This window comes from Perognathus longimembris, chromosome 28 (genome assembly GCF_023159225.1).
Source record: "Perognathus longimembris pacificus isolate PPM17 chromosome 28, ASM2315922v1, whole genome shotgun sequence".
Classification (NCBI taxonomy): Eukaryota; Metazoa; Chordata; class Mammalia; order Rodentia; family Heteromyidae; genus Perognathus; species Perognathus longimembris.
In genome coordinates this window covers 82,252,392-82,324,480 of record NC_063188.1, presented here as the reverse complement: position 1 = coordinate 82,324,480, position 72,089 = coordinate 82,252,392, and the positions used below count along the sequence as shown (strand labels likewise).

Here is a 72,089-nt window from a genome sequence, read left to right as displayed (position 1 = left end):
CTTGAGTAGCTGAGATTATAGGTGTGAACCGGTGGTTAATCTCCAGTTTTATGGATGATGCATTTAAATTTATTTTTATATTTATTTATTTAGCCAGTCCTGGGGCTCGGACTCAGGGCCTGAGCACTGTCCCTGGATTCTTTTTGCTCAAGGCTAGCACTCTGCCACTTGAGCCTCAGCGCCATTTTTGGCCGTTTTCTGTATATGTGGTACTGGGAAATTGAACCCAGGGCTTCATGTACACGAAGCAAGCTCTCTTGCCACTAGGCCATATCCCCAGCAGATGATGCATTTAATAGGAGCTTAATTTGTACATAATACAACTGTGATCCAAGTGCTACAGTTTGTATGTAACACAACATTAGCTTTATATACTGATGTTTACTTTGATGGTGTCAAGTTAATCCTTCCTTATTGTCAGTGGCATATAATGGCATGCAATCCTAGTTCTGATCTTTCCTCAGATTTCAAAACTGTGACTAAAGTCTCTTTGTTCATAATTTATTATAAAGTCTTTAGTATCATCATCACCTGAAATTGTACTAAAAATATTATCAGTTAGCAAAGATTATTTCTTTCCTGAAATGGACATTGTGAAAGGGCCTACAGAACACTTTTTTGGGACATTTTTTTCACCCCTAGAAATTAATAGAATATCCATGATTTACCAGTACCAGCAAAAGCCAAAATTGGTTGTAGATCATCAGACATGATGTGTTGGTGCAGACTCAGTCAACACTAAAGACTAAGTGAAATTAAGTTCTAAATTGTCTAATCTGATTCCATAGAATGTACTTGATATGAAAAATTAAGTTTATTAGATCTTGAATTTGGATATGCTTCTCAATAATACTTCTTCTTGTTGGTTTTGGTGGGGTTTTTTTTGTTTTTTTGTTTTTTTTTTTGCTGATCACGGGGCTTGAACTCCAGGCCTGGTCATTGTCCCTGATCTCTTTTGCTCTAGGCTAGCACTCTACCACTTTGAGCTACCATACCACTTCCGGTTTTATGGTTGTTAATTGGAGATAAGAATCTCACAGACTTTTCTCAGGCTGGCTTTGAACTCCATTTCTCAGGTCTCAGTCTACCGAGTAGCTAGTACTATAGGTATGAGCTTCCAGTGCCTGGCTAATGATAACTTCTTATAGAATTGACTCCTTGGCTCTTAAGATCTTTACCTATGCTGTATCCATGATTGACCAAGTCTTTCCTGCTGGGGCAGCAAGTATATATCATGATAAAGAATCTGAAGCATGTAAAAAAATGAGATAAACACTTTGTGATATAACTATGAAGAATGAGCTCCTTGTTCCCAAATATCTGCAATATGGGGCTGGGAATATGGCCTAGTGGTAAAAGTGCTTGCCTTCTATACATGAAGTCCTGGGTTCGATTCTTCAGCACCACATATATAGAAAAAGCCAGAGGTTGTGCTGTGGCTCAAGTGGTAGAGTGCTAGCCTTGAGCAAAAAGAAGCCAGGGACAGTGCTCAGGCCCTGAGTCCAAGGCCCAGGACTGGCAAACAAAACAAAACAAAACAAATACTTGCAATACTCTTTGGTGGATGATGTAGCTCCATCTCTGAGGTCAGGCAGAAATTCACCCCTGTAGGAAGAAGTGATTTCACTGTTGGGTCAGTTTAATTAATTTAGTCACATCTAAATCTATCTGTATCTTACTTCATTCTACATGTTCATTTAATCTCATATATGCATGATATACCAGGAAGACCTGTTGGAGGTCAAGGGCTCAAGCAAGGCAGATGTTCCAGGCTCTGGCCTGAAACAAAGAAATTGTAGTTCTATTATCTAATTACTTATGGGCATAGAGTTGGGAAAATAAATTATACTTATACTACTCAACTATTTACAAGGAAAAGATAAAATGAAAAATATTGGTGATGATTCAAGGAAATTTAATTATAGAGTTCCTAATACATTCTGTTTCTATAGTTTTATATGCCTTGCTTCTTCTAAGGATTTTTAGATTTTCTAGAAAAATTACTGTTCATGTGCTATTTTCCTGAAGTTTACTGAATAGCTCCATACTTTTCTCAACCTAAAATATGTTCTCAGACAACCTTGACCAGGGGTGGAGAATTCAAATTAAATTACTAGCCCAAGCAGCTAAGTACCTGGGTTAGTAGCTTATTCATTTCCCAATTCATTCATTTTTTATCAATTTCTCCTAAGAAGAATTTATTATTGTATGTATGTCCGCTTCATCTAAATTCCTAACCCATTCTTGCTTTCAGAAAACAAAATTACTTCTATTCCCCTCAATGAGCAAGTAGCAATTTTGGTTCTTGGGACTACAATAACCCAGAAACTTTCCAGTCTTTGATAAAACTAAAGAAATTGAAAAAATAATTCATTCAAAAGAATAAAAACTTCTAAGTTTCCAGGAGGGAGTAAAAAATACCCTTGACAATATAGACATAGGTAATGCCACTGTGAATAAGATTCCAATTGCTCAGGAAATAAGAGCAAGAATTGACATATGGGACTGCATCAAATTAAAAAGCACATTGAAGGAAACAATTATCAGAATCCAGAGACAACCTACAGAATGTGAGAAAATGCTTGTCCTTTACTCATCAGGCAAAGGATTAATAACCAGAATATATTAAAAGTTCCAGAAATTAAACACCAAAAGAACAAACAATCTACTAAATGGGCAAATGAATTGAATAACAGTTTTTAAAAGAAGTACAGATGGCCAATAAAAACATGAAAAAGTGTTCCACATCCTTAGTCATAAAGGAAATGAATGTCAAAACCACACTAAGGGTCTCCTCCTCATATAGTCTATTGGGTGTGTGGTTTCCCTAAGAGACCTCGAAGGCTGTTTTCCAGTAGAGGTTTATGTCTTTTATCTCTTGCTATATGTCATCTAGGCTCCACACATGTATGCATATACCTTTGGGAAGTCCCAGGACACTGTGGTTATGGTTCTCATCCTTCTAGACCAAGCTGTAGCATAAAGGACATGTGATACTGGCCCTATGCAGAGCCAAGTTAAAGTTCTCTGGCCACCAGAAGATCCACATCTCAAAGAAGTGAGGCTTTGTCAAGTTTAATGCAGATGAGCTTGAAGATTAAAACAGTGTAACACCTTAAAAATGTTAAATCAAAGTCCAACAAACTAAACAACAGGAAACTGTACTAGAAAGGGGTGGTATGAAATCAAGAGGAGGAGGGGTAGATAAATGAAGAGATGAAGGGGTGGAGAGAATGCTGTAAAAAATTCAATGCATATCCTACAAAATTAAGCCAAGTGAGGGAAGGAGTGGTTTGGGAGGGATGGGTAAGAATCTTGAAAGGGATGACATTAATCAAGATGCATTGTACTGTATTCATAAACTGTTGTGTTGAATGGCAATTCCTTTGCACAACTACTTACAGATTATACATATTAATATTATATATGTGTGATATTATACAATTCACAGTCCAACAAAATAAACACCAGGAAATGGGTACTTGAAAAGGGTGGTGGGATGAAGGAGGGAAAGGAAGTAGACAAATGAAGAAAGGAAGGAAGGGAGAACACAGTCATAAAATTCAATGCATGGCCGAAAAATTAAGAAAAATTGAGGGAAAAGGTGGAGTTGGGAGGGACAGGGGAGAATGTTGAAAGGGATGACAATCAAGATACTTTGGATTCATAAACTTTTGTTGAAATGGTAACTTCTTAGTACAAGTACTTAAAGATAAAAAATTAAGAGGAAAAACTAATAAATAAAATATGCTTCACATCTAAAAAAAGACTAGTAGCTGAGAAACTACTAGCTACACATCCAGGGTGGCTGTGGAGTTATATATATTTCTATTCATGATCCTGTGGATATGTGCACTCATGAGAACTTCCATTCTGCTATACCATAACCCTTTATCATGCTCAACAAAAATGTTACACTGACACTGACATTTCATCTTACTCCAGTCAGAATGGCAACTGAGAATCAAATGTTGGTGAGGATGGTGAGGACCAGAGTCCTTACATATTGTCAGGAATGTTAGTCCAATATGGAAATCAGTATGGCAGTTCCTCAGAAAAAGTAAAAATAGAACTAACATATGCTAGAACACTCCTGGACATATTGGAAGGAATAGTCATCATAAGACTGAAATATCTGCTCACCCATGTTTATAGCAGCACTATTCACAAAAGTCAAACTACGAAATCAGCCTATGTGTTCACTAACTGATGAATGGTAAAGAAAATGAGAATATGTATATGAAAGTGAGAGAAAGGGAGAGAATCATTCAACTATAAAGAAGTAGCCAGGTACATGTGGCTCATGTATATAATCCTAGATAGCCAGGATGCTAAGATCTGAAAATCTGGGCTTAAAGTCAGTCCAGGGAGGCAAAACCAAGGGACTTTTTATCTCCAGTCAGCAAGGAAAAAAAGAAACAGAAACAGAGGTATGGCTCAAATGGTAGAGAGCCAGCCTTAAGCAAAAAATCTGAGAGAGAATGAGGCCATAAGTCCAAGCTCCAGTAACCAGTGTGCACACAAGAGTGTGTGCACAAACACACACAAAATTATGTACACACAAAAAATTATGTTGAGCTGGGTGCTGGTGGCTTACACCTGTAAGCCTAGCTACGCAGGAGACTGAGCTTTGAGGATCATGATTTGAAGCCAAACCAGGTATGTAAGTCCATAAGGCTCTTATCTCAAATAAACAACCAAGAAAAGCAGAAGTGGAGCTGTGGCTCACCTGGTATAGTGCTAACCTTGAGCACAGAAAGCTCAGGGACAGCACTCAAGCCTTGAATTAAAACTCCTAGACAGGCATACACACACACACACACACACACACACACACACACACACACACACACACACACTATGCCAATTGCAGAAAAATGGATGGAACTAGAAATAATTATGTTAAGCAAAAAAAAGGCAGATTGAAGAAGACAAATACATGTTCTCTCCTATATGACAAATCCAGAACTAATGAAAAGTGAATGACACTAGTACAAATTATTAGGTGAGGGATCAATGGGAGGGGTGATGGTAAAAGGAGGTGATGAAATGGGGGTGGGGAATATGATTAAAGTACTTCATATTCATGTGTGAAAACAGAATGAAGCTCATTGAAATTGTTTTAAAAGTGGGGAGAGGGTGACAAGAAAGTAATAGAGGAGGTAAAGTTGATCAATGTACATCAATTGCATGTATGGAAATATCATAATGAAATACCTTTGTACAATGAATACATGCTAATAATGAAAGGCAGGATACAATATTTACTTATAAGTACAGAAAAAAGAAGTAATCTTCAGCTATCAAAAACTACCTTGGTACGTATAGCAAATTTACAACTAAGTTATCTAAAAATGACTTTATGGGAGTTCTCTAAGCTTCAAAATAGGAAGGCGCTATATTCACTAATTTCCTTTCCACAATAATACATAAATAAATAAATATTCCCACTAAGTATGAGAGAGAACAATGAAGGACATCTATTTGTGCTACCTTGTAACATTTTTGCTTATTGGTTTATCTGGTATTTGCCTATAGTAATCTACTTTAACATTTTCCCACACTAAAACCACAAATAACAGCAAATTTAATAAGATTTTTCATCTCCATTTGTTCTTAAAAATTCAATTTAGATGCTTGCTAAAAACAAACAAAAAACCAAGAGCATTTGTGGGAACAAATGACACCAAGAGACTCAAGTCCCTCCATTATTGACCTTTACTACTGCTAAATCATTTCTATTTTCTATTCTATTTATAAAGACTACTTTATACTTTTTATCTTTTGTTTTAAAATGTGAAGATTTTAATAACCAGTAATGATTTCATATGAGTTTTGCTTACAAGAAACATAAAGTTCTTTGGGCTTAAGAGGAAAAGAATAGAACATTTTGTTATTTGAAAATCCTTCATCCTAGAAAGCTGTTTTTCTTGGATGTGATTTCTTTTTTTTTTAACAATTGTATTAGACTATAATAAAAAAAAAGTTACACGAATGTAGTTCTTCTCAAATTACAGTTTGGGTTATTATTTTTGTGGTCACATGGTTTCTTTGTTCTTTGTACTGTATTTGGCTCTGTCAAAAATTCCTCAGTGTATGCATATCAGAATTAACAAGTCAGTCAGTGTTTTGGGTTTGGGTGTTTCATTGCTTTTTTAATTAATGTAGGCTCAATTGAGAATCTTCACTTGAAGAACCTAGGTAGAAAGTCTTACTCTAGGTAGTCTGCTAGAAATGTGGCAGCATCTTCTTTATTAGTAGATGAAGCCTCTATAGTAATTTTTATATTTTTAAAATTCAGATTTTTTTTTACTACATTGTTAATGATTCCTTTTTTTCCATTAAATGTAGCGAGGTCATTTGCTTCAGAAGATTCCTTGCTGAAGTCTTTAAACAGGTTTAATATGGTCTGGTGCAACGTATTGCTAACAGTAGTATCATAATTTCTCTTCAAGTCTTTCATGAGAAATTTAATACCTTTCCCATTTTAACTAAGCACCTACTGAAGCTAGAACTTTGCAAAATAAACATGCATTTCTTTTTCCTTCTTCATGACTTCATGGATAAAGGACTCATTCTCCCTCTATACTGTAGGTCTTAGCAAACTCAGTTTCTTTTTTTATTTTTGCTTTCCTTAATAATTCAAGAACTTTTACCTTTTCACTTATAGGAAACAATTTCTCCTTTTATCATATCTGAATTGCCAGAATCACTGTTCTTGCACAATGGGGGCGTTATTAAGATGATTGCTGCAGTGACCTGATAGCTGACCTCGCTAAGTGAGTAATGGACAGGTAGTATATACAGCTGGATGTCCTAGACAAAGGAACGATTCTGAATGTGATTTCTTAATCTTTCATTTGTTCTATGTTATAGCAGTACTTACTACTTTACACTAAAGCACTAATCCTATCACTGGATGTATTGAGAATCAGCAATGTTAGACATCCAGTTTAGGTAAGAATTTAGATGAAAGTAGACAGCTACTCAAATATATATATATATATATATATATATATATGTACACAGAGAGAGAGAGAGTGAGGAAAGAGAATGATAGATGATGAATAGCATATCTAAATATACTGTTTCTAAACTGGGGGCTGGTGACTCATGCCTGTAATCCTAACTACTTAAGAGGCTGAGATCTGAAGATCTCAGTTCAAAGAGAGCCCAGGCAGGAAAGTCTGTGAGATCTCTTATCTCCAATTAGCCACCAAAAATGGTAGTGGGACGGTGGCTTGAGTGATAGTGTGCTAGCCTTGAGCATAAAAGCTCAGAAACAGCATCCAGGCCTTGAGTTCCAGCCCCAGGATAGGTACAAAAAGCAAAATACATTGTGTCTGTGAATGAAGATGGCATAAGAAAACTCACTGAAAGGTGTGAAATAATAGGAAGGTAGAAGGGACATGGAAAGAGAACAACAGAGGGTGTTAATCTGACTAAAATATAATATAGGTATAGGGGAAATACCATAGTGAAATCTCTTTAGGCAATTAATATACACTAATGAAAGGAAGAAAATGACAGGAATGTAAAACAGGTGCTTTTTATTGGGTGAGGGTAATCAAGTGGAAGAGGAAAGGGCAAATACAGAGTTGGTAAAGGAGGGTGAGTATAGTAGTTTATATATGAAACTGGAACAGTAAAACCTGATGAAATTGTTTTAAGAAGGGAGGGGACTGAGTGAGAAGGATAGTGGGTATTTAATCAGAGGATATTGTATGCATGTATGAAAATATCAGAATGAAACCCCTTTGTACAAGTAATATATGCTAATAAAAGTATAACAAAAACCAAACAAAAAACGAATATCAGGGAAGGGGTAACAAGTTGGACAAGAAATGTACTCACTACCTAATGTATGTAACTGTAACCCCTCTGTACTTCACCTTGACAATAAATTTTTTTAAACCTCAAATATCTTTTCCACCAAAAAAAGTCATTCTGGTGATTAAAAAGGAAAAGTGTTTGATGTATGCTACAACATAGATGAACCTTGAAAGTATGACTAATGAAATTAACCAGAAACAAAAGAACATTGTTGAATCCACCTATATGAGGTATCTAGAATAAAAAAGTTCTCAGTGGATAAGAAGGGTAATTCCCATCCTTTTTTCTCTGAACACATGCATCCATATCCACATTGATTTTGTTGTTGTTGTTGTTGTTGTTGTTGTTGTTGTTGTTGTTGTTAGGGCTTGAACTGAGGGCCTGGGCACTGTCCCTGAGCTTCTTCACTCAAGGCTAGCACTCTACCACTTTGCGCCACAGCACCACTTCCAGTTTTCTGGTGGTTAACTGGAGATAAGAGTCTCATGTATTTTCTGCTCAGGCTGGTAGAACCATGATCCTCAGATCTCAGTCTCTGAGTAGCTAGGATTACAGGCATGAGCCACTGGTGCCCAGCTCACATTGATTTTTATTACTTTCAAGCTTTGTCTTTTTTTAATTTTAGCAAATATGCTAGGTAAAAACAGGACATGAATAGTTAATTTAGCTTCTATTTCTGTGATCACTGATAAAAGTCATTACCTTGTCCTTGGTATTGACTATTAGGATTCTCTTCTGGATATCCATGTTCCTTTACTCTGACCATGTTCCTATTTATTGTATTGTCAATTGTCCCTTCCTTCCTTCCTTCCTTCCTTCCTTCCTTCCTTCCTTCCTTCCTTCCTTCCTTCCTTCCTTCCTTCCTTCCTTCCTTCCTTCCTTCCTTCCTTCCTTCCTTCCTTTCTTTCTTTCTTTCTTTCTTTCTTTCTTTCTTTCTTTCTTTCTTTCTGTCTCTCTCTGTCTCTCTCTTTTCTTTTTTTGCCAGTCCTGGGGCTTGAACTCAGGGCCTGGCACTGTCCCTAAGCTTCTTTTGCTCAAGGTAGCACTCGCCCACTTGAGCCACAACACCACTTCTGGCTTTTTCTGGGTATGTGGTACCAAGGAATTGAACCCAGAGCTTTGTGCATGCTAGGCAAGCAATCTACCACTAGGCCAAACTACTGGCCTTCTATTGTCATTTTCTTTAAAAATTTTATTGTTATTATAAAGGTGATGTATAGAGGGGTTACAGTTACATAAGTCAAGTAAAGAGTGTATTTTTTTAAATATGTCACTCCTTCACTTTCTTTCTCCCAGTTTTTTCCTCCTGTCCCCTCCCACAAGTTGTATAGTTCATTTTCAACATAGTGTCTAGTGAGTACCACTGTGACATTTGTTCACTCTTTGTCCCTCTATTTCTATGCCCCCCTTACCCTCCCAAAGACATATAAGCAAACAAATAGGACAAAAAGAAAACAAAAATAGCAAAAAAATTAAAAACTGTTGTTTCTATTGTAATTTTCACAAAAGCAATGTACTATTTGGTTGTGATTGGTTTGCACTGGAAAGCAGTGTAAGCCTTTTATTTGGGAAAACTGACAGAACTTCAGAATTTTATGGAGAAGGAACAAAAGTGAGGGTGCGGGGGACAAGGATTCTGTACAGTTCAGTAGTCTCAATCAACTATGGTCTGATCAACCATTTCCATGGGTGTGTTGAAATTCTCCTAGCTTCCTGCAACATGTAGAGGCAAATCAGTTTCTATAATGAGATGTCATCTCCTGATTTGTGGGGCAGTCTCCCCTCTCATTTGGGGGTCATTTAATTGTTCCTGCCTAATGGATAGTCCTATTGTCAGATGATCTGCCTGAAAGGTTCACTGTACCTGGAGCTTTGAAAAAATATTACTCATCTCAGTGTTTTGAAAGGGGAATAGAGAGGATAGGTAAATTTACGGGTAATCAATCTGTATTACCAGGTTTTAGGAAAAGACTTCATAAGTTATGAATATGCTTATGGGCAGAGTTGAACAGGAATCTGACTTAAATTTTAAGGTAGTGAAGGGGATAGATACAAATAGAGTCATGATGCTTTTACAATGCTTTTAGTTATTCATTGGCTGTAGGCCCAATTAAAAAGTAGTTAGGATTACAGGCATGAGCCACTGGTACCCAGCTTAATCCCTATTACATTTTTCCATCCTTAAATTTAAACTGTATGGTGTATTTTATGATGTTAAACTTATATATATTCAAAGTCAAATTTACCAGTGTTTTGCTCTATGATATGTACATTCTGTTGGTGCATTAACAAATTCATCCTACCAAAATAATAGTGTTTATACATTTTACTATGAATAACATATGAAAATACAGTTTCTTAGAAAACATTACAAAACCTCAATTATTTAAAGAGGGGCATCATTTCATCAAGCAGAATATTCACCAATGGACCCTAACTTAAATTTGCATCTGATAAAGGTGGCATCTCAGTACAGTAGAGGAAAGATGGACTTCTTTGTTCCAAAGAAAAAGATCAAGTGAGATCTGACACAACTCAAGTAGTCATTTATACTCAAAAGAAATAAGTGAATTCTGTAACTCAGGAATACAAAAGGCCTTCCTACTAGGGCTCAAAATTCAGAATCAAGGAAGGAAAAATATTCCAAAATTGATCACATATAACTGAAAACACTGCATGTTAGAAACATCAAAGAAAATAACAAATGGTACCCTGGGGGGGAAACTGTAATGTTTCACAGATAAAGGTTTAATTCCTTTTATTATTTGTTTAATCACAGAGAACCAAAAGCCTATCTACCTCACAGAAAAAGAGGAAGAAGAAATGAACACACATTTAAGAAAATGAAATGTAGAGGCTGGGAATGTGGCTTAGTGGTAGGGTGCTTTCCTAGCATGCACGAAGCCCTGGGTTCGATTCCTCAGTACCACATACACAGAAAAAGCCGGAAGTGGTGCTATGGCTCAAGTGGTAGAGTGCTAGCCTTGAGCAAAAAGAAGCCAAGGACAGTGCCCCAGTGCCCTAGGACTGGCAAAAAAAGAAAGAAAGAAAAAGAAATGTAAATGATCCTTAAACAGATGAAAAGATGTTCAACTGGCTTGCAATAAAAGAGATGCAAAATTAAAATTACATTAACATGCCACTTCTCATCAGATTAGAAAAACCAAGTTTAATAATAGGCTGGCTAAAGCTTCCTGAACATGTTGAATAAAAGCAGTAAAATAAGACTTTGTGGTTTCATTCCAAATACACTATTATATCATCAAGTATGAGGGTAGCAGTAGGTTTTCTGTAAAATTATAGATGTTTCCTCCTATTCTTGGTTTGTTGAGTCTATATTTTTATCATAACCATTTATTAATTTTTTCTGTATCTCTGGGTAATATAATGTTCTTTCACACATATTGATAGATTTAATTTGTAATATATTTTTCTAGGTTTGGGGGGCTGTTCATGATATACTAGCTTTTAATTTTCTTGTAATACCTTTGTTGTTTTTTGTTATTAAAGATATGAGGGCCTCACAAAATAAGTTTGGTAATGTTTCTGCTGTTGCTATCCTTGGGAAAAGATTTAAATAAGAATGGCATTATTCCTTTCTTAAAATGTATAGAAGAATTCATCATTAAAGCCATCTGGACCTGGGCTTTCTTAGGAGAGGCTTTAAATTATGGATTCAGTTTCAGTAATAGATATAAGAATCTTTTGGATTTTATTCAGCTGTTCTATCACTTTGCAAATGAATTTTCATAGATTGTGTTTTTTGAAAAATTTATCTGCTAGATGCATTTTCATATCCTGTCTTTCCCATGCTGTCTAAAGTACTTATAAATGGTGGAGCTGGAAATGTTCTTTTTCTGCAGCAATTCAAGCTTACACATGGTTTGAGAATAAATAAGTTAGAACACTACCATTGCAAGACCCAAAGGACTACTACTACATCTAAGCAGTGATCTGTGATGGTTGTTTAAAACCCAAACATAAGCTGGTGGAAATTTGTATAATGACAATTTAGGATGACAATCTTGTGTCGGTCCTTGGATTTGACAAGAAAAGTCAATCAAGGTTTGAAATGTAGTGAAGGTGCTACTAAAGTTTATTAGCAAAGAAATACGCAATGGACCAATGCTGCTCCTCTGTAGGGTGAGAACTACAATTATTTTACTCTGGCATAGGTTTTTATTGAAGTTTAGGGAAGTGAAGCATTAATTCCCACCCCAGGATCAGCCTACTGCTACTTACTGTTACTTACTATTATTTAAAAATGCAGAGATAAATTTACAAAAGTTCAAAACTCCAAGGTAAAAGAAAAAACCCACAAAGCTTTCAAATGGGAAAAAAGTAGGTTACTCAGAAAGGGTTAGAATCAGACTGACATCATGAAACATGATGCTAATATACTAAAATAGAATGAAGCAATGTCTTTAAAATTACAAGGAGAAATATTGTCAATCTTGAATTGTATGAGAATGTGATATTTTAAGACACATAAGAAAAGTGGCAAGTTTAACTCCTACACTCCAAGAGAATTTCTCAAGAAAAATTTTAACCAAAAATACAAGTAATCCAAGAAAGATGATACAAGAATCAGTAAGTGCTAAAATTGTCTCAGATTGGAGGTGGGAGCAGATTTTTTTTTAAAAAAAGGTTAGGGCTATAACTTAATGGTAGAGATTCTGCCTAGCATGTATCATCGATGGCCTGGGTTTGAGCTAAAGTACTGCAAAAAAGAAAAAAAGTCAGGAACTGGTGGTTCATGCCTGTAATCCTGGTTATTAAGGAGGCCTAGATCTCAGGTGGTTCAAAGACAGCCCGGGCAGGAAAGTCTGTGGGACTCTTATCTCCAATTAACCACCAGAAAACCACAAGTGGCAGTGTGGTTCATAGTGGTAGAGCACTAGCCTTGAGAGAAAGAGCTCAGGGAGAGTGCCAAGGTTCAAGCCCTGAGACTGAAAAAAAAATTGAAAATGACAAGCCTACATGTTATCCTACATATGCTTCTGAATAGCTGAGATTGCACTATGAATCACTCTATCTGGCTTACTTATTGGGATGAAGTTCTCACTAACTTCTTGCCCAGGCTCTCCTCTAATCTCATTGTTCTCTATCTCTGCCTCTCTAGTAACTATTTACAAGACTTTCTCTTATATATTTCTTCTTTTCCTGCCCTCATCAAATTAGACTGCTTATTTGCATTACAAATATATTTGTTCAAAACTACTAGTAATACACTTAATGATTGCCCTTCCGACTGTAAGTATGTGTATTCAATTTAAAATGTTAATAAATACATTTTAGAATAATACACAACTCCAGATATTTCAGTTCTGCATTGGAGGGGAGGTATTTTTATTTTCTTGTTTCTTTATTTATTATTTTTCTTTTCTTTCTATTTTCCCCCCGATGGTCATGGAGCTTGAACTCAGGGCCTGGGCACTGTCCCTGAAATTTTTCACTCAAAGCTAGTGCTCTATCACTTTGAGCCACAGCACCACTTCTGGTTTTCCGGTTGGTTAATTGGAGAAAAGAGTCTCGTGTACTTTTCTGCCCAGGCTGGATTCAAACAGATCCTCAGATGTCAGCCTCCTGAGTAGCTAGGATTACAGGTTTTTCTTTGTTCTCTCTCTCTCGCTCTCTCTCTCCCTCTCTATCTATCTCTCTATCTCTCGCCTTTCATTCCTCTACCAACTCTAGTATATAACTATTGTTTGGTACTGGCATTTCAATGGAAGCAGTTGTTGCTCCACCTAGGTCTTCTATTGGGCCAGTACCCCCAGTGGCCAGTTCTAGTACTGGCTGAGATTTACACTTCTAAGAACAGCTGTCATAAGAATGGGCCTTTCAGGTTGGGTTGGGGCAGTGAGATTACCCACGTCAATGCCTGACTGACATGGGTATACAAAAAGCCAGCCCCCTTGTCATAAGAGGAGATAACTCCATGGTGCTTGTTCAATGCAGCTGTAATAAATTTCTAAGAATGTAGTGGCTTAAACACAAATTTATTATTCTGGAGGGAGGCTGTCTGCCATAAGTCTCACTGGGCTAAAATTTAGGTGTCAGTAGAGCTGTTCCTTTCTGAAAGCAAATAGGAGAGAATCTGTTTACTTGACTTTTCCAGCACCAAGAAGCTGCCAACATTTCTCATCTCTTGGCACCACTTCTGAAAACCTTGAAGGCCAGCAATACACAGCGGCATCTATCTTTCCATTCTTTTTAGTTTCACCTTTCTATCTCAATTCAGCCTCTCTCTTCCCAAGAACCTTTGGGTTTACATAGGGCCCACCAGTATAATCCAAAAATGGATATCTTTCTGAGGACAACTGATGTAATATTCTCCTTGCCAAGCAACCTAACATATTCAGAGATTCAGGAAAAGAAGGACATGAATGGGGCTGGGAATATGGCCTAGTGATAAAGTGCTTGCCTTGTATACATGAAGCCCTGGGTTCGATTCCTCAGCACCACATATATAGAAAAAGCCAGAAGTGGCACTGTCCCTCAAGTGGTAGACTGCTAGCCTTGAGCAAAAAGAAGCCAGGGACAGTGCTCAGGCCCTGAGTTCAAGACCCAGAACTGGCAAAAAAAAAGGATATGGATTCCTTTCAGGGTCACTATTCTGCTGACTGTAGTGTTCCCCATTACACTCCAGAGCTACTGATGAGCTAGAGCTAAAGGCTAGATTCAGCTAGACACATATAAAGAGACCTGCAGAATGTTGTACTTTTATTCAATAGTAAACAATATTTGTCAAAGGGTTTAAAACTTCATAGGAATTTAATAAATTGGTACAAGGGTACGAAAGGGGAGATGTTATAGAATAAATCCACATCTACCATAATAGAAAGTCCAAGTCAGGTCATTTATAATAATAGAAAGTCTAGAAGAGGCCAAGCTTGGAGATGCCGGAGATCCCAGCATTTGGGAAGCTAAAGCAGAAGGATCAAGATTTTAAGGTCAGCATGGGCTACATAGCAAGCACATCTCAAAAAAAACAAACAAAAACAAGAGAACACAATTAAAACTTCTCCAAGGAGGAAGGAAGTCATTATGTTGGAAAAAGGTAGAACAAACACGTTCTTTTCTATAATACTATTTGACTTCCCAAACTATATTCAACTGTTTTGATTAAAAACTCAGAACTAAGTTCAGTGAATGAAGCACAAAAATTGAAATAAAAAATCCTTTAAATGGGGCTGGGGATATAGCCTAGTGGCAAGAGTGCCTGCCTCGGATACACGAGGCCCTAGGTTCGATTCCCCAGCACCACATATACAGAAAACAGCCAGAAGTGGTGCTGTGGCTCAAGTGGCAGAGTGCTAGCCTTGAGCGGGAAGAAGCCAGGGACAGTGCTCAGGCCCTGAGTCCAAGGCCCAGGACTGGCCAAAAAAAAAAAAAAAAAAAAAATCCTTTAAAATAGTAATAATTACTAATTTTAAATAGTCTTATCCTTGATTCAAGAAAAAAATGTTCTGGGCTGGGGATATGGCCTAGTGGCAAGAGTGCTTGCCTCGTATACATGAGGCCCTGGGTTCAATTCCCCAGCACCACATATACAGAAAATGGCCAAAAGTGGCACTGTGGCTCAGGTGGCAGAGTGCTAGCCTTGAGCAAAAAGAAGCCAGGGACAGTGCTCAGGCCCTGAGTCCAAGCCCCAGGACTGGCCAAAAAAGAAAAAAAAATGTTCTAATTATAAATTAACATAATTTAACTGTCATGATTCCAGAGAATACTGAAAGTATAAAAAAAATCTTGCATGCCAACTTCTTAAGAGATAACCACAATGAACATTTGTGTGTATACTTACACTTACTCACCTGTGAATTCTTCTTTTAAAAAAATTAGATCAAGCTGGGTGCTGGTGGCTCACAACTATAATCCTAGCTACTCAGGAGGATGAGATCTGAGGGTCACGATCAAAGCCAGCCCAGGCAGGAAATTCTGTGAGACTCTTATCGCTACTTAACTACTAGAAAGCTGGAGGTGGTGCTGTGGTTTAAAGTGGTAGGACATTAATCTTGAGCAAAAGGAGCTCAGGGACAGCACCCAAGCCCTGAGTTCAAGCCACACGCCTGACAATTGTTTTTAATGGGATCAATACTGGGCACTGGTGGCTCACTTCTGGAGGCTAAGAACTAAGAATTGTAGTTCAAAATCAGCCAAGGTAGGAAAGTCCCTAAGACTCTTATCTCCAATTAACCAGCAAAAAGCCAGAAGTAGAGCTGTGGCTAAAGTGGTAGAGCTCCAACCTTGAGCAAAAAAGCTAAGCAACAGCACCCAGATCCCGAGTTCATGCTATAGCACCAAAAAATAAAAAGAATCAAACTGTAACCTGGTTTTATCACTAACATGACAAGTTTATTTCTATTTCTCTTTTGTCCTCCCTCCCTCCCCTGATCCAAAATGATGCCATAAGTGGGGAATTCTACACCTGAACTCATGTGATGAGTCACAGTTAAAATGCAGGAATATGAGCCAAGTGTCTATAACTTATACCTATAATCTTAGCTACTTGGAAAGCTGAGGTATAGAAGGTCAGTTTGGAGCCAGCTTGGGCAGAATTAACAAGGTATCTTCTCAACAAAAAGCTGGCTACAGTAGCAAGTGCCTGTTATGTTATATGTTAGCTAAGATGGGAAGTATAACCTAGGCAGACTGTACATAGATATGCTCCTAGGAAGGGAGACCCTGTTTTGAAAATAACAAGACCAGAGGTGTAGCTAAGCAATAATCTTACCTGCCTAGCAAGTGAGAAGGTCTGAGTTCAAACGCTGCAACTGTTTAAAAAAAAAAAAAAGGCAGTTACTGGTGACTTGCGCCTGTAATCTTAGCTACTCAGGAGACTGAGATCTGAAGACTGTGGTTCAAAGTCAGACCAGGCAGAAAAATCCATGAGACTCTTATCTCCAAATGACCACCAGAGAACTGGAAGTAGAGCTGTAGCTCAAAGTGGTAGAGCTCTATCTTGCGTACAAAAGCTCAGGAACAGCCCCAGGCCCTGAGTTCAAGTCCCACAATTGAAAAAAAAACCACTAAAAAGTGCACAATAGTCTTTTCAGTGTCTCCAAGATTTAAAAAGACAAACCCTCCTAGCCCCCTTAGGTGTGAGCCACAAACTTTTATTTCATATATGAGATTATTAAAAATAGTATAGCCAGGCACTGGTGGCTCATAGCTGTAATCCTAGCTACTCAGGAGGTTGTGATCTAAGGCTTGCAGTTTAAAGCCAGCCAAGGCAGGAAAATCAGTGAGACTCTTATCTCCAATAAATTTCTCAGAAAAAGCCAGAAGTGGAACCGTGGCTTAAGTGCTAGAATACTAGCCTTGAGGAAAAGTCTCAATGATAGCACCCAGGCCCTGAGTTCAAGCCCCAGGACCAGCACAAATACATACATATATGTGTGTATGTATATAATTTTATATATATACATATATATAATTACCTTCAGGCTATGTGTATAAGGTATATATAAAATATATATGCATTTTGCTTAGATGAAACTTCATTGTGTACCCCAAGATATCTCACTATGTATAAGAAAATATTCCAAAAATCTGATATCTGAAATATTTCTGGCCCCACATATTTCAGCTAAGGGAAACTTAGCCTGTACCATATATATTCTTTATAAACTAGACAACAATGAACATATATGACTACTTCAAGTGATGTTCAACTTCGAAGGAAAAAGAAAGTAGATGTGAAACAAAACAAAGGGCACTAAAGAGATGGGAGAGGATGTTGAGTAGTGGTAGTCTTTTGTATGTGCGTACATATATTTTCAATTATCACAAGATACTTAGAAATGCACAGGTAGAAACAATGTTCTATATTTTTCTGTTTTCACGCATATAATTGGACTATCAAAGTAGTTCTTCTCTACTATTAATCTGTGCCACTACATCATATGCTGAGTTCTCTTATAATATATATAGGAATAGTTTAATGTCACTTTAGTTGAAAACTTGAGGGCTTTTTAAATACCTCACCTCACTCCTAGTGTACCATAAAAAACAGATAGGTGATGTCTGTAATCCTAGCTATTCAAGCTGTTTGGGAGACTGATATCTGAGATCACAGTTGGAAGCCAGCTCAGACAAGAAATTCCATGAGATTCTTATCTCCAATAAACTAGCCCCCCCCACCCCCCGCCACACACACACACAAAGCCAGAAGTGGAGCTATGGCTCAAGTGGGAGAACACTAGCCTTGGAGCTCAGAGACAGCACCAACGCTCTGAGTTCAAGCCCCAGGACTAGCACACGAATGCAAATACACACACACACACACACACACACACACACACACACTCACCCTACATAGCACAAATATTCATAAAATGAAAATGAAGCCTAGATCTTCCTAAGGTGGTTTTTCCTACTATATTGGGTCACTCAGGTGTGGCACACAGAATCTGGTTGAGGTTTCATCTAACATGCCCTAACACATTTGTGAATATTTTTCCTTTTAATTCCATAGCCATGTAAAGCTCGGTTAGGTAGAAACAAAGAAAAGCTCAAAGAATTAAAAGCAAGTATTTATAAGCAAAGCACTTCATATTAAGAAAGTCTGAGTTTTATTTTGCATCATATTGAGGCACTAATGAGAATAAAGCAAGAAATTAATGATGGATTCTACATTCAATTTTAAGGAGTCTCATGACAATGCAAGTACACAGCCTGTACCAGTATTGAAAGTATGAAACATACTATGTTTACAATATAGAGAACACATTATGGGAACATCCTATCCAAAAGAGATGGATGGTCTGAATATCTGCAGTCTTTCAAATCCGAAAACGTCAATCTACATGTTTTTGCTGTTTGTCCCATTTCCCACCTAGAAGTATACAGGCAAAACTAACAATATAGAAAGCTCTGGGGGGAGGGGAGGCAAAGAAGGCTCTGAGGGAGTGTGATGTTGGTCCTGAAAAACCAGTGTACTGGTCTAGTGTTCAGCCAACATAATGCTACCAAAGCCTGAAATTCAGCCTTAGTCCTTAGGTTCCAGACTTAATCAAGAGACAATTCTCCTTAACCTAAAATTTCATGACTACAGAGAAAATAATGATTATTCAGATAACAAATTTATAATACACTACTAAGTATTTTAAAGCAACTGTTTCTTCACAATGAAGAAGGGGCCAAAGGAGTTTTGGAAATGAAAAATGTGGTGCACCTGAAGTTAATAAAATAAATCAATGACTCAAGTATATGTACTCACAAAATAATTCACTCTGCCAAGGCTCCTAGGACAAATATACAAAAAATAGAAGGTAACATACAAGAAGACATTTTAAAAACTACAGACATCAAAAAAGGGAAAAAGAGCTTTAGATATGTACTACATCCTCAGAAAGTCTTCTATGACATATACAATTATTATATGAGCAAACTAAGAAATATGGGGAAAAAATCAACCTAAAGATGGGTATTATAGTACATTAGAGTCTAGATGACAGCTTAATAATTCAATTCCTAAAGTCTTCCACAAAAAATTCTTCTGTTTGTTTTTTATAAAAAGAAATTCATAAGAACAAATTTTAATTACTGATAGTATACAGTAAAGCACAAGAACAACTTAAACAGAATCATATTCATTGGGCAATAAAAGCAATAGATTTCCTCTCACTATATGTATCATCTATATCCAATAGTAATATTTTATAGCCAGTTCTAAACAAATGAAACAAAATACCTGATTAAAAGCCATGTTTTGCTCAAGAATACTATGGTTCACATACCACACAGGTTGTTTTACAGCAGATACTAGTTTGCCAAGCTTCAGATGGCAAAATGCTAAATAGTGAATTTGGTATTGTCCATCTAGTTATTTCTCCTCACTCTGGAGACTCTGGTGGGCAAGTTCTGTTGAGAGATCACACTGTGGCCACCATTTTTCTTCTCACAATTGGATCCACTAAGGTAGAACACTCATGTCCTTAAGATGCAAGGCCTAGCAAAAAGCCTCCCACAAATCCACTGGATATCACAATGTTCTGCTTGATAAATTCTGTTGCCTAAAATGAAGCAAAGTAAATTTCAACAAAAATACTTAATTATGCTACAATGTGAAATGAACCTTAAGATACAAATGAATACTACTACTTATAAATCATCAAATACAGAAGAGTCAGGAAGTGGAATGGAGGTTATGAAGCCAAAAAAGAGGGGACATTTATGGGAATTAGTATTTAATGGGAACCAAGTTTGTTTGAAATGACAAAAATTAAGGTGAAGAGTTGTAGCTCAAGTGGTAGAGCACTTGCCTAGTGAGTGCAAAGCCCTGACTTCAAATCCTAGTACCACCAAAAAAAAAAAGATTTACCTTAATTTAATAGTCATCTAAAAGTTTCTAACCTACTACTGCTAGTACCAAACACCACAAAAGATTTCAGATCTTGTGAAGGACCTCGTAGAGCCCACAGCCAGGTTCCATAACCTCACTGGCTACTAAGATAATGAATATACATATAGCAAAAATCTTCCAAGTTAAAAAAAAAATCAGTATGTAGGTCAGATATAAAATGTTCACTAGTCAAGCTATTAATATACATGAGTTAATAAATTGCCATAGCAGGCAAAATGATATTTAATAGTTCATTTTGCCAGTAAAAAAAGTCTACAATAAAAAAATCATTTTGATAAAATGATTAACCAAATAAAATAATGAGAAAGCTATTAGAAAAAGTCAAGAGGGAGTGAGGTTGATGGGATATAATGTCTGCATGTATGGAAAAATTCACAGTGAAATTCTGCTTATATAAGTAATATATACTACTAAAGTTTCTCAAAAAAATAAAGACAAAAAAGAGCTGGCTGCTAGTAGCTCACGCCTGTAATAGCTACTCAGGAGGCTGAGATCTAAGGTTCAAAGTTCAAAGACAGCCTGGGCAGGAAAGTGTATAAAATTCTTATCTCTAATTAAGCACAAAAAAGACTGGATATAGAACTGTGGCTCAAGTGGTAGAGCACTAGCCTTGAGCACAAAAGCTATGGGACAGCACTCAGGCCTTGAGTTCAATCAAGCCTCAGAACTGGCACAAAACAAAAACAAGAGACAGAAAAAAAGTCAGACTATGAGAGGTTCTGCCTAGCAAACAATCTCAACAATAGGAAGGAGGAGAGAGGAAGAGAGGGAGGGAGGAAGGGAGGGAGGCATCAAATAAGAGAACTGTTTAATTCAAGAAAACTCTAGGGAAGGGTGGGGAATCTTTTTTCTGCCAAGGGTGATTTGGATATTTATAATATTTCATGGGCCACATGAAATTATCAATACAAGTCAGGCACTGGTGACTCATGGCTGCAATCCTAGCTCCTCAGGAGACTGAGATCTGAGGATCACAGTTCTAAATCCACCTTGGCAGACAAATCTGAGGCTATGCCAGTTCACCAGCAAAAAAACTGAAGTGGAGGTGTGGCTTGAGTGGTAGAAAGCCAGCCTTGAGCAGAAAATCCATGGGAGAATGTAAGACCCTGAGTTCAAGCCCCAGTACCAGCACAAATAAAGAAATACAGCAAGCAGCCTTGAGCAGATGAAAAGAGTACATGTCAGCTCATCTGCACAGTGTATACCAAATGATTCCAAAGGCCCTCGGGCTAACACTTCCCCACCCCTGGTCTAGAGAGAGATGATAAACAAATACAATATATAAATCTTGATTGTGAAACAAAGACATAAAAGATATTTTGGAGGAAAATTTTAATAGGAACCATATATTAGAAAATCTTGTATCATGTGAAATTATTTGGATTAATAATAGTACTTAAAGTAGTGTAAGAAAATATCCATATTCTTAGCATATATGTGGTAAGATAATTTGGCAAAACAAGAGTAAATGTTATTCACATACAGATAAAACAAATGCAACAAAGCATGAATAATTTAGTAAATATGTGAAGAGTACTTGGGTATTCACTTTGTCTTTCAACGTTTCAACTGATTTGAAATATTTTAAATAGAATGTTGAAGGGAGGTTTACAAAAAAAAAGGCGCATTCAATTCTAAAAAGAGTACAAGGGGGAAAAAAGAGGCAAAATACACATAAAATATGTATTAAATATATATATATATTAGTAGAACTATTACACTAACCATGTTAATTAAACTAAATATGTATTTTTGAGCCATTTGGTTCAAGGAAAAACTTAGTAGTTTTCCTTACAATATATACTTATACATTTAGAAAAGAGGAAAACTTTGAGGAGAATAATGCTGTCAGCTTTTACATGCAGATCCAAGTGGGTGGAGACAGACAGGGGGACCTAAGTCCAACACCAAAATATGACTGATTTAAATGGTGACTTGATCACAATTACCTAGTACTCTACATATATGACTACAAACACCATTTTATTTAAAAGAAGGCAATCCCCAGTCACATTTTCTACTGAGATCCATTAACAACAATAAGAACAAGGCCAAAATGGAATAGTGTCTTACTTCTTCAATTATATTGTTGATTTCAGGCGCGGCTTTATTTGCTCGTTTCTTAATCTGTCTTTTTGCTTTATTTACATCTTTTTCAACTCTCTTCCAGTCGATCTGCACATAGCCACTGTGACTGGCAATCTGCAAAAATGTAATGAAAATGGCTATTACCCAAGAATTACATGAATATTTGGATTATAAGAAATCCACAAAGCTTATAAACAAGGAGCTGTTATTTATTCACTAATATATTCATTCAGCAGGTACTGAGTGCAAACTGTGTTAAGCACAGACAGCTTCAAGACAGGGAGACTAGACATTAAACATTAATAATTTATATGGTAAACACTGTGAAAATATAGATTAAAAACATTTTAACTGTATACAATTTTATCACATCTTTTGGAATGGGTAACTATCTAAAAAGATAGGAAGATTATCTGAATCATATAGCTAATAAAAAGTATCTTTTAATTAAATGGATGTTTAAACACTAGGAATCAGAAAGCCAATCAGTTAAGTCACTGAAGAAATGTGAAATAGCCTGATAGAATCCCTTCAGTAACTCTGACTCTACTTAAATTAGGAATGTTTCTTTTCAAAGTGGAATATAAAAAAAAATATGCTCCAAGTAATATGCTACAAATCCTTTTAGTGAAGCTCTATCTCAATACCTATTAAATCATAAGAGAAGCCTTCTTCACAGTGCTGAGACATCGCAAAATCTGAACAGAAACAATAGCACAAACATAAGCCAGGACACTAAGTCAATGCCTCCAAATAATAAAACCAAAATATAATCACAACAGTAGTAAACAACAATAGTAAACACTAAGCCACACATACCATTATAAAATTGTTTACATCAAGCTTGTAGTTTCTTCATAAGCTTTTAATTTATTAACTTTAACTTTTAACTATATATACAATGCTTCAAATAATAAAAATATCTAATACCTTGTATATATAATATACAAAAATATACTTTTATATAAAAAGCTTGACTGGAAATCTTGTGTTCTATTTTCTCTGTGATGGACTCCACAAAAAAAATGTTTATTCACATTTCTTCCTATACTTACTTACCTACCACCACTTCAAACTGTAACCTCAGCAAAAGAGAGATGATTAAATCAAATGGCAAGTGAAAGCTTTTTCTGGCAGTACTTAACACAGCAATTTGGATCACGGGTTTGCAGGTGATAATGAACCTTAGGGAAAGGAGGCTTTTCTACATTCAAATTAAAAAGATTTCATACTTGCACTAAGTAATCAAACTAATGGTTTTCTTTGAAGTTTTGTAGAATTTAACATTTTGTTCATTTGTTGCTGGTACTGGGGTTTGAACTCAGGATCCTGTGCTTGCTTGGCAAGTACCTACCACTTAAGCCATGCATTTAGCCCTTTTTTTGGACTGATTATTTTTCAAGTAAAGTCTCCCTTTATTCTGGACAGTGAGCCTCCTACTTATGCTTCCCCATGTCTCTGGGGATGACAGGCACACACCACCGTACCCAGCCATTGTGCTTTTCCCATAGCTGGGATAACAGGTATGCACCATAGCACATAGGCATTTAGTAAAGTGGAGTCTGGTGACCTTTTTAAATTTTAATTTAATTTAACTGTAAGGATGATGTCAGAGGGGTTACAGTTACATAAGTAATGAGTACATTTCTTGCCAAACATTGTTACCCCTTCCCTCATTTTCAACTACTTTCCCTCCTCCCTGCCCTCCCCCCAAAACTGTAAAGTTCATTTCCAACACATTGCCTTGTGAGTATTGCTGTGGCACTGGTTCACTCTTTGTCCTTTGTCTCACCACTTTGTTATTCCCCTTCCTTTCCCAAATCAGAAAAATGTATATACAAGACACAGGGTACCAAAATTGAAAACAGTGACAAGAAGGGATAAACCAAAGGGGGGAAAAACCGAAAGAAAAAAGAAGTAACTTCACACAGTACATTAAAAAACAAAACCAAAAACCCTTGTTTCCATATCTTGGAATTCATTTTGATTAGCGTCATTTTATATGGTCATATGTACATAGTTATTGAGCTGTTGTATGACCTTCCTTTAATCCAGGCTAGCCTTGAACCTCAATCCTCCAGTCTCTAAGCAGCTAGGATTAAAGACTGAGTCACCATGCCCAGCGAAATTTAACTTTTGCTGAATCTTAATGTATAGTTTTACTCAATTCAGAATTAGTGTAAAGTACAAAGATTTTTACACACGTATATTGTTGTTTTAAACAAGCCAAAATTATTACCTATGCCACCACCCATCAGCACTCAAAAATTCAATGATCATTCTCAAGATTTCACATTTTAAGTTATAATATTTTTTTAAAGTTAACATTGTGTCATGAGTTATATTGGTGATGAAAAACTCCAAAAGGAGCTTATCTATCCCATCCTACAATCTCTAGCAAATGAATAAAAGAAGCCATTTTAATCAGGCAGATTAAATAAATTCTCACAAACATTCCATATACAATAAAATATTTATAGACAGTCATCTGCTACTGAAAGTTAACAAATATCAGGTTGTTTGAGGTAAAGGTTCTGTAGAGTCTAAAGAACCCATTATTTGGGGATAAAATGTTGAAGAGTTAGATGCAGGCAAACTGAAAAACCTTGAGATGCTAAGGACACGAATGCATCTCTGGGATCATCTTCCTTGAACAGCTAAACACCTTGAAGCAGTTACAGGCTCTTCCTTCTGTTCTCTCAGCAGCACATAACCCCTTCCAACTCAACCCTGACCACATGGCTAAAATTTGTTTACCCATTCCTATGTCTCCCAGAGGGCTGTGAGTCTGTATATCCCTACAGTCTCAAATGTCAGGCAAACAGATGAATGAGACACCCTAAAAGAATGCTGATAAAGATAGTGCATAAATACTAAATTCCCTGAGCTGTATTAAACTAACCTGTCTCAAATAACATTAACAAAGTGACTGGCCCAGGTGACCCTATCATGTCTAGTGGTGAGAGAATGATTCTCTCTCTCTCTCTCTCTCTCTCTCTCTCTCTCTCTCTCTCTCTCTCTCTCTCGTTGGTACAACCTACTACCACTTTGCACTCTTCTGGAGAAGTTCACTGTCATCTTCCCTTGAAAACAAATACTAGTCTCAACTGACCAAGTATAAGCAATCTATTCCCAGTGGGATTTGGGTCCATCTAATCTTTCTGACAAGTATCTCCTAAGAATAGACAATACAAGATTTAATTAAGTCATGTTCACTCCCAGAAATCATGCAAAGCAATGGAAACCAACAGACTAGGAAGGAGGTAAGACAGTGATGAATGCTTTTTTGAACAATCTTTGACTTTCTAAGAGACTTACACATTAAAAGTAAGGGGCCCAGGACTGTAGCTCTGTGGTAGAGTATCTGCCTAGCATGGTGGAGGCCTTAGGTCCTATTGTCAGCATCATCAAAAGTTAAAAAGACTATATGTTAAAAATAAGGTGAGGAGATGGGAGCTGGTGGCTCATGCAAGTAATCCTAACTACTTAGGAAACTGAGATTTGAAAATCACGGTTTGAAGTCAGCCCAAGTCTGTGAGACTCTTATCTCAAATTAGCTACCAAAAAGCTGGAAGTGGAGCTGTGGCTTAAGTGACAGAGCACTAGCCTTGAGCGAAAAAGATTAGGGGCAGTATTCAGGCTGAGTTCAAGTCCCAGGATGGACACGGACATGGACAAAGGGACACAGACACATAGACACACGCGTGTGTGCACACACATACACAGGCTAAACTTAAAGGCAGATTCCTGTCTGCTTGAAAGCTATAAACATGTAGATTGGGCTTTCTGCTAGTGTCCCTCACTATAGGTAATCTAATGGGATTGAGACGGAAAAAACTTTTCCATCCCCAATTCCAGATCTTTAGATCATTTTCCTTGTACTGTTCAAATTTCTCAGAGAATGTAAAGTCCTATCACACATCTATAACTTCCTACCCATTTTCAGTACCCTTTCCTTAAATATAAACAGACACTCAAGGACCTAGAGTCATGGAGGAAGGCCTTTAACATAAAAACTAGAGACCAAAGCAAACAATTCAGGGAAGAGGGAGGAGAGGCTGAGGGTATAGCTCAGTGATAGAACACTAGAATGTTCTATGTCCCAGATATGATTCCCAGGGCCACAAAACAAAACAAGGAAGTGGACCTGTGGCTCAACTGGTAGAGCACCAGTCTTGAGTAGAAAAGCTAAGGGGAGCCCAAAGCCCCAGTGCCAAAAAAAAGTAATAAAACAAAACTTCCATAAAAAGAGGTCTAAAAACTAAACAAAAGTTGAGGGTATAGTTCACCAGCAGAGCACTTGCCTAGTATGTGTAAGGTACTGGATTTGAGTCTTAGAATTTCAAAAACAAACACTAAATTAAGTTAGTATCGTCTCACTGATGAGCAGAGATTACACACACACACACACACACACACACACACACACACACACACACACACACACACAGTGTGGCTGAAGTGTTAGAGCTCCAGAGCTCCAGCCGTGGGAAGAATAAAGCAAAGAAAGAAATTGAGGCCCAGAGTTCAAGCCCCAGTACTTTCTTCCCACCATCACTCCCAAATTGTATAATCCTTGTAACAATGTGTTTGCTTTATCAAAATGTTTGCAAAATGCTTGGAGGTTTTAGCCAGGCACATATGTGTGTTTGTGAGTGTGCACATGTACGCATGTGTGTATATATACACACACATATGCAACTGAAAGAGCGCCCAAGGGGCTGGGAATATGGCCTAGTGGTAAAGTGCTCACCTCATATACATGAAGCCCTGGGTTCAATTCCTCAACACCATATATATAGATAAGGCCAGAAGTGGCGTTGTGGCTCAAGTGCTAGAGTGCTAACCTTGAGCAAAAGAAGCCAGGAACAGTGCTCAGACCCTGAGTTCAAGCCCCAGGACTGGCAAAAAAAAAAAGAGCTCCCAAGGCTGGGAAAACTTGAGAAATAAAATAATATTAAATCATAACTCAGAGAATAAAATGAAATTCCGTAAGTCCATATTAATATGAATAAAAAATTAACAAGTGGAGGAAAGACAAAACTTCAGGAAAAAAAAATTTTTTTTTTTGGCCAGTCCTAGGCCGTGAACTCAGGACCTGAGCACTGTCCCTGGCTTCTTTTTTGCTCAAGGCTAGCACTCTGTCACTTGAGCCACAGCGCCACTTCTAGCCATTTTCTGTATAGGTGGTGCTGAGGAATCAAACCCAGGGCCTCAAGTATACGAGGCAAGCACTCTTGCCACTAGGCCATATCCCCAGCCCCTTCAGGAAAATTTTTAAAGCATTTTTTTATTTTTTGCTGGTCTTATTATGTTCCCTAGGCACACCTTGAAGTCCTGGGATCAAATGATCCTCCCTGCTTTAGTCTTTCTTGCTGGGACTACAGATGTTTGCTGTCCCTCTACCCATTTGTAAATAATTTATATAGATACTATGCCCTCAAGGAGGTATACTATATCACTTCTACTCCTTGAGTATGAGTTGTACTGGTTCCCTTCCAAGAATGTAGTATGGAGAGGAAAAATCAAAAAAGAGGGAAAACCTCAGCTGATACTTCCATGTTGGGCTAAGGGGATTGATTAATAGAAATATATTTTCTAGAAGGACCTGACAATCAAAGGGTGTCAACATGTATATTTTACTTTGTCTCAGAGAAATGTGCAAAGATGTAAATAGTGGCTAATTACTGCAGTGTTGTTTGAAAAACTGAAGACTTAAATTGCTAGCTAAACATTCTGTATAGATGCTAAGAATTCATGCAGGACAGACCATTTGGATCACCATTTCAGATGTTATGTGCAATCTACAAAGGTAATCATTTCAAACCAGCATCTGATAATTGAAGGAAACCTTTTCAGCCTCATTCATTCTTTAAAAAATCTATCTTCAAATTAGAGAAGACACTCAATCATACTATTTCTCCTCAATTTCCTAATTTAAGGACATGCAATTAAAGTGGTTTCCAGAGGTGCTAGTGTTCTACTTATTAGATGATACAGTTATAAAGGTCTGATTGAAGGAACTATCTGTTAACCACAGCACTGCTTAAAATGATGGGTTGGAAAAGAGTAAGTTGCATATAATAAATACATTCTACTGCTGCAATCTCGAAACAGAAAGAGAGGAGGAACAACAACAGCAGCAACAGTAGCTGTTCATGGAAATTAAAATTCTAAGCGCAGGGACTACAGGGGATAAGGGATATACATAGTTCAGTGCAAGAGCACTTGCCCAGCACATATGAGGCCCCAACACCACCAAAAACAAAACAAACCCTAAACTAAAACTGACTAAATAAAGAAAACAAAACTGAAAGAAAAAGTAAACATGCCAGGCACCCGTGGCTTACACCTGTAATCCTAGCTACACAGGAGCCTGAGATCTGAAGATCATGGTTTTAAGCCAGCAGGGGCAGAAAAGGCTGTGAGACTCTTATCTCCAATAAACTACTCAGAAAAAGCCAGAAGTGGAGCTGTGGTTCAAGTGGTAGAGCGCTAGCCTTGGGCACAAAGAGGCTCAGGGACAGAGTCTAGGCCCTGAGTTCAAGCCCCAGGATTAGCAAAAAAAAAAAAAAAGAAAGAAAATCAAGTAAACTTGAAGAAATCTCCCAAATTAGAAAGTAAATCCAGAAGATCTATGTTAACAGGAAGGAACAATCGAAAAAGAGAAAGAAAAGGAAAAAAATGAGAAAAATACAAACAGGCTCATGCCTGTAATCCTAACTACTTAGGAGGATGAGATCTGAAGACCTGGCAAGAGAGATTCTTATCTTTAAAGAATCACCAAAAAGAGAAAGACAGGGGCTGGGGATATAGCCTAGTGGCAAGAGTGCCTGCCTCGGATACACGAGGCCCTAGGTTCGATTCCCCAGCACCACATATACAGAAAACGGCCAGAAGCGGCGCTGTGGCTCAAGTGGCAGAGTGCTAGCCTTGAGCAGGAAGAAGCCAGGGACAGTGCTCAGGCCCTGAGTCCAAGGCCCAGGACTGGCCAAAAAAAAAAAAAAAAGAAAGACAAATGTGAGGCTACTCAAGTGGTAGAGCACTAGCCTTGAGAAACAAACCAACCAACCAAACAGTGATAGCACCCAAGCCTTGAGTTCAAGCCTCAAGACCAGCACCAAAAAAAAAAAAAAAAAAGGTAGGAAATCATTAACTATATCAAAAAGTTTCCCAGAAACTTTCACAGAATCACTAACTTTACTGCACAATTGTACAATAACTATAAGCTTTACTAGTAGCAGAGTTGGGGGGAGGGAAGCGTACACACAGGAAGGTTCAGGACCTTAGTAGTACTTTAGACTTTTAACAGCAACACTGGAAGTCAAAAGAAAATGGACCAATGTTTAAACCCAGCTAAACTACCACTCAGATGTGAGAGGAAAATAAACTTCCAGATATAAAGAGTCTCAAAAAGTACACTTCTTGTGTTCATTTCCTCCAGAAGTTACTGGAAGATATGTCCCACCAAAACAAGAGAATACATAAAAAAGACATAGGATAATGGAAACAATACAAGACAAAAGCAAAGGACATAGGCAAAATTGAAGAGCGAGACCCCAGGATAAGAGGCACTAGGATAGACAGCAAGCGAGGCAAAGGAGTTTGGGACACATTTGTCAAGAATATTAAATTGACAGATTATCTGATGCATATGACCGAAAGAAGAGATTTAGTCACCTCTATTCTAAGGAAATAATTCACCATCCCTCCCCCCCACCCGCACAGGCACACAAAAAGAAATAAAAGAAATAATCACAGCTCTCACACCTGTAATCCTAAAATGCTTGAGAGGCTGAGAAAAAGTGGATCATGGTTCAAGGACGGCTGGTGCAGCAAAGTTCCTGAGATCCCTTCTCAACCAACAGACCAACATCAGTGCACTAAAGTACATACCTGTCATCCCAGCTTTGTGGAGACTGAGAATAGGACTGTAGTTCTAGGCCAGGCTAAACAGAAAAGTCTGGGAGGCTATGTCTCAATGGAAGATGATGGGCCTGGTGGTACACACCTGGATAGGAAGCAAGATCCTATCTCAAAAATAATCAGTGCACAACACTCAAGGAAGTTTGGGTCATCAGTAGAATGCCTGCCTAGTAAGCAAAAGATCATGAGTTCAAATCCTAGTACTTCTAAATGAATGAAATCATCTCAAATTTTCTAATAGAAATGAGCAAAACTTTCTAAAACATAATTAAAGACATAAGTTAAGAGGCTCAGTGAATGCCAGGTAATGATCTTACACAATACCCATGATGGGGCAGGGTCAGGCAGAGGGAGAGGCAGAATACATTCAGGTGTTTAAGATGGGGGTGTGTTCAGAGAACATAACAGTTCAACAAATGATAGTTAAATCCTCATATTCCATAATGGCAAGCCAACAGTGACTAAAACTGAAAGATCAAGAAATACCCAATTAACCTGTTTAAGATAAAAAAGAATCTGATAAGAATTCAAACTGGTTGCCTCAAGAGAGGAAAATGAAGGTGGAGAGGGAGGGAGAGGATTATTCTAATCTATAACAAGCCATGTACAAATAATATTTGACCCTTTGAAATATGTGCATGTGTAACTTTCAAAAACACTCAAAAGATTTATTTATGTTGTCTATTTTCTTTTGTGCCAATCCTGCGGCATGAACTCTGTGCCTGAGCACTGTCCCTGAGCATTTTTGTTCAAGGCTAGAGCTTAAGCCACAGTGCCACTTCCAGTTTTTTTTGCTAATTGAAGAAAAGAGTCTCATAGACTTTCCTGTCTGGGCTGGCTTTGAACCTCAATCCTCAGATCTCAACCTCCTGGTAGCTAGGATTATAGGTATGAGCCACCGACATCTGGCTGCCTATTGTGTTGTGTGTTTTTTTAAACTCAAGTGAAGCAGTGGGAGTAGAAAAGGAACAAAAATCTGTAGCTGATTATAATCAATTAGTTGTAAATGCTACTGTACTCAAACCAGCTACACTGTCTATTTTAAGCCAGTAGTATGATAAATATCTATTGGAAAATGCTTATTAATATCATTCTTTTCTAAAAGCTTTATGTTCTAAGTAAAGTAACAGTTATATTTAAATGTAAAATGAAAGTTATAAAAATGTAAAAGTGGATCTAAGGAATATTAGGCAACTAGCCTAAAAGCCATTTATTCCTTTATTTCTTCTTTCAGATGCCTCCTACTGAGTTTTCAAGGCAAATAATGTTTGGGGGAAAAAGTGGTTTAGTGTTAACAAGGCCTGTGTTATTTGCCTTGTCAACTTCTATAAATGCATGGATAAATGTGGAAAAGTAGGAAGTGGCAAGGTAAAACATTTTGAACAGTGCACAGTGAGTGGACTGAAATGAACTTGTGAGCAACTAACATACAGAGGAGATTATAATACACAATTCTCAAGATATATATATATAGATACACAGATTTATATATGTATATATGTGTATATACAGATATATTGTACATATATATATAGTATATATATATATATGTCTCTATTCTATGAACATTTTAAGAAGCTCTTTTTCAGTCCAGTACCTTCTTTGCCCTGAACAGAAATGACAACTGAGATTTCACAATGATAGAATTAAATATGCTTTTAATGTTCTTAATTCTATACACACCTAAGTCAAGATCATCTTAAGTAAAATTCTCTTCTGTATAAACTGGCATATTCATCCAAAGGATTAAATTTAGATGTTAATCATATTATTTTTTACCTCTTACCACAGGAAATAAGTAATTATTCCTAATACTGTCACTAATAGAAAAAAATACATCATTTAAACAGCTGTTTAGTAGATAATTCAAAGTGAATGCTTAACACATATAAATCCTATCTCTTTGTACTTAGGCAACTATACTGGTTATTACTGGATCAATGGCTTAGGTACTAAAACCAGATTTTGGTTGCTATGAGCATCAATCATTTTTTTAAATCTAGTATAACTGACAGTTTGCATTTTAAAACAGTTGCTAACATTTATTCCCTGAGACTTTCAATTTGGGGATTTACTATATTTAATCTCCAGGGAATGATATTTTGGGGAAAATATATGCCAAACAGACATGAACGCTAGATAATATCCTGATAAACATCCTCTAGTAGCAAAGCATTTTTAGACCTTAAAGGAAGATGAACAGAACTAAAATTTTAATCTACCAGCTTCGGAAACAGGATTATAGCTTTTTAAAACCAAAGTTTCTACTTTCTATATTATTATGCTAAGCAAGCATCCTTCTACTTGAGCCACACCCCAATTCTTCTATATTATTGTGGCTTTTAGTTCTGCTGGACTGGTTTGTTTTTGTTCTTTTTGTTTGTTTGCTTTGAGACATAGTCTAGACTGCTTAGAAAGCTGTTGGTCCTTTTGCCTTATCCTCCCAAGTGCTGGGATTATAGGTGTGTCTTGCTATGCCTGCTTTGATTTTTTTGTTTATTTGTTTTCAAATACATACTCTTTTGCTTCCTCTGGGATAAAAACTACATAAGTAGGAATAGGCAAAAAAAGAAACCTTTTGAATTTTGTGCACTTGAATTTTAAATATAGGTTTAAAATAGAATGAATAGGTTATATACTTTACAGATTATTTATTTGCAAATATCTTAGTTGTACAAGGAAGATTTCATTATATTTTCATATATGCATCCAATGTGCCTCCAATGTACAATATACCCTACTCCCTCTATCACTCTCCTTTATGCCCCATCCTCATTCTTAAAACAATATCAACTAGCTTCTATTTTCACACATGAATATAATGTACTTCAACCATATTTGTCCTCATTCATCTGTTTGACCCTCTCTCCTCTTGCTGGCAACCATCCCACAACAGAGACTGTTTTACTTTCCTGTCATTCACTTTTTTCACTTTTTAGTGTCTTTGTTATACAAAGGAGTTTCACCATAGTATTTCACATGAGACTATATTATTAGTCAGATGAATCCCCTCTATTGATCTTTACCCACACCCTTTACCCTCAGCTTTCAGTAAGACCCCTTATCCCATCTACAAATTGATCATATGTGCATATTAGTACACATAAATATGTATGCAATATACATATACAATAACACATGTACATTACACTATACATACAATATATACATATTGTAACTATAAATATATCTACATGATAGATTTTAGTATTATTCATACTCATCATTTTTTTCACATCTGATCATTTTCACAAGACTCCTATTTTACAAGATGAGGAGGTTTGATTATTGGTCAAACGTCTTTCTGCTAGGGAGATGGCCAAAGGAAATTAGGAAAAGTAACAAGAAAGTATACATTTAAAAAATTCATTTTAATAATTATATTTTAATAGGAACAAAGTATGCTTAGAAGGGCTCGGAATACGGCCTAGTGGTAAAGTGCTCGCCTCATTTACATGAAGCCCTGGGTTTGATTCCTCAGCACCACATATATAGGAAAAGCCGGAAGCGGTGCTGTGGCTCAAGTGGCGGAGTACTAGCATTGAGCAAAAAGAAGCCAGGGACAGTGCTCAGGCTCTAAGTTCAAGCCCCAGGACTGGCAAAAGAACAAAACAAAGTGTTCTTAGAGAATGTAGACATTTTTAATTTGTTGTCTTGCCTGACACATGGCAACTTTCAAAACTTATCGTAGTTTACCCCTAAACTGATACCTAAAAGAAGTCTGCTTTTTAACCCTGACATTCTCTGTCCCCAAGGTTAGCTATGTAAACAGAGGAAATATAGAAACCTCTAGCATACCTGAAGGAGAAGAAAACCACCACCTACTGCAGTTGCTGCAAGTTTCCCAACCTTCTGGAACAAAAATCCTGCACACCTTCAAAGAAAGAAAAAAACAAAAGATGAGCACAGTAATGATGTACTAAATCCTCTACCCTTCTACTTTTTATTGCTTCCTAATCAAATCTTATTGTCTCCCCATTTCTTTTGATCATATCCCTTGCCTGCTTAGCGACGTTCAATATTTCCCTGTATTTATTCAGGCTAGTCAAAAATAAACAATTGAAAGAATAAAGTTCTAGAATATTCAAGCTTCCATGAAAAGAAAGCTGTTTAAGTAAAATGTATCCACTCAATCAAACACTAAGCATAAAAAGATAACGAAGAAGCTTCCTTTGTGTAGAAAAACTTCTAGCTCATATTGTTTAATAGTGATCCTTTGCTTACCATGTGTCACCATACTATTCATTGAGTAAAATAGTTCAGATGTACATTTTCACTTGCATATTGACAATAAATGATGCAAAAAATATAGGAGAAAAAGCTAAAGAGGAATAGAAGTAACACAACTTACTGAAGTATCCATCTAAATATGTTTTCAACTTGAGGAATTTTTTATTGGAAACAATAAAAAATGGTATAAATTAAGCTAAAAAAGGCACAACCTATAATGTCTGAGATTTACTGCAAAATAAGGGATGGAGAGAAAAAGAGGACTTATAGGAAAAGAGTGGTCACTGAAACTGAATAATGAGTACTCAGGGGTTCATTATATTCCTTTTTCTATAAGTGGAAAGTTCCCATAATGAATGATTTGTTTGTTTTGTTTAATGGAGTCAAAATGTTCTATAAACCTGGAAGATAGCCACTTTACTCAAACCTATTCTAGCTCAGTGTCCAAGTAAGTCATCATCTTAGCTTGAGCTATTAATCTTCATGATTTTAGGGCTTTCTGTCTGGCTCTACCAAAAGTTTTTCTACACTTTAAGGTTTGATGCAGTTCCATTTCACTGACGACAGTTCAGCCCATGTTTCTCATATCTATTTTGATATTTAGCCTATTTTGCCTCATCTATAGATCTTATAGAGCTAGCATCTCATCTCTAGTCTTACAGAATTAGTGTCTCTCTCAAATTTCTCTCAATTTATGTCTCTTCTGGGGCCTCAAAAATGTGACCTTATTAGAAAAGGGTCACTATAGATGTAATTAGCTATGATGAGGTCATACTGGAAGAGGGTAGGACCTTATTCCACTATGAGTCACCTCTCAGAGACAGAAACACACAGAGGGAAAAGGACCATGTGATTAGAACAAAGGGAGAGAGATTAGAGTGACCGAAAATGAAAGAATGCCAAGGTCAACAGGCAACCACCAGAAGCTAGGAGATAAACATGAGATTTTTCCCCCCAACTAAATGTCCAAGAAGGAACCAATCCTGATAGCTTGATTTCAGACTTCTACCTTCCAGAAATGTGAAAGAACAAGATTCTGTTGTTTTAACCTGTAAGATCTGTTGTGGTACTTTGTTACTACATCCCTAAGAAACTAACATATCTTTCTATGTGGAAAATTTCTTTTTTTTCTTCCCTAGTGCTGGGGTTTGCACTAAGGGCTTCTGCTTAAGAGGAAGGCACACTACCAAGTGAGTCACACTTCCAAACTCTTTTTGCTTTAATTATTTTCCAGGCCAGGTCTCTCATGTTATGGCCACTATGCCCTGGATTACTGCCCTCCTACTTAAGCTTCCTGGGTCATTAGGAGGCCAGTGCATGCCGCAATGCTCTCTCTCTTTTTTTTTTTTTTTTTTTGAGATAGGGTGTGGTTAGCTTTTTGCTCAGCTTGGCCTCAAACTGATCTCCATCTCCCAAGCAGTTAGGATTACAGCCCTGCCCCAAATTAACATTTCAAATTATATGATGGGCTTATCCTGTACACAAAACCACATATTCCAAGTGGCCAAAAACTGCTAAGGTTCCAGTTTCTAAGTGATAGCACTATTTCCCCGGCTGGCCACTCACATCCATCACAGCCTCTTCCTGCATCATCCTGAAGACAAGTAAATGCAAAATTCCTAACTCTAAAATGTTGTCTGACTCTTTCCTCTATTCTTATGGGCATCATTACCTCGCAACTGTGTTGCCTTCCATTACCTTTCTCTAGATCACTATACAGGCACAAGAACTAGTCCTCATAGTCATCATGGCTTTTAACAACCACTCATCTTCATATTAGTTTTAATTTTTTTTTTTGGCTAGTCCTGGGCCTTGGACTCCCTGGCTTCTTCCCGCTCAAGGCTAGCACTCTGCCACTTGAGCCACAGCACCGCTTCTGGCCGTTTTCTGTATATGTGGTGCTGGGGAATCGAACCTAGGGCCTCGTGTATCCGAGGCAGGCACTCTTGCCACTAGGCTATATCCCCAGCCCCTAGATTTAATTTTTTAACAAATGTTGTTAGCCAGACATTGGTGGCTCACACCTGCAATTCTAGCGACTCAGGAAACTGGGGATCACAGAAGCTAGCTCAGACAGCAAAGTCCATGTGACTCTCATCTCTGATTAACCACCAAAAAGCTGGAAGTGAAAGTGGAACTGTGGCTCAAGTGGTAAAGAGTTAGCTTTGAGCAAAACCTCAGGGACAGTATCAGAGCCCAGAGTTTAAAGCCCCAGGACTGGCATACAAAAAAAAAATTATACCCTTCAAGTAGTTGTACAAAGGGGATTCAATTCAACATGTCAGTTTATGAGTACAATGCATCTTGATCAATGCTGATCAACGTCACCCCTTTCATAATTCTCTCCCATCTCTCCTAACCTCACTATTCCCTCATTTTTCCCAGTTCCATTGTCACATATATGCCTTAAATGATTGCATTCACCCACCTTTCCTCTCTCCATATTTTAATTTCTTATGATCAAACACCTATAGCAACCTACAGCTAAATACCATCTCCTGAGCCTTTCAGTCATGTCTTGACTTACTAAATGCCTTAATACCTACTAACAATTCCATTAATATATACCATTAGTTTTATACCTTAAGGTTCCAAAAATGCACTACACTGACGACATTACAGAACAAATCACTACAAAAAAAAATCACTTATATAACATTAGTGTCCTATTACACAGCTTCTAGGTTGACATCTGTATATAACCCAAATGTACATATTACTATCAAGAACATGTCTGTTTCCGGGACTAAACAAGCTTGAACATTCACTGCTTGTTGGCTTTAGTCACTAAGATGAACCTACTAACTTCTCTGCTGCTGTCTCTTTCCTTTCCAAGCAAACTCAATTATGGGCTTCTTAGCAGATTTAGACTACAAGGAGAAAGTATTCAATGATCTGACAATTCTATTTATCAATTATTTGTCAATATCTTTCAATATTGAGCTTTTGGACCTATTAACCATGGCACCAAATTATGAGCTTATTAAAGCAGTGGGCCATACTCTAAATTACAGGGAAAATGACACAATCAGAACAGGCCCTCACCAGAAATCTCTGTTGCTCTCAGGCTTTTTTTTTTCTTAGAGAAGTGTTAATTAGTACACATCATGAATAAATATTGCATCTCCATGACACAATATCTTCACAATGGGTGTTTCTATCATAAATTGACCTTTACAAAAAAGGCATAAAGGAGTGTACCATTATTCCCAAGTACAAGAAAAACACAAGTCAAAAATTTTAACCTATATACACTAAATGGAAATATACATACTAGATAATCTGAACTTAAAATGTAATGAAAAAATGACTATTCACAACCTAAACATCCTAACTTCAAAAATTCTAGGCATTAACGTTCTCAAAATAGTCCTCCTATTTGTTTCTCCCCCTTATTACCTCACTAATATTTATTCCAAAAATCATAGGAATTGAGCCACAGTAATAACCGTTGAATAATGTGATTTGAGTTGTTATCTGGTTTAATTAATGTTAACTATTCCTTAATGTATTCCATAATATTACTGCACAGTAAGCAATCAGTCCATTGTTACCAACACATAACCAATATTTCAATTCTTCAAAGCTTTATCATAATCTGAACCAGCCTACACACACACACACACACACACACACACACACACACACACACAGAATCAGTTGTATTGTTATCAATATACTTTTTTTTCTTTTGCAGTTACCAGGGTTTGAATTTAGGGCCTCTCATTGCTAGGCAAGTGTTCTACTACTTGCGCCATGCCTGTAGCCTATCATTAGTAATTTTTACTGAAATTTACATTACTCTCTCTAGAGACAGGGTAGAAAATTCCAGAGGCCAGTTTTGCTGTGGGAGTTTCTGACAGGTTTTCTCAGTTGTTAGCACAAATGGTAAGTAAAAATTGATGCACAGTATTCTTATATGTCTTCCTATCTTCTATCACTGAATCAGACTTACTACATTTGCTGGACCTGAGAAAGGGAAGACTATATAAAGAATTCAATGAGGAGGAAGGAAGGAAGAATGACTGTGGTGGACACGGAGGAACAGGATCATCAGAATTCAACAGGGAGTCTCTGATCACACACATAGTGAAAAGCTTCAAAGTAGGACTCTCCTAAATTAATAGTATAGACCACTGAACATGCAGTGACCCTAGCCCATTAACAAAACGTCGATAGCTTCCTAACGAAACAGATGCAAAATACATGGGGAAAAAAATGCTGTTCTCACCAGCCAGTCACGCCACCCGTTACAATCTGGGTAGCTACTGAGTATTTTTCTACCACAGGTCCCGAACTGTGGCCAAACACTCGATTCCACCAGTGGTGTCTTCTTGCATACTCAGTTAAATCCAACACTTCGTATGAGTCGTCATCACTTTCATATTCTTCAAAATACAAAATGGAAAAAATTAATTGAATCAATCTACAGTCAGAAATATGGCATATATATGTATACACATATATATGTATACACACACACATATATATGTGTGTGTGTGCCAAAATCCAATTACTTTTCACTGTTACTTTTGGCCTACCTCTGAAAATGACCAGATGGGAATTAATGAGTGTGTTTAATTCCTGAGACCAGGGGCTCGAGAGTAAAGGGCCTAGCAATAATACCCCATTTCCTTTCCAAAGGCCCAAGGAAGGCCTTGGGGACATGGAGACCTGGCTAGTTAAGTTACACGGCTATGAGGGGTCACCCTTGATCAACAGGATTAAGGCAGGGGGATCCGATCCGTTTCAACAGTGGGAGAGGGGATTCTCCTGAAGAGGTCAAGAACCAACCCACTGGGAGGAAATCACTTTAGCGTGGGAATTTAAAAAAAAGGGGGGGGCAGTTTGAAAATGGAGATGAAGAGGTAGGGCAAGGCTGTGTTGGGGGAGGGGGATCGCTTTCAGCTTGGGTCCCGCGGCGGGCAAAGGGGTGCTCAAAGGGGCTGCCTCAAAACAGAGCTCCAGGAACCCTGGAGCAAGGGGAGGAAGCAAGGTCGAGAGCTGTGAGCCGCGTCCCAGATACGACTTTGGGCCCCGGCCGCTCACCTTGGGGAGGGGGGTTCCGGGACGCCATGATACCGCCGGCGGCCAGTTCGGGGTGGTCCCCGCCCGCCCTCCTCAACTCGGCACTTAAGGGCCGCTCTAGGCCGAGAAATCTATGGTAGCCTTTTCTTGCTCCTCCTCCTTCTCCTCCGCCTCCTCCTCCTCCTTCAGCTAGGCTATCGCCGCCCACTTCGTTCTGCGCAGGATTTTCCACGCCGCTTAGGATTTTCCGCGCAGGCGTACTGCTCAGGGTTGGGGGCGGGTAGCCGAATTGCTGCCTGAGTTGCCTCATGGGAGTTGTAGTCCGAAGCCCTTCTGACGTATGAACCAAGTGTGTTCCCAGCCCCCTTAAAATTTCCATAGCCATAATTATTTTATTAAAGAGCCTCAGGGCTGCAGGAATAGGTGGAGGGGAGGTACATGCTGGTTTAACAGAAGAAGCACTTTGTTATTAACATTTTTTGGTTGGAACGTCAGGACACTGTTCTGAAGCTCTTCTAAAAATTAGGTCTCTTCTTTAGGCCCTGTCTTTAACTTACATAAACCAATTGTAACAAGAATCCTGCTAAATCGGTTTAGTGAGAATTTTCCACACGCACCCTTGATATCTAATCACCTTCACTATCCATTTAAGTTCTTTTTCCTCTGTCCTTGATATCTGATCACCCAGACCTTCCTTCCGCAAGAATCTTGTTAAATCAACTCAGCAAGTTTCCTCTTGTTAGCATCCTACTCTTTGACCCACTCACTGGATGGCTATAAATCCCCAGGTGGATTTGCTATATGCAAAATTGAGCTGGATTCTTCATACTTATTGCAATATCCCTGATACCCATTTCAAGAGTGGTGACTAGTCTTTCTTAGATTTTTTGTTAACATTCCCAACTGGGAGTTGGAACATTTTCACCTCTTTTTTCTCTACACATTTTCTCTGAGGAACATAAGGAAGGCTCAGGATCTGATCGGATGAGTTACTCAAGAGGACATAATTTTGTAATACCTTCGTTAATTTAATTTTTGATATGTGGTCTTCGCTATATAGTCCATGCTATCCTGGAACTCAGAATCCTGATGCCACAGCCACTTGAGTGATGGGATTACAGGCATGCACCATCATACCTGGCTTTTAGGCATCATTCTTTTTATTTAAATCTGACAGGAATTCAATTAAAATGTTTACCCATAAGCTCCATAAGACTCAGCAGAATGTAAAAACATGACATGTTGCTCACCAAACAGCCCAAGTTCACATAAATTTGCACCACGCTCATTTTAAACTTGCATTGTACCTCTCAGCTACACAATTAAACAGAATGGCTCTCTCAGTATTAACTTTAATGGAAAAGCAATAAAGTCTACTGGGTATCACATTACTTAAAAGATTGACTTGTATAATTGCACTTCATGCTTCAATTCCTGATACTTTTGAAAATAATATTCTTATTTATTAATATTTTTCATTTATATAACTTGCAAGTTTGTTCCAATCACTTCTTGACTGAGACTTCTTGGCATGTGAATTGCTTGCCTTCATTAAGGTTTGTGTTAGAATACTCATAAGTAACTTGTATTTCTTTAGTTCTTACCATATACATAAAATAATCTGTTAGATTCAATCATATTTTTCCTTATATTTAAAATTTGTTGGAAGAAGAAAATACTCTCTTTTGAGGCCTATATAATTCCACTATTTTACAGAAACTAACAGAACATGAGAACATGCAGACAATAATGGTAATCATTATATTTAATGTTCATGAACATAGTTTGCAGAGTTGGGGATAAAGGGAGAAGAGATGAAGGTTAACACTCCAAACATATGACGGAAACATAAGACCATAAAGTGAAGCCGAAGGCTCATGCACATAATTCTAGCTACTCAGGGGTCTGAGATCTGAGGATCAAAGTATGAAGTTAGCCCAGGCTGGAAAGTCTGTGAGACTCTTATCTTCAATTAACTACCAAAAAGCTGGAAATGGAGGTGTGGCTTAAGTGATAGAACACTAGCTTTGAACAGAAAAAAAAAAGCTAAGAGACATGCTTAAGGCCCTGAGCTCAAGCCCCAGTACAGGGTTGAGAGGAGTAAGGAGGGGGGAGAGATCATATGGATGAGGATATCGGAAATTTTGGACATTGATATAAAACAGGATGTAAAAATCCAGAACTGGAGACTTTGTTCAAATGGTAGCTCACCAGCCCTGAGTGAAGAAACCAAGGGAGAGTGAGCCCTAGTATCAGCAAAAACAAGCAAATGAATGAAACAGGGTGGTCAGATGAATGCAGAAACACTGAAATTAGGTGATTAAAAATTAGAGCTAAGGATATAGAATGCTCACCTAACATATATGAGGCCTTGGGTTCCAACCCCCAAAACACACAAAAAAGAATAAAAATTTTAAAATATTAATGTAACTAACCATATACCTCTCCAAACTGCTTCTTAAATTGAGAATGGAGCAAAATAATATCTTGTTCAATATTTTTAAATCAGGTCCTAAAAGTATAAAGTGATTATTTCAGGACATAGGAAAAGAATTTGTGAATCAAAAAAATAACCAGTGAGATGCATGTGGTTTGGGGACCTCCTAGCCCTTCAAAATTTCCCTCATTGGTAATAATTAGTAAACATCTAGGATAGTCCTAGAAAAAGATCACAATAGCTGAGTAGCTATGTACATATGAACACATAAGATGATGCTAAGCGAAATGAACTCCAATTTATGTAAATAAGTAGTTTATCATTGTTGTTGTTATTTTCAATGAATCATGTGAAATTATGCCCTTTTCTTTTTGTCTTTCTTCCCCAGGGTTTTACCCCTGATGTCACTGTAGTTGATTTTGGTACCCTGGATATTGTATATATGTTTATCAGAACTAGGGAAGGGAAAGGGAATGTCAAAATGGAGAGACAAATGATAAAAGGTGAACCAATGCAACAGCAATATTTACAAGACAATATGCTATAAGCCAACTGTACAAGGGAAGGGGGTGGGGGGAGAAAAATGAGGGAGGAGGTAACAAGTTTGATAAGAAATGTATTCACTGCCTTAGTATGAAACTGTAACCCCTTTGTATATCACTATGACAATAAATAAATGAATAAATAAAAAGTCTCAAAGTTCTTTTAGCCTGTGGCTAAAGGCAATTGTGACACTGTAGAGATTGTCACTTGTATGTCAAACTCAAAAATTCTTTAAAAGAATTTTGTGTTGGGTTTCAGGAATTGCAATTTAGGGGACTGGTGTAGAAAGCTCTGAATCAGTTTCTAAAGAAGGCTGGAAAAATGAGAGCTGATATGTGTAGTCAAATGTTAAGAATGAATGGGAGCTGACAGTGGGTTTTTAGACCCCAGGCCCAAAGTCCAGGAATTCCAAGTTAGGTCTAGCCATATACCAAATAAAAAGTCATGGTGAAGGATAAAGAAAGGAAATATATAACATAATAGACATGAGAAGACCGCACTTCAATACACCTGAAGCCAGTACATCTGTAGCCAGTAGTTCTGGGAGATGAACATTGACCTTAGGTTAAATAGGGAGAGTTGGGGGGCAGGCAGAGATGAGAAATACATAATTAAAACAAGCCCAAGTCACAGGTGTGGCCTAGTGACCATTAGCTCAACCTTTGTCTCTGGAGGCTTTGGGGGAGATGTTATCCGTTGTTATTGCTTCTTCATTTGTGGGGACCAGTAACAATTCAGTCACTGTTGCCTGGTAAGTGGTTTCTCTTGAGCTTTTGGTTATTATCTTTGTTCTCTTCCTTTGTAGCTGTTTTGCCTTTTGCCACAAGATAAGAAGAAAGCATTGCCTGTGGAGGGATAGTTTGCATTTCCTCACAAGATGCTTATTGGTGGCAAATCCCGTTCTTTCTGGAGACCAAGGTGATTGCCAAGTGACTTCAGAAGGGAATAGCTCAGATCAAAAGGCACAGATACAAAATAGGACCTGGGTACTCAGCTTTTATCCTGCTTTTAGTTAATTCCTGGGCAAAAGCAAAGCAAAAGTTATTTATAAGTTGCCTCTTAGAGGACTAGAAGACCAATAGAAGATGTAAAAAAAAAAGTATATGAAAATGGAAATGTATATCAAGCAAGAGTCTGAGAACTTCTTGATATATATCTTGATTCTCTGAATACAATGACCCTCTGGTTGTTCCAAATGCCTGCTGTTAAAAGAGGTGACCAAAGGTTCAAGTTCAGGCGACACCTGGATATGTACATATATATGCTTCATGGTTTCCTAACTCCACTTGGAGAAACTCAGTATTGCCTCTATCACATTTTCCTTTTTGTTTCACAAGATGTTAATATTCATTTAAAACTCAAAAGACAAGTAGCTGGGCTCTGATGGCTCACTCCTGTAATCTTAGCTACAGAGGAGGCTGAGATCTGAGGGTCGTGGTTCGAAGCCATCCTAGGCAGCAAAATCCATGAGACTCTTATCTCCAGTTAACCACCAGAAAACTGGAAGTGGAGCTGTGGCTTGAAGTGGTAGAGCACTAGCCTTGAGCAAAAGAAGCTCAAGGACAGCGCCCAGGCACTGAATTCAACCCCTAAGACTGACAACAACAACAAAAGTCAAATCATGTAAAACTCCATTTTTCAAAAATAATAAGACTTTAGAGGACATAAAGTTTAGATCTCATCACTGATTTTTAGGTTTTACAAAAGAAAATTACAGATTTGAGTTCATACACTCTACCATATTCATTGTTAGTTGTTATGGTTTAGATGAGTGTTTCCCAACCGTCCATATACTGAAGACTTGGCTCCCAGGCTGGTGTTACTGGGAGGTGGTAGAGCCTTTGGGAGGTGGAACTGAGAACTCAAGTCATTGAGATTGTTACGTCTGAATGTCAAATGTTTGGGGGAGGGGTCTTAGTTGCCAGCTTTGGGAGCTTTTTGGGACAAGGGTGCTGCTTTTATAAATGGACTAACTCATTGGTAGATTCAAGGATTGAACATACTATTGTGAATGGTGCAATTGTGGTTGATAGGACATGACTGGAGGAAGTAAGTCAATGGAGATGTGTCCTTGGGAACTACATCTTGTCCTGACCACTCCCCACTACTGTTCTTTATCTTTTGGCCACTGTAAGATGAGCAGCTTTACTCTACCACATGCTGTCTTGCATGATGTTCTGGCTTACCATGGGCCCAGAAACAAGCCACATCACTATGGACGGAATATCTGAAACCAACAGCCCAAATAATTCTTTCCATCTTTTAAATTGTTTCCTCAGGTACTTGTCACAGCAGAGAAAGTCTATGCCAGGGGAACATGGCTCAAAAGTGAATTGTGAACCAATGTAACATTGATATTGTATGTAACGTTGAATATGAGTCTTACAACTTGGGGGGTGGGGAAGTAGGGAAGGGTAAGTGGGAGATAATGAGGTTTGGGGTAATAATGATTAAAAACAAATGTACTCATTACCTTATGTAACTGTAACTGCCCCCTGCTCATCACCTTTTCAATAAAAATAAAATTATTTTTAAAAGTGAATTATAAGACCTTTGGTCATCTTATCTTTTTCTGCTCCTGGCTCTTGATGTGAACAGTTTTCTCAGACAGGTGCTCACTGCCATTACCATCTAGCACCCTTATCAGAGGTCCAGAGCATGGGGCTACCTGATCTTGGACTGGAATTGACAGAACCATCTTTCTTTATAAGTTATTCCCTGAGGTATTTTGTTATAGTGGTAGGAACCTTATTGACACATTGGCCCATTCCTAAAGAGGTGTTAGCAAATAGAGAAATGCCAAATTATGTGACACTAAAAAAAAAGAGAAAAGAAAACCATAAACTGGAAGAATGAACTGGAGAGTTCATTAGATCAAATGACACTGACATAGCCTTAGCAGTATCTGCCAACTATATAAAGAACCCACTCTCTAGTCAAGGAAATATTATTTAAAATCAAATGGCTGTGGAGATATGAAGGAGAGAATGTATATCAATCATTGTCCTTAAGATAACAAAAAAATAGATTTCTTACCCAAAATAAATCCAAGACTTTTATACAAAGAGTAATTGAAAAAGACTAAAAGACTTTGGGTGCTAAAAGAAAGTCTCGAATGCTGTTCCCTCTGTCATGGTTAATCTTGATCATCAACTTTATTGGATAAATAAATGCCCAGGAAATTAGTAAAGTACACCTCTGAGTCTGTAAGGGTGTTTCAGAGATGATAAAATAAGAAACCACCTTGAGTTTGGACAGCACCAACCTATAGGTCTGGTGCCTGGATAGAACAAAAAGAGGAAGGAGGAATCTACTTGCTAGCATCAATCATACTATCAATACTTCCAGGTTGCCATGAGGTGAGCAACTTTGTTCTACCCTTGCAACCTGATGTTCTGCCCACTATAAGCTAAGAAACAATGGAACCATCTGACCATGGACTATAACCTCTGAAACAATGAGCCAAATAAATCCTTCCTCCCTTTAAACTCTTTCTTCAGGTATTTGTCACATTGATGAATTTCTAACTAACACACCTTCTGGTGATATTGTAAGGTCCACACCTGGGAGGGCTCCATGCAGATGCCCCCCCCCCCCACCTGTTTAAGTCTGCAACTAGTACCCGAGTTACCTAGGTAACTCGCATACCTGGAGGCAGTTACCTCCCCCTTCTCTGAGGTCAGATCCAATCCACCTGGCCATATCTCCCACCTTTTCCTATAATCCAGCTCAACACTGTCCCTGCTCTCTTTGCTTTTCTCTCTTACTCTTTCTTGCTCTTTTCTCTCTTTTTCCCTTCTCCCTTTCCCTCTCTCTCCCCACACCTCCATCTTGTGTGGGCTGGCAGTTTTCTTTCCACTCAATAAACTCCTTACTGCCTGAACCATATGGTGGGTTTCCTTTCTGGTGAACCTTACAGATATCACCGTATGGTGATATGCCCTTACTACTTATTACCCTAAAGTGGTTATTTATATATTTTCTAGTGTGGATTTTTTTTCTTTCCCAGTAATGAAAACTCGCTGTTTTGGCAACTGAATAACAAGTGGTTTGATGTATAAATTGTATACACAAATTTTCCAAAGCACTATGATCTTTCTGATGTGTTTAAGGGAATGACGTTTTTGTGTGTGTGTGTGTGTGTGTGGCCAGTCCTGGGCCTCGGACTCAGGGCCTGAGCACTGTCCCTGGCTTCTTTTTGCTCAAGGCTAGCACTCTGCCACTTGAGCCACAGCGCCACTTCTGGCCATTTTCTATATACGTGGTGCTGGGGAATCAAACCCAGGGCTTCATGTATACGAGGCAAGCACTCTTACCACTTGGCCATATTCCCAGCCCCGACTTTTTAAATTTAATATTTTAAGTGGGTTTTTTTCACTTTTCAGTAATCATTTCATTGTGAACACTGATGTATATGCTGACATGTTATTTGTGATTATTCCAAAACTATAGCTTGGGTATTCACTCCGCTTCCTTTTTTTCCTTTTTAGTTTTCCTTCTTTTCCTCTCCTCTTCCTTTTCCTTTTTCCTTCCTTTCCTTTCCTTCCCATCCCTTCTCTTTTTTTTCTTCCCTTCTTTCTTTTATTCTTTTACAGGGTCTTATATGACTCTCATCCTGTCCTTGAATTTTCAGTCTTCATGCCTCAGTGCCCCAACTAGTTGGGATTACAAATTTGCACCAATGTGCCCAGCCAATCCCCAGTTGTCAATGGGCACTGTTCTAAAATTTTGTGAGTAGCAATGTATCTAATACAGAACAGTTTCTCTTTAAACCATAGTAAAATTGTAATAAAGACTGGTCATCTTTTTGTGATCAGCACCTTTCCTTAAGGTCCCCTATTGGAAACTTCAGTTCTTAAAAAAAAATCTATACCATTGGCAAGGTCAGATATGGTGGTACACATCTGTAATTCCAGCATTTGGATGACTATGAAGCAGGAGAATGGTGAGTTCAAAAACAACCTGAACTACACAGAAATATCCCATCTATAAGAAAGGTGTTCTGTTGACAAAAACAAAAACTAGGCAGGACAACAGACAGAATATTTCCCATTTACTAGGCAATCTCCTCTCCCTGTCTATCTTGACTATCCCTGTCAGCTCTTCTCTCTTTAAAACCAAAGGAACACAACAAAATTTATATCTTCTCATTTCCTCTTCTCTGTTGTTCCACAGGTAAGCATCTTTTCTCTACCTGAATATTTAGCAAAATTGCCCTTACAAGATACACTCTACATATTCAGAGCTTAGCTTCATGCATAATATAGGCAGGTGGCAAAAGTGGCAAACTCTTTTTGGAAAGGGCCAGATAGGAAATATAGTCATTTCCCATATCCATGGGTTCCACATCCTTGTAGTCAACTAACTGAAGTTGGAAAATATCTGGGGGAACAAGTCTTTCAAAACTCAACACTCATTTTTTCTAGTTACTCTTCCCTGAATAATGCAGTATAGCAAGTATTTACATAGCATTTACATCACATTAGGTATTATAAGTAATCTAAAGATGATTGAATGTGTACAAAAAGATGTGCATACATTTTATGCAAATACTATGACATTTTGTATGAAAGACTCGAGCATCTAAAGGAGTTTCTGGAACCCATTTGCCAAGGATACAGAGGACAAGTGTATTTTAGGCTTTCTTAACCTCCTGTCGTCTTTCTTTCTTTTTTTTTTGGCCAGTCCTAGGCCTTGGACTCAGGGCCTGAGCGCTGTCCCTGGCTTCTTCTTGCTCAAGGCTAGCACCCTGCCACTTGAGCCACAGTGCCACTTCTGGCCATTTTCTATATATGTGGTGCTGGGGAATCGAACCCAGGGCTTCATGTATACGAGGCGAGCACTCTTGCCACTAGGCCATATTCCCAGCCCCTTTATTTCTTATTTTCTATCTTCTCCTCCTCCTCCTTTTCCTTCATCTTTCATTCCTCTACTTCTTCTTCTCCTTCTTCCTCCTCCTCTCCTCTTTCTTTCTTTCCCTTCCTTCCTTCCTTCCTTCCTTCCTTCCTTCCTTCCTTCCTTCCTTCCTTTCTTTCTTTCTTTCTTTCTTTCTTTTCTTTCTTTCTTTCTTTCTTTCCCTTGCTTCCTTCCTTCCTTTTCTTTCTTTTCTTCTTTCTTTCTTTCTTTCTCCTTCCTACTTTCCTTTAAAAGTATAAAAACTTCTCTCACTCCACAGACAACAAAAATACAGTGTGAGGCAAGTTTTTGTTGGCCATTGGCAGACAGAACAGTTCATAGGGAGGACCTAAGCAACCTCTCTGGTCTCTTGCTGCAACTTATTCCATGCTTCCTCCTCTTCTAGGCCCACTCAACTTACTCAGTTTTCTGAATGCACGTTGCTTTTTCCAACTTTAGTGGCTTGGTTCATGCACTTTCCTCTGTGTGAAAGCAATGGTGCTTCCGTACTAGAGAATACCCAGACATATTTTAAGACTTGTCTTAGAAAGGACATTTTATCCAGTTTCTTTTCTACTTCTTCCAAAGACCTTTCTCTCTTGGTTATGGTCCTTATATTGAATTTGAAGCAGGCAGATTTAGCGGGGGATTTTTTTCCCCTAGTCATAAGGTTTTAACTCAGGGCCTTATACTTGCTAGGCAAGCACTCTTATCACTTGAGCTATACCTCCAGTCCTTTATGCTTTTGCTATTTTTCAGATATAGTCTCCTTTTTTGTCTGAGCTGGCTTGGCCTGAATCTTCCTGTTTATGCTTCCCATATAGCTGGGATGACAAGCATGAGCTACGATATCTGGCTCATTTAATATTTTAATTAAGCTTTTGAACGACTTTGTTGAAGCCAGAACTGAGTTCACATTGTTGTAATACCCTCCGTTGTCTTTGTTAAAAAGCATTAGCCTTCCTGAGCTTCAGGTTCTTCCTCTCAAAATTTAGAAAGATGAAATGATAAATAGATACTAACATCAAGTATGTAAAGAGCTAGAAGCATGGCCAGTAATGAATATTCACTAAAGGATCTATTTTATTAATCATTTATTCATTCAGCAAATACTTATTGATGACTTCTAAAGGGCTAGGGAATACACTAAATACTGTTATTAATAGATTAACAAACAAGATGGGCAAGTTTTGGTCTTCTTGAATATTATAGCAAGAAAGGAAAACTGATTATTACAAGTTGCAACTAATGCTGGGAAAGAAATGTAAAAGGCATAAAATCTGATACACACACATTTGGTAATCTGCTGAAAGTAAAATGAAATTTAAGTTTGGAATTTAATTTGGGCTAGTTTTTTTGAGATGTTTGACTGCTAACTACAAAATAAGGATTAAAATTTTAAACTCCCTTTCAACTACCAATTCTATGTGTAATATCCCAGAGTTAATTCTGTTATTCTCCACCTCCTTGACCACACTACTAACATTAGCAAAAACATTAGGGATCCTGACTATGCTCCTAAAATTCCTGCTATTAACTAGATTCTGCCATCCTAAAGCCCTAACCCTTAATGTGACTGTGTTTGTAGATGGGGCCTTTAAGGAGGTAATTAAGGATAAATGAGATCACAAGGTGGGACCTTGATCCAATAGGACTGGTATTATATGAACAGGAAGAGACACCAGAGCGTTTCCACCCTCCACAAGCTCCCTGAGGAAAGGCCATGTGAAGACACAGTGAGAAAGCAGTGATCTATGAGCCAGAAAGAGAGGCCTCACCAGAATCTAATCTCAGTGGCATCTTGACCTTGGACTTCCAAAGCCTAGTACCATGAGAAAAGAAATTTCTGTTGCTTCAGCTATTTTGTTGTGGTAGCTCAAACTTATTAACATAGTCTCTCAGCCCTCTTCCCATACTCTGTGTGTCTAGGGCTCTACAAGAATTGCCAGAAGTTCAAATGAGAGATGTCCTATTCAGACTGATCCAGTTTTAGACTCTAAAACCAAATGGAGAGGACTCAGATGTCCATGAGAGGCTGGTTTGTGAAAGGAGGGTGTTAGACATAGAAACAAGAACCTCAGCCTCTAAGATAGCCATAAAATTCAAGTATGTTATTTGCAGGTAAAATAGTCCCCTCGTGCTGGATGAAATTGAAAGGTTTTCTTAGTTTCTCTCCCCAAGTTTTCTCAGCCTCTGCTGGGAAGGCCTTTGCTGCTTCTTACTAGTCAATACCAAGGTTTGCCCACAAAATTACTTTTCTGATAATTTCATAATAAGATTTTAGTTACTTAAGTAACCGGGACTTACCAGTGCTATCCTCACCCAAAACTATAGGTATCCAGTATTCAAATCTTTTTCCCCCTTTATTGTCAAAGTGAAGTACAGAGGGGTTACAGTTTCATATGTAAGACAGTGAGTACATTTCTTGTTCAACTTGTTACCTCCTTCCTTGTTTCCCCCCTCCCCCTTACCCTCTCCCTCCCTGAGTTGTACAGTTGGTTTACACCAAATGGTTTTGTAAGTATTGCTTTTGGTATCATTTGTCTTTTTTATCCTTTGTCTCTCAATTTTGATATTCCCCAGAATTCAAATCTTTATAAGCAATTTTTTTGGAGGTACTGGTGTTTGAACTCAGGGCTTTGTGCTTGCTCAGTTGGTGCTATACCACATGAGCCACACCTCTAGTCCTACTTTTGGATGGTTACTTTGGAGATGGAATCACATGGATATTTCTGTACCAGTTGGCTTCAAAAACAGTGATCATCTGAATCTCAGCCTCCTAAGTAGCTAGGATTACAGGTATGAGTCACTGACACCTGATTCAGAAATACTTTTGAAGGTGACCTGTAATCAGTAACTCCAAGAAGTTGTTCAGGCCAGTATATGAATAATTCTACTTGTCCCCAGATCATATGAGCATGCTAAGCATGAGAAAACTTGTGTAAAACTTATTTTTAAAATGATCTTGCTCTACCCTAATTTGAATCAAATGGTGCCCATTTACTCCCACATTTATATCATCTAAACACCCTAAGTGACTTTCAAAGGACTGAGATAAACAACTACTCTTGAGCAAAGTGCGGTAAAAAAAGATACAGCATACAGTAGCACACTGGCATACTGACAAGTATAAATTATAGTATTGTGTATACACAACATAAAGATTCCTGTGCCTTTTGCCTTAATAATCTCACTTCAAAAAGTCAATGCTAGGCTGGGAATGTGGCTTAGTGCTTGCCTAGCATGCATGAAACCCTGGGTTCAATTCCTCAGTACCACATAAACAAAAAAAGCCAGAGGTGGTGCTGTGGCTCAAGTAGTAGAGTGCTAGCCTTGAGCTGAAGAGCTCAGGGACAGTGCCCAGGCCCAGAGTTCAAGCCCACTACCAAAACAAAACAAAACAAAAAGAGTCAATGCTAGAGTTTGTATGAGTAGTTCTTATGCACAAGGATTTTCACTAACGTTTTTCCTTTTGTCAAATTCTGCTTTATTTATTTATTTTTGAGCCCATGCTGACCCATGCTGGCCTTAAACTCAAGATCTTCCAGGCCCAGCCTTCTATGTATTGGGATTATATGCATGTGCTAGCATGCCTGGCATTCGTTTTTAGATTTTGTTTGGTTTTGTTTTCTGTAATGAAAAGGAATAGAAACAGCAGAGGATATGGAAAGCGTCCAACAATAGATGAATATCTAAAGAAATTGTTGAACATTGTGTTTTAGCAGACTGTAATAACAGGAAAATGCATAAATGAAAAAATGCATATCAAATGGTGTATAGAGTATGATTGCAAATTATTTATTTATTTTCTGCAAAATAATGCATTACAACATGATACTGTAATGGATTATATTACAGACCTCATTCTGTCTATTTGGCATTTGTCTTCACATAAGGCTGAACTAAATGTTTATGAGACAGTGACAAAGTAGTATTGGCTATAGAAAAATAAGATAGTCAGGAAATCTAAAAAAAAGAGAAATGTGTGAGGACAATCTAATCAGGTATGAAAATACAATATTTTTAAAGTCAGTAATTAAAACAGTGTGATACTGTTATATAAACAGAGTAGCAAAGTGAACCAAGTAAAAATCCAGAAATAAGACCAGCATACACTAGAATTTAGTATATCATAAAGATAGAATCTTAAGTCAGATAAATAGAGACTTTATTAAAACCTGTCAGAGCTAGGTGTGGTGGCACACTCCTGTAACTCCCAGGCTAGGGAGAATTGTGAGTTGGAGGCCAGCTGCAGCTAGAATGTGAAACTCTCAAAAAATAAAACAGCAAATACAAAATTAAAAAACAAAACAAAAACCCTCTTATCAGAAAATGAGGGCTGATATCTTGACATCTGGAAAAATATAAAGTTGAGCCCAAATCTTTCAACATACACCAGGATAAACTCCAAATGGCTCAAGTAACTAGACATGGAAAGTGAATAATAAAATCCTTGAAGAAAACATGGACAAATTCCTTTGTAACTTCACAGTGAGAACAGCCTTTTGTGAATAATTCAAAAGGTCAATAAATTTGCCTATATGAAAATGAAAGCTAGGCATTAAAAACCAAAGCCAGAAATTGAATTATGAACTGGGAATAATATTTAAAATTCATAGCAAAAGTAAAGGGCTAACTGCCAAGCTCCTATAAAAAGATAAAGAGTTGAGAGAGGGTAACTCACTCTTAGGTTGCTAGCTACTGAGGAGGCTAAGATTTGGAGGATCTCAGGTCAAAATCAACCTAAGCAGAAAAGTCTGAGATTCCAACTAACCAGTGAAAAGCTAGGCTAGAGGTATTGCTCAAGTAGTAGATTACCAGCCAGTGAGCAAGCTAAGCAAGAGCACAAGGCCCTGAGTTCAAGCCCTAGTACCAGAAAAAAACAAAACTAAAAAACCTAAGACAGATTTTTTTTTAAAAAAGATCAATCATCCCAACAGAAAATAGTAAAATACATATTAACAGGAAAAGAAATAAAAAATGGTCCTCTCATATCTGAAAAGTCCTGAATCTCAGTCAGAACACTAAGACTAGTTTTCACTGAACATACTAGCAAACACTCAAAGGTATAGTGACAGTCCTGTATCTTGTATAATATCCTTATATGAATGTACAAAGTTATTAGTGTTGTACTGTTTAGAATAGTAAAGAGTGTTCCCACCTGTCCAGCACTTAAGAATCTGGTTCGTAAATCATCATAAATAAATAAATAAGAACATGAAGTTCTGTTTCCTAATTTAGACAGCTTTCTAGAATATATTGTTAAAAGGGTGGGAGGAAACAAGACACAGAGCTGTCCATGTGCTCTCATATTTTTGAAGAGAGTTCTTGAAATATAATTCACCTACCATACCAATAGTCCATTTAATATGTACAGTCTTTAATACATCATTATTTTGTAATTATGTGAAAATGCATGCAGATAACATTTGTCATTTGAACTATTTTTAGGTAGACAATTCGGTTGCATTGAGGTTACATGATTCATAACTCTAAATAGTAACTAACCATCAAGCAATAACCCCTCATTCTCCTTCTCTCTACCTGCTGGTAATCTCTGGTCTACTTTCTCTTTCCAATTTGCCTATTCTAGTTTTCTAAGTGGGGTCAGGGGCTGGTGGTAAATGTAGCTCAGTGGTAGAGTGCTTGCCTAGAACAAAAAGCATATGGGGTCAGTTCCCAGCACGCCTCCCTCCAAAAGAAAAAGTAAAATCCTATAGTACTTATCCTTTTGTAGCTAGCTTATTTTTACTTAGCATAACATTTCCAAGGTTCATTCCTACTCTAGCATGTGTCCACAACTTCATTCCTTTCTACGATTAAATAATAATCCATTTATGGGCAGACCACATTTTCTTTACCTATTTATCTATTGATGGACATTTAGTCTCTTTTCACCAGTTGGATATTGTAAATGGTGCTTCATTCAACACTGATAGACAAGTCTGAACATTGGCATATAAGTCTGTTCAAGTCCTTACCCAATATGCTAATTTTATGTAAGAGTTTGAGTCAGAACAAATACATATTTGCTTTAGCATAGATCTGTGCACAGAAAAATGGGAAGAATACATAATAACCATTTAGGAAAAGAATGAGGCAGATTGAGATTCAGAATTTAATATTTCTCATTACTCAGTCTTTTTCTATTGTTTCAGTTTTTTACTATATGAGATTGATGCAAAGAGAGAGAGGGATGGAGAGGAGTGAAAATTTGCAACTTACCCTGCAAAGGAAAAGAAAAACCAACCTTAGGAGGAATGGTAGTTAAAGAGAGTCAGGCACCCATGGAAATGAAAAAACAAAACTTGAGTTTTCTTGGTTCTAATAGGAACACATATCATTACTAGAGAACTTAAACTCACACTGCCTCATAGCAGAGTTCTAATGGCCCACAATAGAAACAAGAGACAGGGGGAGAGAAAGAGAGAGAGAGAGAAAGAGAGAGAGAGAGAGAGAGAGAGAGAGAGAGAGAGAGAGAGAGAGAGAGAGAGAGAGAGAGAGTTGAGCCACAGCGCCACTTCTGGCCTTTTGTATATATATGGTGCTGAGGAATCAAACTCAGGGCTTCTTGTATACAAACGAGGCAAGTACTCTACCACTAGGCCATATTCCCAGCCCCAAGCTGTATTCTCTTATAACTAAAAAACACCAGAACATGAGAGTAACAATTCATTATCCATGGGCAGGCATGGAAGAAGACAAGGTTAGTAATAATGCCATCCAATTATTTAACAAAAAGAAAAGGAAAGCAGCCTTCATTTCAGATCTGTAAACGTACTCCTATTCAAGAGTACACAAAGGAGAAAATTGTCCACATGAGTCAGAGGATAGTATGCAGGAAATAACCCACAATCAGTTACAAATACTCAAAGTCATAGGCAAAACATGTTGTAGCACCTGGCTGATAAGAGGCTATTCAAAGTATGTTGTTGGTTCCCTGGAAAATTCCTATGGTTTTCTCTTTCGTGATTCATTTGTCTATAACTCAACATACTTCCTCAGGGGACTAAAACACAAGCATGTAACCCACTCAGTCAGCCCCAAGTATGTCAGGAGATGGGAAGGCTGCCAACAGCCTCATTCTCTGATGTAAGTCTTCCTACCCACAGGCAAACTTCAAAATAACATTTCTCACTCCAAAACATCTAGTGCATTCTGACAGATTTAGATGGATCGGTGTGGGTCTGTTCTTTGAGGGCACTTTGAGAGTTCATCTCCTGAAAAGGTGTTGAGACCCTACATTCAGTGGAGAAATATCCAGCCATTGAAAAGAAAACAAATCAAATAAGAAAGAACAGGGCTTTTGGGGTGGGAGGGTGTATGTGTGCACACATGCACATATGCACGAGTACTTGTATGATTGTGTGCACCAGCACTGGTGATTGAACTCAGGGCCTGGGTGCTGTCCCATAGATTTTTGCTCAAGGCAAGCACTCTATCACTTGAGCCACTGCTCCACTTCTGGTTTTCATGTGATTAGATGGAAATCACAGTCTCATGGACTTTCTTGTCTGGGCTGGCTTCAAAATTCAATTTTTTAATTCTCAGACATCAGCCTCCTAAATAGCTAGGCTTACAGCTATGAGCAAATAAAAAAAGAATACTTTTAAGTAGCAATATACTACTCCCCAAACTTACCTTGCAGACAGACCCATTACAGTCCTCAGATTAATCATTCTTCATTCCTCTTACTGTACCTGAACATTGAGCTCTTCTCGCCTGGGAAATTAAAAACATTCAATGCTGTTTTTCTTTTCCAACTGTGTATCTAGCCACTAAATTTCAGGTAAAATTTGGAATTGCTAAACATGTCCTCAGCAGAGCAAGCCAAGTAATGCTTCAAAGAACCGCCCCCACCCCACCCCACCCCACCCCCGAGGCTTTGCACATGGCTACAAGGGCCAAGAGAGAAATGAGACTATGCCCTATTCATAGCAGGCAGCCAATGCACTTCCTCTGGGTTTGAACCTTCCCCTAAATTAACTTGTCACTTGTATTTGGAAGACTAAATATTAAGTAGAATGATTGTCTGCAGACCCATGCAACATCAGGGTCTTTGTTTCAGTTAAAAGGGATCTACATACTCTACAAGTAGGATAGGGAGAAGTAAAAGGGTAGGAGGAAGGACATGAGCTATGCATGATGTATTCTCAGGTGAAGTTATTGCCAAGCACCAGTGGCTCACACCTGTAGATGGGATATCTAGTCAAGAGGCTGAGATCTGAGGTTTGTGCTTCAAAGCCACACCCTGACAGGAAAATTAGTGAAGCTCTGATCTCCAATTAACCACCAAAAAAGTCACAAGTGGAGCTGTGGCTCCAGTAGTAGAGTGCAAGCCTTGAGCAGAAAAAGCCCCTGAGTTCATGTCAAAGACTGGGGGTGGGGGGGGGAAGAGAGAGAGAGAGAGAGAGAGAGAGAGAGAGAGAGAGAGAGAGAAATGTTGATCTCTCAATTCTATAAGGCATGGTTAGTGGAAGGTGTTTTTGTTTTGTTTTGTTTTGTTTTTGCCAATCCTGGAACTTGAACTCAGGGCCTGAACACTGTCCATGGCTTCTTTATGCTCAAGGCTAGCCCTCTACCACTTGAGCCACAGCGCCATGTCTGGTTTTTTCTGTTTACATGGTGCTGAGGAATCGAGCCCAAGGCTTCATGTATTCTAGGCAAGAACTCTCTAAGCCACATTCCCTGGAGTTCATTTTTACCTAATCATATTCATAAGTATTCTACCATTTGAAAATTTTAAAATAATCATTGCAAGCATTTAAAAAATTCCAACGTACTAGAATTATCTTTTAGTGTAACAAAGTAGTTTTATTTTATCAGATATTCTAAGATATGATAGCTGGTTGGTGGAGCAGCTTTATAATTCTTTTTTTCCTTAAAGAAGAAACAGGAAAAAAGTTAAAAATGCTCATTTTTTTGTAGAGAAAGTGGTTCAAATATTGATATGCAAGTTATCATTCTTTTTATTATGAATGAAAAATGAAAAACACATAGATGTATTCATTTGCTAGTTTTATAAACCCATTTAGGCCTAAGTAGACTAATTTTGTGGAATTTTTAAATTTTAGTTATGATTTTCCTATCTTTCAAATTTTCTACATGGTATTTTTAAATACTTATTTTTTATTTATTTTTTTAGCATGCCTGTAATATCATAGTGATAAAAGGATTGTTACAAACAACTGCAGTCTCTAATCCCACAAGCACATTTCTCTAGAGACAACAATTTGGAACTATTTTAACTAATAGTTTTCACTAAATCTCCAAATAGTGGAGACATAGTTTCTGACTTAACAATACAGTTTATGGTATACATTGTCAAATCCTATTGGCTACACGTGATGTCTTTTTTTCCCTTCCTTTCTTTTCTTTTCTTTCTTTCTTTCTTTCTTTCTTTCTTTCTTTCTTTCTTTCTTTCTTTCTTTCTTCCTTCCTTCCTTCCTTCCTTCCTTCCTTCCTTCCTTCCTTCTTTTCTCTCTCTCTCCATCTCTCTCTCTCTCTCTCTTTCTTTCTTTTGTCATGGGGCTTGAACTCAGGTCCTGGAACTCAGGGCCTGGGCGCTGTCCCCGAGCTCTTTTGCACAAGACTATAGCTCTACCACTTTGATCCACAGCGCATTTCCAGTATTCTGGTGGTTACTTGAAGAGTCTCATGGAGACATTTATGGCCCAGCTGGCTTTGAACCACAATCCTCAGATCTCAGCCTCCTGAGTAGCTAGGATTACAGGCATAAACCACCAGTGCCCAGCTCTAAATGATGTCTTTTATGTATTCCTGATATGCAGAAAATAATTGTGATGGTGATTCTTGTCAACTTGATTTGATTGATAGACTCTGAGGAGAAGAGTAGTAAAGCACATCCCTGGATATGTGTGTCAGGGTTTTGCCATAGACAGTTGGCTTATGGGATAAGTCAATAAGGGAGAGGGAAAGACCTACCCTGAATATAGGCAATATCTGAAAGACTAAGGTCCAAGATGGAATAAAAGTGGGTAAAGGAGAAAGCTAGTTAGTACATGCAAATTCCATTCTTTGTTTTTGAAATTTCAAAAACATTTGATTTCAGTTTGAAGTCAGTAATAAGTCAAAAGGTAAACCAATTCATAAACACAATTCATAATAATATGCTTTTCCTTCTTAAGTTCATTGCATTTTCTCAGACAGGTTTCTTAGTTTTCTTTGACATTTGGTATTTGGAGTCAATTTAATATAGTTTGCATCTTCTAAGTTTGTACTGATCGTGAATATCTTATTATAATTAAAAATATAAAGCCAGAAGCAACAACTCTTCCTTACAGAAGAATTTCAATTATTAAGTATAAGGAAAATAGAAAATCACCATCAGAATACCACTGTCTTATGTGCCACAGCAATAATAAATGCCAATTAATAAATGTAATTGGCAGAAGTATAAGCAAAAATAGGACAGTTACATAGTCTTCTTAAATGAGTGTGTCTATTACATTGCCATTGTCCATGGGCAACAGGCTCCAGTCTATGGTCTTTTAGTGTAGACTCATACCAGTGATTCTCCAGGAAGTTTCCAGCCTTCAGTCTCAGATTGAGCTGCATCATTGATTCCTCTTGTTCTGAGGTCACCTGTTTCTTGGACTGAGCAGCTATCGTATTCTCTGGCTAGGAAGTGTTCACATGACCACTGTCGGACTATCCAGGTTCCAAATGTGCAAGTCAATACAAAAAAAAATCCTTTTAAAATTACACACACACACACACACACACACACACACACACACACACACTCCTATTGGTTCTAGGGAACCTAAATAATTCAATCTTTGTTTTTTTTTTTTGTTTTGTTTTTTTCTGCTGGTCCTAGAGCTTGAACTGAAGTCCTGGGCATTGTTCTAGAGCCTTTGTGCTCAAGGCTAGCACTCTACTAGTTGATCCACATTTCTGCTTCCAGCTTTCTGCTGGTTAATTGGAGATCAAGAGTCTCATCGACTTTTCTTGCCCAGGTTGGCTTTGAACCACGATCCTCATATTTCAGCTTCTTGAGTAGCTAGAATTATAAACATGAGCAATACTCATAACAAGCTAGACAGATTCTCTTTGAGAGAATGGAAGAAGTTAATAAGCAGTATAACAAGTAACTATGGAGTTGAGCTGCAGGCTCAAGAAGGCTTCAAGAGTGCAACCAGGCTCTCCTCTATTTCCCAATCACAAGCAACACAGGACTTGGAGAACCTAGCTCCCTTTCATCATTTAACAGATGAAAAACCCAAGTTTCAGACTCAATTTGTCACTTGAGAATTAGTCTGTTTAATTATTCTCCAACTGCTTACTGTGTGCCAGTAATTATCAGATGGATTTAAGAATCTAAAAGTTCTCTTAAATTCCCAGTCTTTGAGTAGATGAAGTATGTACATTTCTGAAGTGATCAGAGTAAATTCTTTTCCAAATTGTACAAGAAAGAAATACCACTGGGCTAAATACCGGTGGGTCATGCCTGTAATCCTAACTACTCCAGAGGCTTAGATATGAGGATCATGCTTTATAAAGCCAGCCGGGGTAAGAAAAGCTCATGAGACTCTCATCTCCAATTCAAAAGAAAGCTGGAAGTGGAGATGTAAATCAAGTGGTACAGTGCTAGCCTTGAGCAAAACAGCTCAGGAACAGCACCCAGGCCCTGAGTTCAAGCTCTAGGACTGGCACACACAGAAAAACAGAGTGGGGGGGCTGGGAATATGGCCTAGTGGCAAGAGTGCTTGCCTCATATACATGAAGCCCTGGGTTCAATTCCTCAGCACCACATATATAGAAAATGGCCAGAAGTGGCGCTGTGGCTCAAGTGGCAGAGTGCTAGCCCTGAGCAAAAAAAAAAAAAAAAAAGGAAGCCAGGGAGGGTCAGTGCTCAGGCCCTGAGTCCAAGGCCCAGGACTGGCCAAAAACAAACAAACAAACAGAGGGGGTAGGGTAGGCCAAGGAATTTTAATATAACAGAGTATACAACTTTATCAATCTGGTTTAAAATTACACCATGCACCAATTTCCTATTTTGGTAGAAAAGGAAAGAAAACTAAATATCTACAATTTTTTGACAAGTCTACTAATACACTCCCTCCCTTCCACTTGCAGATAAACACAAGGCCACATTTTCTTTATGCACGGCAACCAAAACCACATATCACAAAATACGAGAATGTAGATGTCATCCACTAATCCAGATATCTAAAGCAATAAGCCATTCTTGTATTTTACTATAGAAAGTAGAATCATTTCTATTATGCCCTTTTATTGTTTTAAAAATGATCTTTACGTAGTTCTAAAAAACAGTTGCCATTTAACAAAGCAGTTTATGAATACAATGTTAGCCTGTAATGATTTTTTACTTACACTAATAAATACCTTAAGAGTTTCTCACCGGATACGGGTGGCTCACACCTATAATCAAGATGCTGAGATCTGAGGATCTGCAGTTTGAATGCAGAGTAGGAAGTCTGTGAGACCCATCTCCAATTAACCACCAGAAAGCTGAAAGTGGAGCTGTGACTCACGTGGCAGAGCTCTAGCCTTAAGCAAAAAAGCTCAGGGACAGACAGTGCCCAGGTCTTGAGTTCTAGCCCCAGCTGGCACAATAAAATAAAATAAAATAAAAAAGCAAGCCAGGTGTCAGTGGTTTGTGCATGTAAACTTAAAATAAGAAAATAAGACAGGTGTCAGTGATTCATGCCTATAATCCTAGCTACTTAGGAGGCTGAGATCTGAGGATCTGTCATTTGAAGCCAGCTGAGTAGGAAGGCTGTGAGACTCTTTTCTCTAATTAATCATCAAAAAGTTGAATGTAGAGATCTGGTTCAAGTTGTAGATACCCAGCCTTAAGCAAAAAAGCTGAAGGGCAGTGCCCAGGCCTTGACTTCAAGCCCTAGTACCAGCACCAAAAGAATAAAAAAAGATTTTCTTACTTTCTCACTTTTAATTGTTAACTTGGAATATCAATAGATGTAACACACATTAAAAAAAAACACACACACACACAAAAGCTCCATGGTACAAGTGAAAAAACAGTAGCGTGACAAAAATTTTCCCTCTGTGCTGTGCCAGGAGCCATTGTGACATCAGCATTGGGTCAACAGTTGTCATAGCCCAGCCCTATAAGACCCTCCATTATTTCACTGAGCTCCTCAGGCTGGGCTGCCTCAGAAGGAGCCAACCACCGAAGGGCACCAGTCTCCACCTTTTGAGGTTCTGTATACCACGTTTTATGATGTTACTGGGGAAAAAATCAAGAAAATAGTAAGAGAAAGGCCAGTTCTTGCTTACTTCTTTCCTAAGATGTTATTCACATTTACTAACACTTTATGTCTTGTTTCAGAATAAAAGATGTATAAATTTCACATCAGAAGGGTCAGAGCTGTTGCTGGATCTATGTGGAATAGAAATCTCTCCAAGATCAGACAGTCTTTTAGAAACGTCTATCAAAAATGTAACGTTCAACACCAATGCTCAGCTAGCTATCCAACAGTGACTTCCCATGATAGTGATGAAGATGACCTCAGTTTGGATGAAGAAAAAAAGTTTACTGAAATACTACAAGATATTCATACATCCCAAGATGATCTTCTGAATCAAACAACTGATATGGTCATTATGATAGCAAGAATCCAGGAAAAGATGGATCTATATGACACACAGATAGATATCCTACAAACCAGAATGAATGCTAATGAAGACAAACAAGCCATTATCACCAAAGATATCCTCTCTCTGAAAGCAAACATTGATGCGTCAAAGAAGAAGATGACAGAACTGGAAAACTGGAGTTCACGCTCCAATATGTGCTGTTTAGAAATTCCAGAGGAAGAAGCAAAAGACAAAATTATAGAACTGTTTCAAAAAATTGTACAGCCAGAAGCTCAGAAGAATACATCGATTTCTACAGATTCAAAAATGTCTACAGCAAACCCCGCCGAAGTTCCCATTCCAGCATCTTCTCATAGTCTGGAGGAAAACCCAACTTCTCCTAAAGGTAAAACTCCAAAGAGAAGTAACCCAGAAAATGCATCAAGAAACTTACAAAAGGCAAGATCAAATATTTACATGTACCCAGACTTCAGAGCATGGATCAAGCTGTTTGTTCGAGGAGGAAAATGGAGAGTTTTCCTCCATGCCACCAAGTTAGATGAATGTGTCCCATGGCTTCTTTCTAGACCAACCAAACATCCCGAGGAATCGCTAACCACACCCCACAGAGAACCTCTCTTTGGTGGATTTATTGAAAACCTGACCAAAATCTACCTCTCTGTTGTGAACTACTTTTACTGCCGTTTTGGCTTCTCAGAAGTAGAAGTAACTCGCCTGTAGGGTTATTATCTGCTTGGCCTGGCAGAAAATAAATGCAATGGGTTTTCTCCCAGCATACATCATTGTAGTGTCTGTGAACTCCTTGGTAGCTTGCGTCCTGTGGGCCCACTGTCTGTGAGGTTCATACACATCCACAGTAAGTTCAGACACATCATCCCACTGAACTATTGTGAGCCACTTTCTGTGTGTGTTCATGTCCTCTCACGGGTAATTCATGAGGACTCACCTTTGTATCTATCTTCATATGTAACTGGAAGCAAATGTAAGGGTCAAATGAAATATGAAACACATATGGAATCCTCTAAGACAGGATTGAGTGTGTGTGTGTGTGTGTGTGTGTGTGTGTGTGTGTTGTGCCAGTCCTGGGGCTTGAACTCAGGGCCTGGCTGCTGTCCTGGAGCTTTTGCGCTCAAGACTGGTGCTGTACCACTTGAGCCATACCCCCACTTCCAATTTTTTGGAAGATTAATAGAGCTAAGAGTTTCATGGGTAGGAAAATTTCTGAGACACTTATCTCTACTAAACTATCAAAAAAGCTGGAAGTTGGGGTGTGGCTCAAGTGGTACAGTACCAGCCTTGAACACAAAGCTCCAGGACAGCACCCAGGCCCTGAGTTCAAGCCCCAGGACTGGCACACACACACACACACACACACACACACACACACATACATACACACACACACACACACACACACACACACACACACACATTCTAATGGACTTTTCCTCTCAGGCTTGCTCAAACTGCAATTTTCAGATCCCAGCCTCCTGAATAGCTAGGTTTACAGGTGTGGACCACTGGTACCTGGCTTCCCTCAGTTTTTAAAATCAGTATCAATTAGCTGTACAGAGAAGTTTCATTTTGACATATCTGTATATGCATAGAATATTCCTTGGTCAGACTTATCCCCCTGTCACTCTCCCTCCTCTCATCCCCTCTTTCCAGATTAACAGCTATAAGCTTCATTGTTTCATTTTCATAAAATATTTATCTCTTTGGTGAATCTAGCCAGCTCATTCCTGCTAACATTAAGTTAACAATATTGCTGGGCTCAGCTGATATTGTCTCACATTGTGGACAATCTACTGAGTACATTTATTAACTTTGTATTTTTCATAGCTATTGTTATGTTGTACTGCTTAATACATAATTCACGGAAATGGGTCAATGGCTCACAAGTGGTTTCATTGAAAAGCAGTGATGAAAATGATATAGTGGATCCAAGTTAAAATAATGTCATAAATGTCAACAAGGCTCTAGGCTAATATTTACTGGGAGTCTGTAAAACCAAGTATAAGTGAATCTACTTATAATGATTTCTGACAAGAAGCTAAAAAAGAAAAGTTTAAATTCAGATAATAATAGTATCTGCAAATCAGATTTTTATTAGACCTGCAATCTATTTAAAACTCCCTAGTCCATAGTCTGTTATATAACCTTATTCATGAAGGCACTGAAATTTATTTTAAATAGAAGAGTGACCTCTTTGTTTGATTGTTTCCTTAAAGTTAACATGAAATAATGCCTCCTATTGAGGCAAGACAGATTAGGGAAAATGAGGCATGATAAACAGCAGCCAGGAATTCGGCACAAACATTGTACTTAATGAATCATTCTGTTTAGAAACACAGAAACACTATCTTCTTTGCTTCAGCCCTTACACCCCTTCATAAGCTACAGTATTAATACAAGGAAATAGAAAAGAACAAGAGTAGCTTTCTCCATCTGACCTTGCCTGCTGGCCCCAAATAGTGTGCTTGGAAAACTGAGCAAGGACATCATAAAAAATAAAAAAGATATGTATCCTGGAAAAGCAAATACTTAGGAAAATGACTCCTCCTGGCACATAGTACTTATCTGAAGTATGGACATCTGTCTTGAAAAAAAAAATGTATGGTAGAATGCATCCTTCCTTTGAAGGAATACCCTAACATCTGTGCTAAAAGTTTAATAAGCAGGTCAGTCTTAGAGACCCTGAACCCAAGTGATAAAAAGTGTAACACCAAGAATGATTAAGTCAGCTGTGAGAACAAAGAAAAAATTTATACTAGAATAAGTTTCTCTCATGTCAAAAGAGCTAGAGGGTGTCTCCTTTTGAGCCCCCACACTCTGTCAGAGTGTGGCTCTGTCTTTCTGCTTGCCTGTTTACTTACTCAATAAAGCTCTGCCAAGTTTCTTACCATTGTGTCCTCAAGTTCTTATTCTTCCATCAAAATCAAGGATAGGGGACTAAAATCCTAAGTAGAGGGTCCCTACTTCTACAGGAAAACTTCACAAGCCTTTACCTGGAACTGGTGACATCATTATGTAAATCATTAATTATATAGGTAAAGATAGAGGCAAGAACAACCTAAAGAGATATGACTCAACGTTGTACTTCATATGGTAAACAAATATAAATCATACTTACTTCTGGAAGCTTGTGAAAGCAAATGCAAAATTGATGATATATATTACCCTCAGAGGAGAAACAAAACAAAACAGAATTAGCTACTGGCAAAGAAGAATCCTATACTAGGATGATATTTTGCTTACCAGTCAGGAAAAGCACTAAAGGGCCAAGAATGACTCAGCACTTAGCAAATATGTCACACACCTATGAAGAGCAAGGGCTGGATGACAGCTTGCTGTGATTCTTAGTGAGAAACCATGAGATAGGAGATGTTTTGTTCATTACTGGTTATTTTAGGAGCTTGTCAAAGTGAGCAGTGGACTCCAGGCACTATGTGGATTAGTCTTGGGTACAACTACTTTGATGTGCTTAGTAGATTCAGTTTAGGGCTAACCCACACCCTGCTATAGTCCCAGAAAATGATCTACAGAAAACGAAGCAACTTCTCAACTCTGATGGATTGTTGCAGGAAAAATAAACACTTGCATATAATGAAGTCATGTGCTTTTTCAGCATTGTGTGTGAAGAAATGCTAATTCCAGTCTCCTCCGAAGCATGGGAGAGATACACTTTAAGACTCCAGTGCCTATCTGGACATATTTTCTTTCTTTTTCTTTTTTGTTAGTCACAGAGTTTGACCTTGGGGCCTAGGCATTGTCCCTGAGCTCTTTTGCTCAAGGCTAGTGCTCTACCACTTTGAGCCACAGTACCAATTTACTGGTGGTTAATTGGCGATAAAAATATCATGGACTTTCCTGCCCAGGTTGGCTTTGAACTGTGATGTTCAGATCTCAGCCTTTACCCCGGGCTTATACAGGCACCAGGCCAAACTCTCAGACCTGCTTGGATATGCAAGCAGGGCAATTCATCTAAGCCTGGCTGTAAACAGTCTTTTGTGGGCCCAACCAAAAAGCCCCCAACTTCCTACACCTAAGGGCTTTTTCATTAACTTCTGCCTCCTTGCTTGGACCCCATATAAAGGCTGATCCCAAATTCACCCCCTCGCACAACCTCCAAACCCTCAGGAAGGTCTGTGCCCCTCACTGGCAATATACAGTTGTCACCTGTTGATGATCGAGTTTGGCGTATTCCTTTCCCATTCTCCTCCATTTTCCCAACAGCGAGGATTATAGGTGTGAGCCACCAGCTCACCTCCAGTGGATATTTGAAATCACCATTAGTACTGAACTTTCTATATTGTATTCTTTTTCTGTACAAGCATATCCTATCCTATGAGAGTTTAGCTTATAAATTGGGTGTGGTAATAAATTGGTAATCAAAATAATGAAATAATTAAAAATAATTATTAATAAAATAGAATAACTATAACAATATACTATGATATATTGAAATGTTCTCTCTCTCTCTCTCCAAATATATTATATGTAATCACCCTGTGATGATGTGAGATAGAAACTGGGTCTGTAGATCCCAGGCCCAAAGTCCAGGAGTGCCATGTTGGATCTGGTCACTGGCCCTCGAATGCTAAAGAGATAGGGTGAAGGTCAGAGAAAGGAGGTTTATTATATGACAGCCATGGGAAGATGATTCAGTATGTCTTCATCCATCTTCAGGGGTACATACATTAGCTTCAGGTTAAATAGGAAGTATTGGGAGTGGGGTGAGAAAGGTATGCATAGTTAAAACAGCCATGATCTCTAATATTTGATAAGGAAGCCCAAAACATAGCTTGGAAGAAAAACACCCTCTTCAACAAGTGGTGTTGAGAAAACTGGATATCTGCATGCAGAAAACTGAAACCAGATCCCTGTCCATCACCCTACACTAATGTCAATTCAAAATGAATCAAAGACACCAATACTATCTTATGATCCAGCAATACTATTCTAGGCCATTTTTCCAAAAGGTTACAAATCAGGATACAGTAAATCCACCTGCACAGCCACGTTTGTTGCTATACTATTCACTATAGCCAAGGTATGGAATCATCTCAGGTGCCCTTCAATGGGCAAATGAATCAAGAAAATGTAGTATATATAAAATGGAATTCTCATTCATTAGGAAGAATGATATTATATCACTTACAAAGAAATAGAGGGACCTGGAAAAATTAGGTTAAGTGAGGTCAAGCCCAGAGAGACAAAGGACATATGTGGAAGCTAGACCTAATTAATAAATATACAAGTAAACACATATGATGTTATATGCAAGTCTACTCAAATGTATTAATAAAAACATGGCATTTTCAGGGGAGAATTTGAACAATATATTCCTTAGGAAAAACTCACAGTCTAACTAAATGAATACCAGAAAACTGGTACTTGAAAGGGAAGGGAATAGACAAATGAAGAGAGGAATGAGGACATAGCATGCAGTCATAAAATTCAATACATAAAGAAATTTGTGGGAAGGGGTAGGGATGAGAGGAATGGAGGAAAATGATGAAACAGGTGACATCGATCAAGGTGTATTATATTCATAAACTGATTTGCTGAATGGTAACTCCTTAATATAACTACTTAAAGATAATAAATAATAATAATAATAGTCTGGGTCCAATGTATGGCCTACTTAATCATTATTTTTAGCTTTTGTCTCTGAAGAAATTTCAGAAATCTTGGTATCACTTTAGCACTGGAATAGACCAGGAAAATATTACCCAAGTACAGAATCTCCTGAGTTTTTAGCTGTTTTCTTTAGGATGATAGGAAGATGGGCCAGGCACCAGTGGCTCATGCATGTAATCCTAGCTACTCGGGAGGTCAAGCTCTGAGGATCATAGTTCAAATCCAGCCTGGGCAGGAAAGTCCATGAGACTCTTATCTACAAAAAGCCAGAAGTAGAGCTGTGGGTCAAGTGGTAGAGTACCAGCCTTGAGCAAAATGAATACAGGAACCAGGTCCAAACTCTGAGTTCAAGCCCTAGGACTTGTACTTTAAAAAAATTAAAAAGATGGCACAACTGTTAGAGGGGCAGTTTGCCTTCCATCAGAAGAAACTTACAGATGAATCCTGTTCTTCCAAGATGACTGTAAACTAATTTAAGTAATTAAAGCAGGGAATGGCTCAGATCGAAGAACACAGCTGCAAAATGGGGGCAGGGGTGTTCGGCTTTTAGTTAATTCACAAGGCCTAGAAAAACATCTTCTAGATTGCCCCTTACAAAGTTATGAAATGAAAAACAAAAACAAAGTTATGAAATGGTGAGATGAAATGAAGTGAATGCCAGAGGCTTTCTCATATACCATCTGATGGAATATTTAAAAGGCTTCTAGTTGTAAGCCACTTCTCCAGCTGGACTGAAGGAGATTTGGTTGTCTTTTCCAGGTTTTCCTACCAAATAACACCTATTGGTCTGCTGAGTTTCATCACTTTCTGTTCTTTTGCTTTTCTTGCACCATCAGGCTGCAATTGCCCATCTCACTTTACACCAGATGGAAAATCATCTTTTTTTGGGTGATCCTGATGTTCTGATCATGGGTAACTGATGTGAAATCTAAAAAAGTTAAATTAAAGATAAGTGAGACTACTGTATATAGGAAGTTAGAATTCTGATTTACCACATTGAAATATGCTCTCCAGAAAGGGAAAGGATGCCCACAGTTTGGGGAATGAGGAACGAGATGAATAAGAGATTCTCTGACAAATTGTAAACTACAGTACATACTATTTCAATGACTTCAAATGCCTTCTTTGTATAATATAGTCAATCAAATAATTGGAGTCTTAAATAGACTTGTATCCCAGTCTGTGTTTCATTATTCTACTAGTGCTTACTGAGCAGCAGATGTGCACTGCACCAGAAGAAAGATCATAAGGTTTCTCTCCTGTGTGTTCTCTGATGAACATGAAGGTCTGTCCCACTTCTAGGTGAAAGAATTTCCTCATTTGTTACATTCGAACTTGCTGCTTGTGGTCCATTGTTCCTCCTCCAGGCTGTTATGAATGTAACAAATGTGGACAGACCTTGGCATGGATAATAGAATTCACACAGGTGAGAAACCTTGTAAACATAGAAAGTCTTTCAACCAAAATTCACTTTAGCAGGCCTAAGAGAATTCACACATGTGAGAAATGTTAGGAATGTAATAGATGTGGAATGTCTTTCACCTGGAAGAAAACTCAGTTTGCATTGAAGAACCCACACAGGATAAAAGCCTTGTGAATGTAAATCCTTTTTTAAAAAAAGAACTCTTAAAACAGCCTCAGATTGTGTGGTGAGCAGCAACTAGAGTAGAGAGAGCTAACAAAGAATATTGCTCATAAAGTTTACTTGCACATATGAAAATACAATTAGGTTATTAATATGGAGAAGATAACATGACAACCTACATAATTTCATAGAAAAGTCCATTCTGTGCATATTAGGTAACATAATGAATTCTACTGAATAATCAACAAAAAATATTGTCTCTAAAGTAAACATAATTGTCTGCCTACTGAAAAAATAGTCAATATGTTTAATGAAATTAACAGCAAGTTAAACTTAGAAATCAGACTACTCAGTAAATTTTTAATTTGTCATTGAAATCAGTTATTTTAGAATATGTCTCTTTCAAAAGTGTTACATTTGATTTTAGATAATCAATCTCTTGTTTAATGTGTACTTAAAGGTAATCTTAATGGCAAAAAAATGATAAAAATAATAGCATTCACAGGGAAATGGTCAGATCTTGAATGAATAATATTGAGCGAGACAAGCCTAAAGCACAGAGGACAAAGTCTCATGGTCTCCCTGATATGTGGTTGTTGGAGGGGGAGGGGAGAACAGTAGAGATCATCTGTAAAGCAACAAACTTCTTTTCAAATGGTATTTCTTTTTTTTTTTTTGGCCAGTCCTGGGCCTTGAACTCAGGGCCTGAGCACTGTCCCTGGCTTCCTTTTGCTCAAGGCTAGTACTCTGCCACTTGAGCCACAGCGCCACTTCTGGCCGTTTTCTGTATATGTGGTGCTGGGGAATCGAACCCAGGGCCTCATGTATACGAGGCAAGCTCTCTTGCCACTAGGCCATATCCCCAGCCCCTCAAATGGTATTTCTACATATTTTGGTCAGCGACTTTAGATCATCTCTCTAAAACCAAACAATTACTAAATAAACATAAAAAGGTCTCAACAGCTACATACATATGATTATATAAGATGAGGCTAAGCAAAATGAACTCCAAGAGATGGAAACAGGAGGATTTTACTGTTGTCAATGTTTAATGTACTAGGTGAATTTCCTTTGACGTACCCCCTGTGGTCACTGTATATGATTCTGGTACACTGGATATTGTATATATGCTTATCTGAACTGGGGAAGGAAAAGAAAAATGAAGAAGGGTGTAACAAATATGACAAGAAATGTACTCACTACCTTATTATGTAACTATACCCTCTCTGCACATCATCTTATCAATAACATTTAATTTTTTAAAAAAAGAAGAAAGATCATCCAAAAACAAAACCTTCCTTGCCTGGAGCTGATAGTTCAAGCCTATAATCCTAGGAGGCTGAGAGCTGAGGATCACGGTTTGAAGTTAGCACAGGCAGGAAAGTCTGTAAGACTCTTATCTCCAATTAACTGCCAGAAAACTATAGCTCAAGCAGTAGAGTTCTAACTTTGAGCAAAAAAACTCAGAGACAGCATCCAGGCCCTGAATTCAAGTCCCATGATGGATCACAAAAACAAAAACAAACAAACAAAAGCCTTTGTAAATTCCCAGACTTTGAATAACATAATATGCAGATAGAGTACCTGTTTTTCTTTTTTTTTTTTTTTTTTTTTTGGCCAGTCCTGGGCCTTGGACTCCGGGCCTGAGCACTGTCCCTGGCTTCTTCCCGCTCAAGGCTAGCACTCTGCCACTTGAGCCACAGCGCCGCTTCTGGCCGTTTTCTGTATATGTGGTGCTGGGGAATCGAACCTAGGGCCTCGTGTATCCGAGGCAGGCACTCTTGCCACTAGGCTATATCCCCAGCCCCTAGTACCTGTTTTTCTAAAGTGGGCAGTGTAAATTCTCTTTTTTCCCACTAAAATTATAAACAAAAAAGTATCATTAAGGAACACATAAATATGGCTTGGTGTTCAACATGATTTACATTGTCCTAATAATGTAAATATCTAATTGATCTAGCCCAAATTCCGAATTAAGTAGAGCAAATGGCTGTAGTGGGTGGGAGGCATGTCTCTGTGAAAACAAGAAATCCTCTTCTCCTACAAAGGGAAAATCAACTTCTGAGTGACTGCAACAGTATGAGAGACTCAGACCACACCAAGAGTAGGCCCAGACCATACACTCAGGAGAGTAGATGAGTTTGGGGGTGAGTTGTCTCCCAGCAATAGCCAATGCAAACAGTGAGTTAGTGACATGTGGTGACAAATACCAAAGTCATGTCAAAGAGCATCAACTTGGAATTCAGTCAGATCTGGGTGCAACCCAGTTTACTGACTTTCTAGCCCTATGCTCTTTTCTGAGCCTCACCTTTTCTTTTCCATAGAATGGGGATGAACATGACTACCTCATGGCATTGTCAAGCCACTAAAAGACCTTACCAGCTTCCAAATAGTGTGTTAAACATCCTACAGAGGAGAAATGTAAATAAACCCTCTCATTTTACTTGTTCTCTTTGTTTTGGTTTGGTTTCATTTGGGTTTTCTTCTTTGAGACAGGGTCTCAAACAAACTAGCCTTCAATGTTTGATCCTCCTACTTTACCATCCTCCCAAGTGCTGGGATTACAGGTGTGAACCCATTCCCAGCTTTCACTTGTTCTCACTTGACTTAAAAATCACTAATTTGTTATGGAAACAACCCAGATGCCCCAGTACAGATGAATGGATCAAAAAATGTGGTACCTGTACACAGTGGAATTCTACGCAGCGATTAGAAATGATAAAATAATGGCATTCTCAGGGAAAGGTCAGATCTTGAAAAAATAATGTTGAGCAAGACAAGCATAGAGCACAGAGAACAAAGGTTCATGGTCTCCCTGATATGTGGTTGTTGGGGGGGGGAGGGAAGAACAGTAGAGATCGTGTCTGTAAAACAACAAACTTCTTTTCAAATAGTATTTCCACATG

General features: G+C 38.1%; 2 protein-coding genes across 2 annotated transcripts; one reads left to right on the top strand and one right to left on the bottom strand.

Annotated features, from left to right (window-relative positions):
• Positions 1-18,384: 18,384 nt before the first annotated feature.
• Positions 18,385-39,639, bottom strand: Fundc1 (FUN14 domain containing 1). The gene is made up of 5 exons (XM_048335951.1): positions 39,494-39,639; positions 38,676-38,832; positions 34,013-34,088; positions 22,274-22,402; positions 18,385-19,850 (listed from the first exon to the last, which is right to left on the bottom strand). Exons 1-5 carry the CDS (start codon positions 39,519-39,521, stop codon positions 19,773-19,775), a joined length of 468 nt encoding a protein of 155 aa, XP_048191908.1. The 5' UTR covers positions 39,522-39,639; the 3' UTR covers positions 18,385-19,772.
• Positions 39,640-61,694: 22,055 nt separating this feature from the next.
• On the top strand, positions 61,695-62,675 carry LOC125343162 (coiled-coil domain-containing protein 54-like). Its single transcript, XM_048335428.1, has one exon. The coding sequence runs from the start codon at positions 61,695-61,697 to the stop codon at positions 62,673-62,675; it is 981 nt and encodes a 326-aa protein (XP_048191385.1).
• The last annotated feature ends 9,414 nt before the right edge of the window (positions 62,676-72,089 follow it).

What these genes read in the sequence shown, in the direction of transcription:
- Fundc1 (XM_048335951.1), bottom strand. Translation starts at nt 39,521, where the DNA reads ATGGCGTCCCGGAACCCCCCTCCCCAAG. An exon ending in CCGGAACCCCCCTCCCCAAG is followed by an intron (nt 38,833 to 39,493) that starts GTGAGCGGCCGG and finishes TGTATTTTGAAG; the next exon opens with AATATGAAAGTGATGACGAC. An exon ending in ACGGGTGGCGTGACTGGCTG is followed by an intron (nt 34,089 to 38,675) that starts GTGAGAACAGCA and finishes CTTTCTTTGAAG; the next exon opens with GTGTGCAGGATTTTTGTTCC.
- LOC125343162 (XM_048335428.1), top strand. Translation starts at nt 61,695, where the DNA reads ATGTATAAATTTCACATCAGAAGGGTCAGAGCTGTTGCTGGATCTATG.